General features: G+C 39.7%; 2 protein-coding genes across 3 annotated transcripts; one reads left to right on the top strand and one right to left on the bottom strand.

Annotated features, from left to right (window-relative positions):
• The first annotated feature begins 23,295 nt into the window (after nt 1-23,295).
• On the top strand, nt 23,296-43,775 carry zbtb34 (zinc finger and BTB domain containing 34). Of its 2 annotated transcripts, XM_062417773.1 has the most exons (3): nt 23,296-23,382; nt 36,340-36,407; nt 37,014-43,775. In XM_062417773.1, the coding sequence occupies exons 2-3, from the start codon at nt 36,396-36,398 to the stop codon at nt 38,574-38,576; spliced, it is 1,575 nt and encodes a 524-aa protein (XP_062273757.1). In that variant the 5' UTR covers nt 23,296-23,382; nt 36,340-36,395; the 3' UTR covers nt 38,577-43,775. The 2 variants fall into 2 exon arrangements, with proteins under 2 accessions (XP_062273757.1, XP_062273756.1); XM_062417772.1 differs by lacking the exon at nt 36,340-36,407 and having other exon boundaries at nt 23,318-23,382.
• Nucleotides 43,776-55,600: 11,825 nt separating this feature from the next.
• angptl2b (angiopoietin-like 2b) lies at nt 55,601-66,179 on the bottom strand. The gene is made up of 5 exons (XM_062417537.1): nt 65,832-66,179; nt 60,311-61,269; nt 57,920-58,113; nt 56,800-57,070; nt 55,601-56,695 (listed from the first exon to the last, which is right to left on the bottom strand). Exons 2-5 carry the CDS (start codon nt 61,242-61,244, stop codon nt 56,496-56,498), a joined length of 1,599 nt encoding a protein of 532 aa, XP_062273521.1. The 5' UTR covers nt 61,245-61,269; nt 65,832-66,179; the 3' UTR covers nt 55,601-56,495.
• Nucleotides 66,180-67,781: the final 1,602 nt, after the last annotated feature.

Genomic DNA, 67,781 nt, shown 5'->3' with positions numbered 1-67,781 from the left:
AAGTCCTGCTCTCGCTCCTACCTCAGACGCCCTGGACTCTGCAATTTGCCATTTCATCTGGCAACTGAGTAATGTCCTGAGATTTTTCTAGTATAAAGACAACAGCTACACATTTCATTCTGATTATTACTCTTATTTTTTCTGCTTTGAACTATAATATAACTATTATGTTTTAGCCAACATTATCTGCTGCCTCCATTTGTCAATAGTCATTGATTTGTGACATTATACATCATGTAAATTTAAAGCTGAAAAACAGTAAAATAAAACATGGAAAAGAAAAAATAGTCACTGCATTTATGGATCAAAGTTCATAGAACAAAAAGTTTGAGCAAATATTCTAAACGTCCACACAGTCAGTTTTGCTTTTATCATCAGTGTATCTGCTCCAGGCTGCACACTTGCGTAATACTGCAAATTAGAATCATCACTCTGTCCTTTAGCTCTAGCAGAGGGTGCACACATATACACGTGTCATTTCATGAATTAACCAGCATTCCTCTTTAATATGTATTCAATGACATCATAGAGCAATCAAATGTTACTCAAATGAAGTGATTAATAATTAGTAGTTTGTTTTCCACCTCATGACGTGTGCAGCTAACTGATACCTGTGTGTTTGCAATTATTCTTTGACTTCACTTACCTCTTGGCAAATTGACAACACCAGCTCTGACTAAGCAAACTTTTGTCTGTCGGTGTGTTTGAATGGATGTGCATTTGTCAAACCGGAGCTGAGAATTAAATCTGTCAGTGAGGCAGATAAAGGCAGCAATCATATTAACCGCAAGAGCTGGAAGAGAATGCGCAGTGCAGTTCATGTTACTCAGGCAATTTACAAATCATGTCAATAAGGATCTCCTTTCATGCGTGTTACTTCTTTTCCCAAAACATGTTTGCATATAACTTTTCATTTTAATCCGAATTTCTGAATTCATACTAACGCCTTTTTTTCATCTGGATAAACTTGGAAGAAGAGAGGAAAACTTAAGGCTCAGGCATGACTTTGGGTAGAGTTGCTGTTCACAGCAGCTCTGAAAAACATTACCTCTGGATGTGGGATACGGCGATGGACAAGGTGAGCCCTCAGCTGTATATTTAAGCCCTGGATGTTTCGACAGAACTCACCTGTGAGGCTGATAAATCACCAGCAGTGTGCACTCAGGGTTGAGCGTGGACAGTAAATCTGAAAGTCAACAGCCGGTGAAGGCTAAACCAAACTGTGAGGAATTTAGTATTTGGCACACTTCCTGTCATGTATGCCCTATTTATTATATACACTTAATGACTCCAATGAGAGAACTTTTGCTTGGATTTCTGGAGGCCATCGCTGACCTATAAGAGGTACATTTGCTCAGAAAATAAAGTTTGACCTCTGTCCTTCATGTGGCGAGTTATAAAAGATGTGTGTTATATTATAAGGCTTTTATTTGCTTATATAAATGCGATCCAATTTTAAGTAATTCCCAAAGATCTTTATAAAACTGTAAATCTGGTGGGTGTCACGCTGGCTGTTAATACGATACTTAGAGTGCAACTATTGCACAGAGATCATTTAATGACCAGTGGGCCACATTTGACCTCCTGGATGACCTGTTCTAACTTGGTCATCAGTATTTTTGAAGACAGAGGTTGGTGATACTTTGCCCTGATGTGACCTTTTTCATTGTAGTGAGAGCCAACATCATTATTAGTTCATCAGAACAGTTAATAATCCATAATCTTACATATGAATATCATTTGTCAGTAGTGTTTTTCTGTCCATTTCACCCCCCAGAGATGGAGCTCCTCTAATAGAGCTTTGATTTGTACTGCATTGATTAGCCTCATGCTCTCCTCCTGTTAAGAGCAGACAATCAGCCTTTGTGCAACACCCGGTCTTTTTGGTGTGTTTCTGACAGTTTTATTATCAGAACTAAAGCGAGCCAAATAAACTGCAGAGGAACAGCCCCCTCTCACCAGCTTTTCAAAAGGTTAGTAAATTTCACCATATGGATTTTTTGGTGTCTCTCCCAAATGTCATGGCTTAATTATTAACTGTGGGGCCATTTTGGAGAGAGATTTGCACTTTTACAATATTGTTGTGCCTGGTGAGGTTAAGTGTTGAAAGTGCAAGAAAGGCTATTGTCCACCGTCCGTGTATAATGAAGATGGATTTAGAGATAAAATGTTGGGTGTAATAAAGACAGCGTGACCTTTAAGGCCTTACAGCAGAAAACAAGTTTATGGTCTGAAAGACAGACAAATAATATATGTTTTCACTGATTGTGAATGTTTAAGTAAACAGAAGTAGATATTTGTGCTACATCATATTACTATTGAATCATGATTTAAAGCTTTTCTGTAATTGATCAGTGAGTTTTTTTTTCTTTGTTTGTTTTTTCCGATAGATCAGGATCTATGAGATCTAACTCAAGACTATAACCAGTCACAAACACAAAAGGTCATGACCTCCCAGTGTGGCCGTTATGAGTAAATATTGATTACACTACAGTCAGTCAGCTAAGTGGAGCCACCAGAGCAGAACACAGCCATGTACTGTGGTGTTTTTTGAAAGGAGCAATATCTGGCCTAATCCCAGCGTCGGCCAGCCCTCGCCCCAGCCGGTGCACTTCTTTCTGCTGTGCATATCAGCATGTGCGGCTCTACGCTGGGCTCAGGTTTCTCAGAGCTCCTGCTTGGTTGCAGTCAGACCTTCACTGCAGTTCGTCTGAACAGGCTCCTGAATCTCAAAGTCCTCATGCTCGCTTGGGTTTCCTCGGGGCACCGACTGGCTGACTCCCAAGATGGTTCGGCAGAAGCTGTGTTCACATGTTCCTCACCCCCACCTTCATATATGTCATCAAACTCACCGTACCCGCCTCAATGAAAGCTCTCTGTTGACTTCTTCTGCTGACAAGTGAGACGTGACCAGCTCTGTGGCGTTGAGCGCTAACCACTGAGCAGGGTCTTGAAATAGAATAAGTAAAACTCTGTTATGAAATACTATGCGTTGCCAAATTCAAGATATAGCCTATACTGTAGCTTTCTGTATAAAATAAGGTCTTTTTTAGAGCGGAAAGTTTGATTCATGTGTGACAGAGATTCTTGTAGCTATGATTTAATGAGCTTGCTTTAAAGGCATTGTTTAGCATTTTGAGAAATATACTTATTTGCTAGCTTAGAGTTAGATAAATAATAAGAATAATACCACTAACATATCTGTCTGGGAAATAAAATGCTACCGCCAACAGTCGCTTAGCTTAGTTTAGCATAAAGACTGAAAAAGGGGGAAACAGCTAGCCTACCAGCCTCTCTAAAGCTCACCAATTAGCGAACAAATTCATACAAAAAAGTATAAAAATGACAAGTTGTGTTTTTACAGGCATCAGGCTGTTTCTTGGCTGGGAGTTGTAACTTCCTGATGTCATGTCGGCAGTGGTGCCTTCAGGTGATGGTAGGTGGATTTTGTTACCTTTAAACATGGTCAGGCAAGATGTCTCCCCGTTTCCTGTCTTTACGCTAAGCTAACCATCTGCTGGCAGTGCTTTATATTTAATGGACTGACATGAGAGTTGTATTCATCTCCCCATGTAAGTCTTAGCAAGAAATCAGCCTATTTCCCAAAGTATCAAACTGTTGTCTTGAATTGTTGGTTTGAGTGTTCTAGCATACATGATAGTAAAAAGGATTATTTCAGAAATCACAAAAAAAAAGAGAGAGGATTGTGAGCTATGCAGCACTGGTGTCAACCTCCAGATTGACAGAATGGCCTGATTTTCTTCTTCGGGTGTTTGGGAACTGGAGGCTCAGGGGGAGGCTGCAAGCCCTGACAGAGAGCTGCCATTGCACACAGCAGAAACCTACCCACAAACCCTTGCCTGTGGCTTGCCCTTTGAAGGTACGTGTCTCTTCTTGACATTTCTTGTCAGCTTGCCTTGGGAACAGTGGATTCCATCCTCTTGGTCCAAAGTTTGTGTTCAAACTGTCTGAGATGATGCAGGAGATATAAACCACTTCAATGTCATTCAAGGGGATGTACAAAGTCTTTAATCCTTAAAGTAAATATTAAACTGATTCAAATGGAAAATCAGTCTCCCCACATATTGGTTTGACATGTTCAGGTTCAAAGTGCTATGATGCAACGTCTCTACACTCCAGACTGGAAAACAAAGATGATACAATGCACATCACTGTAAAGGTCTTTATTTACACCTGCCTTTCACACAATAGCACGCCATCCTAGATTCTCTCTCCATGCTGCACACCTGAGCAAATACATACACACCCGTGGCTGACAGTGAACATGGCATATTTGTGTCACTCCAGCAATTGGAACAGAGCAACATTAATAGACCATGCGGGTTGTAATACAATTAAAACATAAATATGCAAAGTACACAGGGGTTCTGCTGTTATGCAGGATCTGCAGAGACAGATGCCAGCCATATTTAGTGTTTACGACAAAGATCCTCCAGCAAATGGCATCACGGATCAGACTGGATTAATAGGTGATGTCTGGGAGCCTGAATTTCAGAACGACTTCAGCCTAAAACAATCTAAATCAGTCAATGATCTCAGCAGGAGGAGCCGTGGTCTAAAACAATAAACTAATCTGAAGGCAGTATGTAGAAACAACTCACATTCCTACATCACTATGTATATTGAAAAGTGTTCATACTGTAATGAGAAGTATTTTTTACACTGGGTGGCAAAATTATTAGATATGCACAATTATTATATCTTCATTCTCTGTCATCACACAAACCAAATTAGTTAATGATCATTGTCTGTCAGCAGCTATACAGAAATGAGGTTCCTAAAGCATTCTGCATGTCTGAACAAAATGTTTCAAGTGCAACAGAAAGCCAGCATGCTCAAGATAGTGAGAGCTGACAGAGTCGTGTCTGTTGCACTGATTCTGGCCGACTGACATGTCCCTTCTTCTTGCAAGGTATTTACTTTCTTTTTCATCAGTTTCGGTCTTAAGTTCAATTGGCTGATTGAGCGCACGGTTCCAGTTGCAACCCTGATGTACACAAATTGTCAGTCAAGAAGTGACTATTCAATAATATAGCCTTTAAAAGCCTATGCCCAAGGACCTGTAGGCCATTACAGAACCATTACCAGTGAAAGCCTTGTCTGGACAAGTGGAGGGAAACTAATGTGTTTCTGTGACGAAAGGTTCTCATTGTGAGGGTTGTAGCAAGAGCCAAACAAGGAAGATAGGATCAATTACAAATTTAAGCAAGTAGCTGTGGGTGTAGTCAGTATGCTGCCACGGCATATATTCTCATCATTAAAAAAAACAAAGTTGTTGGTCGGCATGGTTTCAACAGGGCTGAACATTCTCACATTAATCCATTGCAGTAGCGCCCTCAAACTACACCCACAGCTGTATTTGTTCACATTGGTTACAAAAGGTTCAAATCTGCAAAAACATTTACAATTCTAATGAACATATCACAACATATAGATTTGTTTCGCACACTTTAGGTTTTGCAGTGAATGTGTGGTGAATGTGTTTGAGAGTAAAGATTTACACAGTGGCTCATACACACTTAAGTTTGGTAAAGAAACACTCAGCCTTGTGTTGACAGCTGATGACAGCTAGCACTAACGGTAGAATCATGAATTAAATCGTTACATTTGATTTTTTTTTTTTAATAAAATGACAACAAATCTTGTCACAGGTTCAGACAAATTCAGACAATTATACATTTTGAGAAAATGTAGCTCCTGAGTAATTGTATAGATTTGATGAACTTTGCTTTAATCAATATGCTGCATTAATATCTAGTTTTTCATCATTAAAAAATTTGATATTTAGACAACTGCCAATGTTTCTGACAAGCTTGATTCTAGACTTGCACATCTGTCTTCATTTTTGTTATGGGTTTAACTGTCTATCACAATGTGGTTTCTAAAATTTGCTGGGTGTTTCTCAATGCACCAACACAAATCTTTCCAACACCAATAATAACTTAACTATCATATTTTTTTTTCTGTGGTTAACCATAAATACTTCAGTCTCTCTTTTAGATACTTTTTCAATCGACACAAACACAAACATGTTTCAGATCATTGTTTGCTTTTTTTTTTGTTTGTTTGTATAAAACCATAAATTCCACTGACAAGCAATCAGTGATGAATTTATGATTCATGATCAATCAATTCAGTCAATTTATGATAACCGATTTGAAGCTTTAAACACAGCCTGCTTCAAATTAGGCCTCATCAAATTTAATCAAAATGTACAACATAGCCAAAAAATGTTTACAAGCTAAATGACCATGACCATTAAAGTGTGTTAACATTCAATGCTCTGTGGAGTGAAGCAAAAAATTTAGTTTGGGAGGAGAGAGAGAGAGAGAGAGAGAGTGGGGGGGGTCTTGTGTCTTGGATTAATTAAGCTGAGGAACTCCCAGTTTGGGGAGCTTAGCATGTGCAGGGTGATGTTTTCTTCTGAGTCTTTTCCACAGGGATAGGTTTGCACTCATCTTTGATAGTTAACCCCATGTGACCCTTCCCTCCAGTCCCTGAGCCAGTCCCCACTCCCACCTCGCTGCTCCTGCTTCTCATTAGACCTTGTCCACTGGTCTGCCTGAGTCTAAGTAGGCCGCCACCCAGGCCACTGACGTACTGGTTCCACCAAAAAAACATTAAGTGCTGTGTGACTGTACACTCGCTGTATGACTGTAGGATCCTCCAAACAAGTTTATAAGTGATTTAGACATCACTATTTAATCTGATATGAAAGAAATCTTAATTTAGAATCAGATTAATATGCATGTGTGCATATTTCACTAAAATTATCATTCCACTAATTAAACTGTTCACTGTGGCATGTGGCAGCATCAGTGAATAGAGTAAATATTTTGTAACTTTTCAGAAGACATCTATATATAAAATAATAATTTGACAGCAGAAAAGCAGTAAATTGATTTAAACTGTTCAAATGTCTTACATAAACATGCACAAACATTATATTTGTAATATTTGTTAAATCTCTGTTACTTAAAATGTATTAGATGAAAATGTGCTTTTTTAATTAAATAATGGTTAATTTATGATGTATTTCACCTATTACAAATCTATATTAGCTGATTGAGCCACATGAGATAAGCTGTTTTGATGAACAGTTCTTACAGCGGAGGGTTGAAATTGCAGCTGAGTCATTACCCTGTATCATTGCTATCTCAGTGTATGATGAGACGTGAATTTGTCTGACCTCCCCGGGGCAGCACAAAGGGCTGAATTCAAAGCAGGGCACCCAGGGGCCAAGCTGGCGGCGGGCCCAGCTGAGGAGCACCAGCCAGCCACCACCTGCATACTGCTGCTCGCCCAGTCTCCCTGGATATGAACCCCCCCTCACCCCCACCTCCCTACATACACACACCCCCTCCTCTCCTCTCCCCCTCCCCTGCCCTGACAAGCCTTATCTGCATCCCAGTCATATCCTACTCCCACTCCCAATATCTGCCCAGTCCATCTCATCTGTCCATCACACGGCCCAAATTCTATGTGACGGCAACACTGTGGCCTCAGCTGTGAACACTCCTTTCATTCTGTCGCCGTGCTGTTGCCGAGCTGATTGTTCAGATCAAGCAGTGACAACGATTTGTGCAATCTCTTTTCTTTTTTTCCCTCCCCCCAGTTTGCATTGGCCAAACTGTCCCCTAGATATAGATTAGGATTTGACCAGTTTTTTTTTGTTTAGTTTTTTTTTTTATCTCTGTTTATACAATAAGATGTGGTTGCTTTTGTGGATGGAATTTCCTGCACCAGCCCTGCCCTTTCCTTAACCTTGCTTCAACTTCAAAGAGAAGAAATGTCAAAGTGCTTCGAACTGTTCCAAAAAAATCATCTTCAGAGATTTTGTCATGCATGTCAAAATAGCAATTATCTTATTAAGCCCTGAAAGTAACGTTTGGCGTACCTTCATTCTGTAATGAAGGCGGTTTATCTGATCTATCTTGCCAGAAATATACAATCTCAACCAGAAGTTTTACTTCACAAACAAAAGGTGCTGTTCGAAAACAAGTCAGGTTACTATTTCACCAAAGTTGTTTGCTGTCAAGTGGTGGCAGCTATCCGGTGAAAAAATTAACTCTGGCATTTCCTTCAGCTGTGGAATCAGTGTGAATGTTTAGGAAATATCCGAGGCTGTGAGTTATCAATACCGGTTAGATTATTTGCGTTTAACTTCAATGTGTTCAACCTATACATTGCTCAAGTATTTCTCTCTCTGGCTCAGCAGTAACAAACTTGTGCTTCTCTCTTAGTTCAATAGTGCCCCCTGGAAAACAGTCTCTTGTACTGCAGTCAACAAAGCTGGATCAGAGTGGAAAAAGATGGCAGCCCCCTGGATTGATCATTTAGCCCTCCCGTGCCTCCACTGAAGCTCCAAACTGACAGCATTAACATCACAAACACTTAAAAATGTTGATATTTGTGGGGCTCGGTGACGATGGACCACACACAAGAATCCAGAAAACTAATAATGTACTTATAATTATTCATTGTTGCTAATAACTGAGGGGGTGATATCGTAATGATTAGCGTGCCTGCTGATGACAAAAAGCTCTCTATCTGCTCTGTTTTTCTGTTTGAGTCACCCGTAGTTTAAATGTTCACCTTTCATTACGATCACTGTTTGCAATTCATTTCCCGTCAAACTCAGATGTCACAACCCGTGTAACCCTTGCCCTTGAGCAAAAACAATATCAAAACACTGAGCTGGGAAGACAACGGAGCCAGACAGAGAGCACTAGGATGCCAGCCTCAGACAATAAGAGGGTGAAACGGAGGATGGTCGAAATTCTCCTCCCAGCTGTAGACCTTGTCGGATCCCTATCCCGAATTCCTGAGCTGTCTGGAGGAGCCCTCGGGGCTGGCAGAATGGCAGGGTGCGTTGTGGGAGTCTGTCCTGTTTCTGTAAGCCCAGGTGGGGGGTCTGGGGCAGGAGGGGCTCCTTACTGGGGATTGTTTGATAACGCTGCATTTTTGACCCCCTCATGCTCCCTCTGTCTCTGCTGCAGCGTCTGATTCAAGTGGAGGCACAGGCAGCCCTTTTTAGACCTGTCTCTTAGATTCATGCCAAGACTAATTCACCGTCTTGTTTTGGGCGACAGCGTTTGACACCGTGCGTCAGCTTCCAAAGGTGGACTAATGGGAGAGTTCACAGAAGGTTAAAGGGTTAGTGTGCTTTACTACTGCTCTAACCGTGATCACTAAAGTAATTATGAGGAGGGAGGAACCGAGAACATGCCTGAGGTGATGGACCTGGCAGAGCAGAGGAGCCCAGAGTGTGCGTGTATTAACATTTATGCTCGTGTGGATGGTATGGGTGTGTGCACATATTTGAATATTTTTGTCAGAACACAAGCAATACCCAACCACTTGGATATTTCACATATTAGTCCAGATCATAGATGACGGCAAATGCAATGTAAGGTTATGTAATGTCAAGACTTATCCAGTTTCAATTTAGACAATGACACTACGTTTTGGCTTTGGAATAATCTGTGGCTCTAAATAAAATAAAGCAGAATATAAAGCACTGAGCGGTCGCAGATGTGGAGTGAAAAAATAGCCCTGATGGAAACCAAATCCTGTGCGTTGCTGCTTCAGCAGAAATATCAAACAAATGGAAGGAACTCTTTCAGAACTCACCAAAACTTGGCGATTGTTCTTTTTCTTTGAAGTTCAACGTGGCCCTGCATTACAATAAATACATAGTTGTGGAAAAGGAGTAGATTAGAATGGATGGTGAAGGTACGACTATGGTTAGAATCAAATTCACATCCATAGACAGACATAACAGTTGCATTCTTGCATTCTTGCAGGCAGACGCTGATGAAAAGAAAAAAAAAGGTTCACGTTGCTCCTAATCTGTTTGAGGCTGTCACACTGCATGAAAGTTGACATGTCATATCATGTGTGTTCATCAACATGCCGAAGCTCTCCTCGGAGCTCAGACCGCAGCTCTGTGTGCAGGACCAGTTCGGCCTCTGAGGGGGCGGTTCTGGAGGCGATCCATTATCAGTAATGGGTCAGGGTCACACAATGGGGGCACTTTGTCAGATCTGTTGGGGATACACTGCGGTAGGCAAAGGGGTCGCTTTGATCTCTGTGCATATGTTCACCGGAGTGTGCCATGTCTGAAAACTGATCCGCTCTCTGACATTTCCCTCCCATAACCTGAGGATCTATATCTCTTCTCTGCAAAAGAAAAAAAAATGGCATCGTAAAAAAAAAAAAGGATGAATATTGCAGAGAATTGACTATGACTTTTAGGGGCGAAATTACAGACCCGTGTTACTAACAACCAATGCAGATAATATCTTTGTCTTTGCTATTGTATCTCCATTGTATCAAAGATAAATGGGCTGTTAACAGTTGGTGTGTGTGTGTGCCTGTGCGTGAATGTGTGCATCAGTGTGTCTCAGATAGGAGCCTGGACAGCCCAGTGTTTTTAGTTTTTGTAGTCCTGAGGGCCTCTGGTGGGTGTGCTCACTTTAAAGGGCCCAGTGAACTGTGAGGACTTGAGACATGAGACCGTGCCGCCCAACTGGCCCCAGGACACGGGTTCACCCAGAGAATGTGAGCTGAGCAGGGGAACTGGGCCGAGACGGGCTCCCACAAACCTCCACTCCATTCCACAAGACAGCGATCCCATCTGAGAGACTTCATCCTGGATGAGGGAAACTAAACTGTGGTTACTTGTTCAGATCTTACATAAATCTAAATCTATTTTTAGATGTTTTTAAGATGTTTTGTTTTGCTATCAACGTTTTTGTTACAATTGCTTGCAAAATTGCTTACATTTGAAGTAGATATTTAAAATCGGATGAATCAGTCATGAATTTCGACAATTTCATTCAACTGTTTTGTCCAAAAAGAAAAAAAAAAGAACAGCAAATGTATAAATTTGTATCAGCTCTTATGTCATTGAAGATTCACAGTCACCAATGCTACCAAATATTGAGAAATCTGACTAATCTCAACAGAATATTCCTTATTTTTCTTATTGTCAACAAATTCCATGAAAAGATAGATCCTACTAACGAGTTTTGTCTGTGTTGCCAGAGCTTGATATAGCTTATACCTCCATTGTGTTATTGAAAAACACATTAGTGAGCCACACTGTTGCACCGGATGATATGGTCTTTCATTACAGTGAACCGGGGCACTGTAGTTTATTTTCTGACAATTTCATATACTGTACACCTTCGCACTGCTTCAAACACTTGTTAGCGCATCAAATCTGTGGCCAAAAATAGTCTCCAACAAATGCTCTATTTATTCCTGTTCGGTTAACGTTTGCCAAATACTACAGAATCCAGATGTTTTGTGAAATGATTGAGCACATCTTTTTTTTAAAAATATATTTGTGACCTGTTTTTCATCTTCAGTATGAACCGGACTTGAAGCTGAGGACCACAGACAGGGTGGAGAAACTCATCCTGTTCACAGGTGATGGGAAGTTGTACAAAACCTTCTGTGGCTCCAGTGGAAGCCGCGTGAAGATAAATTGCCTCAAATGATCTGACTTAAGGCAGTTTGTTGTTGTAACAACATGACATCAAGTTTGGAGATGAAAAATGTTAGTCAGTGCAGTTGAAATGGGCTCACCAGCTCTGTAGCCCACTCCTTATCTCTGCTTCAGCAGCTCATGGCTCCATTAGCCGCTACTATCATAACACACAAATCTACAGCTGAATTGGCAGCAGTTGGGTGGCACTGTGAGTAGCGTAGGTGCCAGGCTTTAACAAGGAGGAAAAATGCAGGGGTGGGTTGCATTGATTTTTATACTTTTTTTCTTTTCCTTTACTGTCAATTGTGAGTCTCACAATGTTGTAGGAGTGCAACGCTAAATTTTTAACACTGATCAAGAAAGGAGAGGCAGACTTCAAAGTCCAAACAGCAAGTTTAGTTAAAATTGACTTAATAATTGGATAAAATCATTTAAATCAAATTTAAAGGTTGCTACTGTTTTATTATCACTTTTTGTTGACCAGAATGTATTATTTTATCTGAAGATGAAAGAAAACAATGTTTCTAGTCCACTGCACCAAATAACAGCTAAAACACGGCTGATATATGGGACATTTTACAAACATTTCAAGTCCTAAACAACAAGTGACTGAACCAGTTGACTGATTGTGCAAAGCTTAAATTTGTATTTATTCAATAAATGACATAAAATCACAATTTATCACTGATTTATAAAAAATATATATACATTTCTCCCTTTCACAGCATACAGATGCAAGTCATGCCATGAAAAAAATACCTTGGTTAGAAACCCAGCTAATTGGTATCAGAATAATATCTACATTTCCAGTAGATCACTTAAACTCCTGACACCAGCGTACTGTATGTGTGATTTATTTTTAGCCATGAAGATAGCATGAGGAAGCCCTTATAGATTGCACCCTCCCAGGAGAGAAAAACAGAGACTGCAGAAGTAAAGCGAACCCCAGCTGAGTGTCGATATCAGGTTATGATGTTTGCTGTTTTAACATGAGCCTCTTTTTTCTTTTCTCCTGTTGTTTCTTCTCCTCTTCAAGGGTAGACAGGCAGACAGAGCCTAGGGGCTGTATCTCCCCAGCTGGGATCTTAGGTTAAACTCCGAAGAGAAAAATACCACAGTTGTTGTCTTTTTTGATGCATTTCCTTCGATTCAACTCTATTTTAAAGTCCCATCACATGGCTTTGTTGTTGTAATTTGGATTGAGGTCCATGTAATTAAACCTTCTTTTTTTGAAAAAATGTCAGTTCATTCAGAGGTCAGAGGTTATAAAAACAGTGTCAGTGCAAGCTGCTGTGCTGTGTACGTATGATACACAGTTTGTGTCAGTCAGAAGTTTGCAAGAAACATACTTTTTTTTCTGCTGCATGTCACCAGTCAAAAGCTATTTCCTGTTACAATATATATTGCCTTAAAAGAAGCACTCCAAAGCAAATACGGATCATTTTACAGTGATGAATTGTGGCTTTGGATATTTAATCTAATGATCAGTAAACTACTGACTCTATGAAGGACTTGAGAAAAATTGAGCACCCTTTAATCTAATCTCTACAAGACTAAGAGACATTAAGTGGAGGAAAAAAAGAGAAGAAAACACAAAACACCAGCACCATTTTGTGTTGTGTTCACAGAGCAGCATTCAGGTTGTGCTCTGGGTGAGGTCTGACGGATGTCAATTAAAGGGCTATTTAAATATTTAAGCAACAAAGTTTGCAAGCCGTCCCCTGGGTGCAGTTATAGGGGAAGGAGGGGGAGGGGAGGGGGGGGGGGGGGGTATGCAGCCTCAGCTCTCCAAGGAGCAGCTGAAAGTCAGGAGCCAGGCAGCGTGGATAGTTGGGAGGCATCACGGCTAGGGTTACAGTGTGAATTAAAGCTGACACTAAGAAGCGCTCCTCACAATGACCTGCAGAAAACAGCAGACAAAAGAGCCTATTTTAAAGCAGGACAAAGGGGAGGTTAGTGGAGATACCTGAGCCCAGCCTGGCCTAGTCAGCGTGTCTGTGGACGAATGGCTGGTGCCGCAGGACCACCGCAGCCAGACCCGGCAGGAGAAGAAACACACTGAAAAGCACATTCCTGCACAGCCATAACACACGGACAGACATATGACACACACACAAACACACATGCATGCACACACAGGAAAACCCTGAGCACAAGCTACAATTTGTAAGACATCATTTTTGGTATTAATATCAGTGTTGTTAGTAGCTTGACTGGTAGTGTGCTGGGTTTCTGGTCACACACGCACACACACACACACATACACACACACACACACACACACACACACACACACACACACACACACACACACACACACACACAAACACACACACACGCACACACACACAGTGCATGATTTCATAACACTTCAAAACAGAGAGAGATTGTCAGCAATCTGCTATGCTCCCTAGAGGACTTTGTCATCTGAAAAGCATATTTAACCTTTCAGATCTTTTCAGAAATATAATTTTCTCCGCAGCGGAACTCACTCAGTCATCACTATAGACGTTTTGTGATGAAATTTACATTACCAAAAATACTTCTGGGTGCACTTCAGTGCTCTCATAGCGACACTCCAACCCACCCCTCTCTGCCTATGAATGCTTGTGAATTCCACGAGAGTTTGCGCTATCTCCCTTCATCTGCTGTCACCATGGTCCTCAGCATGCTTTCACCTCCATCCTAATCCCCCACTTCATCTGAAAGTCAGGATGACAGCTCTGGCTCTTGTCCTCTTTCACTGTGTGTTTGCGTTCGCTCTTTCAACAGCATCCACCTGTTCTTGAAGTGGGGAGGCTGCAGGTAGGTGCCTGATTGAATTAAACATCCCCATGCAGTTTATCTCATATTGAAACATTTGTATTATTTTGTGAATACACATATCAAAAGGAATTACCAATATCCCCTCCCCATTACTTCCAAACTGAGCTGTCTAAATAATTGATATACTAATTTTTGTTTTCAGACAAGAGATCATTTGCTTCTAGCCTAGCTGACAGCGCCTGGTTGAAGTAATTACTTTCTGCAGACATCTCCCAGGGTGTAAAATGTCCAGACGACAGCCGCATTCTTAAATTGGCACTCTGAGGGGTCACATCTCACTCTGGTACCAAACTGGATTTGTTCAGAATATCATTTGAAACACTATTTCTCTTTTCATGTGTAGCCCTGTTTCTCCGTATTAGCACTTTCTGGAAAACAGAGGAGGAGTTTCTGACTTTAAGATCGTTTCCAATGATTGCCAAATGCTATCACACTAACCACTTAGGCGTGGAGGGAAAGTTTGCTGTCACATTGTGAAAATAATAATAGACCATGACACAACTTGCCACAATGGGCAATTAGAGGAAATGTGCAATAAAGTCAATGGAAAAATAAAGGAGCTTCCTCATTTAAATTTGTATTTAAATTGGATATAAGGCAGCAACACAAACAACAATTTTAAGTTTAAATGATGAGTGCTGCATAATGTCAATATGGACTAAATGATGTCATGACCACCAGACTCAATATAAGAAAAGCTGAAAATAAAAGTGATGTGTATTGCTACTTTATAGGGGTAATAAAAATGTGATTTATTAATATATTGGGATACGGTTACATTACGCTGTACTCAGCCCTCAGAAAAATATAATATAATAATATAGTAATTGATAATACTTTAATAATGCTTACTTTATGATATATGAAGTAAAGATTAATGGATCAGTAGATATAGTGAAATATTGACCTGCATGGCAAATAATCAATTAATTTATTAAGAACATAAATATTCCTGCAACACATTTTATATGTAATGTAGAACCTGTTTACACATTCAAAAATTGTATTGCATTGGATGATTTAGTTATATTGATAACAAAAATGTATATATAATGGGAAATTTCTAATTTGTTTATTTAAACTATCTAGCATGTGCTCCATATAAATAATAATTTAATGAATCAGTAGAAACTCTCAATATATTGAAATTGCATTTTAAATGAACAAAAGCTCTGCCAATAGTTTGTAAATCAATATTGATGAAATCGTAAATCCCTTACATGAGTATGAGGCAATGTTTTAAATCTTAGGTTATAGCTTTAAATAATCATTCTTCATTGTTGTGCATGTTTAATGGTGAGTTTGTATTGACACAACTTTTCATATTAAATGCAAACCGTGGTAACACACTGCACAGTCAGACAGAGGAGCCCCAGCAGGAAACCAGCAGCTTATATGTCTCCGGTCTCTACTGATTAACATGGATAACTTTGACCCACAGAACGGGTGAGGATTCCTGTCTAATTGAATTACTGTCAGTCTCCTAGCCTACAAATATTGTCTTGAACTTATACCCCTCTCTGTTGCCAGAAACTATTTACATTATATATATAGATATATATGCTGGAGCTTTCTGTCCCTTTTTACTTAACTGCCATTTCATTTTAGGCTGTGCAACAGAAAATGATTGTTTTATTTTATCAACAATCAACAATTAGGTAATTGGGCTGCAAGTTCTTGCACCATAAACTTGAATCATAAAATATCCTGTTGTTTAATAGTTTTCATGAAATAAAAGCCAAATGACAGAGCCCTCTTATGACGTATACTATAAAAGTACTGTGCATGCTGTTTTTTGGGAAAGAAAATCAAAGCGTCTGAAGATGCAGTCAGTTTGGACATGCACAGTAGGCTTTCTCCTTGATTATACACGACTAAGCACCTGCTGTGTTTTGGCCCCAAAATATACTACTTTGAAGGGCAGACAATATGTATTCAATAAAGCTTAACTCGTGAGGGCATACAGTACTGTAATGTAGACCTCTGATCTAGAGGAGAGGGGGGACAGAGGTTGAAGGGAGAGAGCTCGTCTTTGAGTGTGAGTCTTATTCTTACGTTAAAGCTGGAGTTATGTCACTTATTGCATTGCTCTGGAATGAGGTGCAAAAAAATGGTTGCCAGCTCTCTTCCCTCTCAGGCCTTTTGAAATCCAAAGGCGGGACTTATGTGCCTTTTTACGCATGTTATCCATTTTGCATAGCAACAAAACTAAGATAAGCTGCAATAAGGATCCCCAGCGGATACGCAGCTTTGTTCCCACTTGTTAGCATCTAGCAACAGTTCTCCTCATATAAAATGCATTTCACTTGGACATTCAAGTCACGCTGACACGAACGTTCAATTAACTATGCACATCTCAAGTGTCCATGTCGGATTCCAAAGTGGACGGGCTAAGATTTATGGCGCCATTGACCCTCATTGCTTTGCTGCTTCCTCAAGAGAATCTGCCACAGGCTTTGTGCCAAATGCTTTAAAATTTAAAGAGGTGATGAAGAAACTATCCAGAGGAGACAAAAACACATCAGTTCTGCCACAATAAGACTTTTCTCTTCCTTCCTTCCTTCCTTCCTTCCTTCCTTCCTTCCTTCCTTCCTTCCTTCCTTCCTTCCTTCCTTCCTTCCTTCCTTCCTTCCTTCCTTCCTTCCTTCCTTCCCTCCATCCTCTTCTTTCCAATCAATCAGATTTCCCCTGAATGCTCATTGCCAGCCATCTGAACTAGTTTTGAAATTAAGACAACTGGCCATTCAAGCTTACAGCCAAGGCTATAAGAATCCTGGGAAAATCAGATAAACAATTCTGTAAAATCCCTACAGAACCTCATGCATACAGTTTTGGATGAAATGAAGAAATCCTTGGCTGAGCTTCCAATGGATTTTTCTTTGATATAATGATGTGTAAATGACCAACAAGCTTTACATGCCAAGATTGCAAAGCAGAGATATTGGAAAATTCATCATTGCGATTGCCATGTGAACAGCTTTGCCTGTGAACAGGCTGCAGGATAAACACGGATCAGGGATGGCGAATGGAGACTGTTTTTTTTCCTCTTCGGGCTGTTTGCTGCAGGCAGAACACCTGCATTCTTTCCAGACTCTCTGGAGGATTCAGAATTTGACCTCAGTGTATAGTAAAAGGGTATCCAACTTTTTCAAAATGTCAGAATGCAACATAACTCTATTGTTTCTGTCATGCTCTCTCCACAGAGGCTCAGATAAAGAAACACCTTTCTAATAGTGGCAGAGCTGACATACGTTTCTAAGAAAAATGGAGGAAACAAGAACTCCCATATTCTCACAGCGACTCTCCGATTTGTCCACATTTGCTGGTAAACTGATAAAGTACTGTGAGATTACCTCTGGAGTGTCTCATAAATGTTTTGTATTGACCTTAAAGCATTTGCTGACCACAAACAGAAACCATGGACAGGAGATCATTTCTCCTGTGGGTAGGAGATGGTTTTCTCTGGCAGGCACACAGGATCACTGTCTGCTACTCTGAGCCGACCTTCCACAGCAGCACCTTCCATAGCTCCAGGCCTTCAGCCTCAAAATCTCTCCTCTGCGGGATGGATTGGGTTCCAGGACCCTCTCCTCTCCTGGGACTGACCCAACCCAGGGAACAGGGGGCTTTCATGGGAGATCACAGGTGCTTATATACAAAATGGCAATTTTCTTCTTCCATAATTCCATGTTACTGCATTACCAGATCTTATCGTGAGGCCAGTATCTCATTCCTGAGGTTTTAGATGTTAATGAAAGATGCTTTGCCTCCGGCCACTGGGGGCTAAATCAACAAGCCTAGGATTCCTGTTGGCCTTTGTTGGGAAATACCAAAGGCTGAGCTGAGGTCAGAGACAAAGCATAGAGCTGAAGATGGAAATGCTTGGCCCAAAACAAGCTTGTATGCAATCTAGTACACTTGCAAGCTGACTTAAATATATTACCTTTTTTATCTTTCCTGGGCCAAACATGGTAATCCTCTGATGCTGTCATACCTTACAATCATATAAAACGGCTAAATATTAAAATGAATGTACTGGATCCATGTACACTGTGGTATAATAATACAAAATGAATGGCACATTATTCTTTTCAATGGAGAGTTGAAACATTTTGATAATTACTTTTTATGCCCTTAGTGTGCCCTGGAATAAAACTGAAGCAACCTCAACAATATGTGTTGAGGATATGTAATTTCAGCCACTTAGGATCATTAAAAAGAGATCATATTGAATATCACTTCTAGAGAGGGAAAGACAAGGCGAGAAAGAAATAAAGAAGAGATTTGTTTGTCAGTCAATTCCGACCCACTCAATCTCCTTAGCCTTGTGAAAGAGGGGGAGAGAAAGGGTCGGGGTCAGCTTTCTGTAAATCTTCTGATGAAATGTTGACAAAACAGCCAATTTTCTGTAATTTTCCTGCAGCCCTCTTTCAGCAGCTTACTCACTCAGAACCCCTTCATTTCAAACAGCAGCACACTGCGACCTCTGACATGTATCTCGTCCCTGACTTCTTTGGCCTGGCAGAAAGACGTAACAGTTGTGCCTTTTAGGTCAGGTGGACGCCGTTTAAGAAGCCAGCCTCATAAAGGATGCCTTTGTCTCTCTAACAGGCTCTCTTGGGCCCCAGTAAAAGGATAAGAAATGTAGTTAATAGCTCAGGAGTGGCCTAATCATCAGCTGCCATTACTGCTCCAATATCAGCAGAGATGACAGACTTATCAATAACAAAGGCCCAGCTGAAGCCTCCACCGCTCTGTCATTTTGATCTTTGCTCCACTAATCAGAGCTTTCATTTGAGCTAAGCACCGGGCAGCACACCTCTCATTCTCTTCATGCTGTGCCAGATATCACTCATCTTTACAAGCAACTCTGTATTCCCTCAACCCCAGGCCACCATTTCCACAAATTGGCTTAATTTCTCAGGCAAATATATGACACATCTGAGAGCTCATTATCCTTACAATGCAAGCGCTCATTGTACTTACTGGTAAAACTCTCTTTTGCTTTTAACGTTTTGTCTTGACTGGCTACGGTTGGAGCCCAGCTGATTTCAAAATGAAATGAAGATATGTCAAACTGGCTATCATTGTTGGATATAAAAATGTTATAAGCTTGGGTTTGTGCTCGCTTTTATAGTTTACTGTGCAGGTTGTTTCTACTCTGTGTCCAATACAAATCATGGACTGGAACGTGAAACTGTCATTTACATGGTTACGTACACATACAGTGTATGTGTAGGTAAGTGACTCTTTAATAAAAGGCTGCCACTCCTAATGATAATTGTCATTGTCATTAGCTTCAGAGAGAAGATTACCCTCATCATATCCTAAAATGAATCATGTATATGCTTTTTAATGGTAATATCGAAAGTTTAATATCAATATTTCTCTTGTTCATTCTTCCGCAAAAAGCTCCACCATCAAGGAGAAACCTGAGAGGGCCAAAGAGGTGCTCCCGCACCTGGACGAGCTGGCCCTTTCATTTACAGTCACGGTGAGGATCAGGCACTGACTGACTTAGACACCTGCTATTGGGAAATATGTTCTCCATCAGTGAGCTATAGACTATTTCTGGACAGGAGCACTGGGAGACCATTGTTCTCCCCAGCACTGACAGCCAAGGTATTCTGGGACTCTTGGCACACGTAGAAGACAATGTGTTATTCATGTTCAGCTTAAAAATTGGGCTACTTATTCAACATTACCAAACAAGCCACATTTAGGATGGTATTTGTTGACTGCTGTTGACTTTTTCTATAATGTTCAATATTGCAATAAAACTGCACAAATGACATACTGCATAATAGACGCTGCCTGATTTTAAAAAAAAGAGAAAGAATTATAGTTAATGAAAAAAAAATGAGAGAAACTGACCCTTGATACAAATCAGAATTAACAATAAACAAATTATTATAGAATATCACCACAATCAAATACATCTCCTTTGCAGAGAATGAGTAAATTCATATCAAATATAACCTATGGTCTCAGGCTTAGCATCAAACAGTGGAGCTCCTTATTCCCTCAGTTTGATACATGATATGAGCTCTTTAAACAAATCATCTGGTCTCTGCTCCTATACAGTCTTATACGGGGGCAGGGGGTTTGGGGATTTTGCAATGTCATCTGGGATTAAAAAGGAGCAGCACATCAGAGCCCCAGGCCACACCACCTGGAGCCCCTATACGATCCCTGGCGCTGCACCACTCAAAACCAGCCCCATTAGCTTACCACCAAATAATTCCTGGTCAACCAAATGACACAGAAGTAACAAAGCCCTATTTGAACAAAGATTACAACTTCAACAGGAAACCCTTTGATTATGAGTTTGTTTGAAATGTTATCAATGCCATGATCATTCTCGCGGATCAACAATACCATCTCTAATCACTATACCTTGGCTGCACCTTCAGTTGTGCATCAATCTCCTTGAAAAAAAGGGGGAAAAAAGCAAATCACAGTCGAGAATAGAGGGGTGACTTGTTTAACAAGAAGCACGTGCAATGACAAAGCGATTCCTTTCTCTACACTGATCACCCACCTGCACACAGATTAGGTCAGATATTCACCTGAGCTGCCAACCTGTCACTCACACTCCATAAAAAAAGAAACACACACAGCACACATTCATTCCTCTCCACTATAAGTATTGCTGATAAAGTGTCTATAACAGTAGACAGCAGACAAGAGTTTACCTGTTCCTTCTACCAACAGAAAAGGAAACACCCTAAAATATATGAAAACAATGCTCAGTCAATTTAAACACTGCATATACAGTTTTTAGAAGAGCTTTTATAATATAATAATATAAAATGAATCATCAACATGAACTATGGGCACTGGTTGAGGACATAATAAAAAAACAAGTCTGTACACTGGTTTAAAATACTATGAAATATGCAATATCCTAAGTCAAACGTTTGCTAAAGGGCAAAGTGCCAATAAATAATTATATTTACAGTGCTCTAAATTTTATCCAAAGCTCTACAATGTACATAAAAGATCATTATAGCAAACAGGCATCTTAGCCCACACTGGATGATGGTCAAACATGTTGAAGCTAAATGTAAGTCCTGATTTCTCAAGATCCTACATGGAGGTTACACTTACAGTATTTTCCATTGTGTTACCTTTTGTAGTTTTATTGGATTATGGGAACAACTACACGATCAGGTCAGAATATTTTCCCACTGTCTTCAGAAAAAAAAAAACGTTCTCATAAAGTTCTCATAAACCTATATTTTTAAGACCAGACAACCAAAACTTACACAAACAGGTAGCTTATTGTGGTGAAATAGATAGATAGATAGATAGATAGATAGATAGATAGATAGATAGATAGATAGATAGATGGATAGATGGATAGATAGATAGATAGATAGATAGATAGATAGATAGATAGATAGATAGATAGATAGATAGATTCATAGATAGATAGATACACATGCGTATATTCACCACTTAAATTTGCTTTTCACTTATTGTGTAATGACATCTTATTGGATGAACAGCATATGTTCTGTGTGACTCTCACCCTTCTGAAACTTAATTATAATGAAAGGGGAGGAATCTGATTCAAATTTTGTTTCACCATCAGTTTAGTCTCTGGCGCCCCTTTGTGGCGTATTTGTAGAAGTGACAGACAGGATGTGTCCATGAATGTTTATACAATCCAGTTCCAAACAAAAACCCAAAACAACTTTTTATCAACCACAGCACCTGACTGAAAAATCAAGGTATAATGTGACTCTCAAAGCTTATCATGAGTTCATACATGATCACATGCCCTTAAAAGTGTTAGAGTGACATAACTCAGCTCAACATTTATTTTTTATTTTTAAGGGGTGCAATAGAACAGTTCTGATTGTCTCTTGTTGGTAACCAAATGCTGCCCTCAGGCCTTAGCAGGGTGTATTACTTGGAAATTGGGCTACAAGTAACCATTATTCTCACTATTAATAATATTCAGAATTAATACATTAATATACATCAGTTTTCTTTCTCGATTAATCCATTAATTGTGGTCTATAAAATAGTAAAAAGTTCCTGTCAGTTTCCTAAAGCCAAAGTGACTTTTTCAGATGCCTTGTTTTTCAGTTTACTATCACATATGACAAAGAAAAGCAGACAATCTTCACAATTGAGAAGCTTGAAACAATGTGGGAAAAGGACTTAATTGATATACTGTATTGATTATCAAAATAGTTGATTAACTAGGCTAATTGATTAGTTTCTAATACATAAAACCAGTTCATATTAGTAGGACAAGTGTGTGTGTGTGGTTTTTGTGGGAGTCATGGTGCACAGCTGGCAATAAGGATTTACTCAAACCCACATCTAAATGAAGAAAAGTCAAGTCACTTTCATAGACAATTGCAGTTCAAGGTGCTTAACATCTGCATGAAAGCATTTTCTCAAAATCATGAAGTCATTGTAAAGCTTTTAAATTTAAGAATACAGAAATGCAACAACCAAAAAGGAACACCAAATCAAACACACACACACACACACACACACACACACACACACACACACACACACACACACACACACACACACACACACACACACACACACACACACAAAAGCAAAAATAATTTTACAGTAAATAAAACATGATAAAATATGAGAACAAATAGATTTAATAAACTAGTTTTCGTATTTTCTCCGACCATCCATGTTGTAAAGTGAAAGCAGATGTATACAGGGATGGGTGTAGTCAGGAGATAAGAGTATAGCCACGTAATTTGCTGAAAATAATTTACAGACCAGCTACTTCATATTTAAGTCCTCCCATCACGTCGTGCATTAAGAACATTATGTCTCTGTACATAACAATGACATGAGCATGGGAGGGGCTGCTGCAAAACACATTGATAGAATGAATGCAAAGAGCCAAAAGAACACTTCCTGTTGATGCAAAAAATTGCAGCAGCAACTGTCTGACACATCTGGACTGGAGTGGGGGGGAGGCCTGGCTGTAGTGTTAGCGAGCTACAGAGGGGAATGGACAACGTTTAATGCTCATCTGCAAGAAGGTGAGTTTGGTGGTGTTCAAGTTTGGCTCGGGGTTGTGAACATAATGCGTTTGTACTGTCCGCGTGTTTTTTCTCTTATTGTCAGTTATGGGGAAATGACTATCAGCGGTCGTACGCTAGTAACTAATTGCTAGTGTTAGCCGCTAGCGCTAGCCTCTCGCACTGGTTAACGCAGGATGGTTGCTAGCTGACATAGCGCTAACTGTTAGCATACGCTAGCTAGCGGTAGCACAGTAGCTTTCATAGTTTGTACCTGCGTTCGACGTTGTAACTGAGCTACTTAACGATAATACACTGTCAAGCTTTTGTGTATTTAGAAAAACATGAGCAAAGTATAAACGAAGTAATCCAGCGTGCATGAAAGCAGCGAAGTCGGTGAAAGTTTGCGTTTTTTTCTGAAATGCTTGCCCGATTTAAGGCTAGCTGATATAGTTAGCCAGTGTGTGCTGCTTGATAGTGGGGTGGTTCGGCCCTGTGAGCCGATGCAGTTTCTTAAATGTAACGTAAATGTACACGTTGCCACAGAAGAGACAAACATTGAAGACAATTGTCAAAAACCGGTGGAAGTGCAGGTCAAGCTAACGCTAGCGTCAGCTGCTCCATCAGGCATAAGTAGCTAACATAGCTAACTAACTTACTAACAGAATGGTTTGCAATAAAGTTTGATGCACCGCACATTTGCTTCTCAATGTATCTGCAGTGTACCATGGGATTAACAGAAGGTGCAAATGTTCCCCAGGGACCATGCATGATAAAGCCCACACGGGTAAACACGACTAGTAGTTAATAAGTTAACGCACTAAATGTTTAACAAAGACTTTTAATAATAGTAAACCGTGTTTCATTTCTGCTATTTGTGTATGATGTGGCGGCAGGCCTGTATCTATTGAGTCTGTAAACCTTTATGTACCCACGGCGTTTCACTGGACATCTGTTTACCTGAAAAACATATTAAGATACCAGTATGTTAAGCAGTAACACTTTTGGTGACTAATGTACTTGTAAACCAATTGGACGCGAAGTTATGACAGGAAAGGACAAAGTGCAGGTACATGGCAGGTTATTCAATACACCTGAGTTCATCCAGGATACAAGCTTTATGTTTACTTTCATTACCGTGACATCAGTTTGCATTGCGTTTAACAGTGTGTGTCATTGAAAGGACTAGTTTGAAAACGACAGAATTGTTTTCTTTTTTCTTGACTACTGCATTTGAAGCTTGGCTGAATATTTTAACTTCAAGGCATGTCAGAACAGAGTGGAGCCAAACCAATTACGACCTTTGCATGAGTAGGCATTATGGCTTTGCACCCAACCAACCTTTCTTTTTTATAGTCCTGGTTCTGTTTGGGATAAGCAGTAAAACTGCATTGGTTTGAAACGCCTGCTGAAATCCGTTACGATTGTGCAATAGAAAGTCTGTAGGTGCCAGGTGAATAAAGTGATGTCTCGTGTGGTCTGTTGTGTTAATCTGGTGATTCTTAGGAGTCTGAAAAAAGAGTCACAGGTTATTGTTTGTACTCATTTCATCTGAGGCGGTTACCAAGCCATACTATAATTCTAGAGAGGATCGTTTTCCCTGATATTTTAGGCACAAACTTTTATGTTTTACAGTTAGGTAATGTTAGAAGCAGAAAAACTGATACCGCATGAAGACATATGCTGTTAAAATGCAGGGTTCCTCTTCATTTCAACAGCAACACTGGCTGCCTCACTTGATTTCTACACAGCCTTTTACAAAACCTAACCATTTGGCGATAGTAAAACTTGTTTCAAGAGCACAGTGTCAAATGTGTCACTGCCAACTGTAACTGAAATAGTGGAATCACTGCAATGTGGCTCCAGGGAAAAGACAGTGTAGCGTGATAATATCCGAGCTAATTAGTGCTGGTCATCAGAAGCACTGTTAACGCTGAGAACAACATGTGAACGAGAAAACAGGACACCTGGTGCAGGAGGGAAAGGACCAGTTATAGGAGAGTAGAGTCAGAGCTCTGCTGTTGTCAATCAGCTAGATTCCCTGTCAGCAATCTACTTTAATATGAATTATCGTATAATTCTTTAGGTTTGTCTATACCATGTGTTCGTGCCAAAAGATGACAACCCACAGCTTTGTGACTTCTGGAAAAGGAGTCGTTTATTCTGCACAGAAAGAGAGACTGACAAGACACACCCAAATCCATCTTTTATAGGCGAAGTTACATATGTCTAATCACATCACCGGTTACAGATGTTTCCTGTTTTTAGCCCACACGTCAGGCGTGCAGGCTATCTTACTTTCACCTATCAAACCTTGCATCCAAACCTATCCTTGATTTCCTGCACTCCCTCGCCACGCCTGCACGATATCCTGCTCTTAGGTGTATTTCTGCACATACTCTTTGTTCCTTAACTTTTCACCAGAATTTAATCTTACCTAACCTTATACCATAGAATAAAGGTGAGATTTAGCTTGTAGTGACTAGATGCTTGAAACAGAGAAGATATAATTTAGCTGTCCTTTAGGATGCCTTTTTTGTCGTTAAAAATACAAGAAGCGCCCATCTTATTCCCTCTTAACTCCGAGTGACACCATGTCACTAAGAAGAACTTGATTATTTGATCACCGTCGACATACTGGTATGAATCACTGTATAATTGTGTCATTTTATGAGTATTCTTCAGCCGTTTTTAACCGCATTTTGAGAATAAATATATTGTTGAAAAAAGGGACTCAAGTCTTCGAGACTTCCACTTATGTTCATCTGATAAGCACGTGGGTCGGTTGAAATGAAAGGTCAGCATTTTCTGGTTTTCCAGTTGTTTACTCATAACAAATCAAATAAGAAAAAAAAGCCCCAAGGGCTCTACATAAAGACAGTACTTGACTCTGCATACTGAGCTCACCACCAAGCGTAACAATTTCAATAACTCATGTTATTCTCAGCTCCCCGCATCATACCTTTCCTTTAATGTATCAAAATCAAATCTATTTTTATCTTCTTTTTTTTTACCATCTGTTTCAACTGCTCTCCCAACCTTTGCTTGTTAAGCAACTCTGTGCTGGGTCTGGTCTGCCCCACAAGCTGTTTTTCAAAGTAGGTTAAATGCTGCTGATGTTGAAGAAAGCACACAATGCTTGGCTGCTGACTTAGATTTTTCTTTAATGTTGTTCTTTTTTTTTCTTCTCTTTTTTGAGTGACATGCTAAAGTTATAGACTTGAAAGCTCTAGGTGACGCCTGTCCACCAGAGTTGTGCCTCATGGTCAGACAGACAGTCACAGTATTTGCAGCATCTTTTATACGTAGCCAAATGAAGCAGCTGTGTCAAACAGGTTTATTACCAGGCGAGGAACTCGAGCCACAGATGGAATTTTTGAGCAGACTTTAAACATTTCAGGTTTTCTCACGTGAGTCAAGCATGTGACCCTCACCCAGCATGTGCATCTCAACCACTGAGCATGCATTCTTTGGCTGCCCTTCAGCTTGGCTCCAGTGTGCATGCTGTTGGCAGCCTCCGCTGAAATGTTGTAGTGTATGAACATGCTGTATCTGAAGGTTGGTAAAGAGGAAGTGGAAGTAATGCACACCTTCTTAAGATTCTCCACAGTTTTGCTACATCTTTGCGTCTTCTGCGCCAGGATGAGAACATATGGTTTGTCGGACAGGTGTCTTGGCACGCTTTAGCAACCGGAGAAAGTGTTTACGTTCCCAAAGTGCTGACAGGGACTCAATACACAGAAGATCATGCTGAATTGCCGGTGAGGGGCAGGGAGGGAGGTGCAGTGGGAGAGATGGAAGAAGGGCAGATGGAGTGGGGGGGGGTTAAGCTGGAGAACTGACACATACGCTGTTTTTAGCAACAGAAGTATTTGCTTTTACTATCAGAATTGTAGCAAGTAGGGCGCGCAGGTGGTCGAGTGGTTAAGAGCGCATGCCACATACGCAGCGGACCCCGGTTCGAATCCCGGCCGGGGGACCTTGGCTGCATGTCACACCCCCTCTCTTTCCCATGATTTCCTGTCTCACTACTGTTAATAAAGGTGTCTATGCCTGAAAAAAATCTTTAAAAAAAAAAAAAGGAAAAAAAGAATTGTAGCAAGTATGGTAAAATTATATTTCAATGTGGTGGTACTCCAAAATGCGGTTTAACTAGTCCTGCTCAGAATCGACCAGCTCAAGTCAATATATTATTGTGAGGTGTTGCTATGTGAGTACTTGTGCGGCAGTGGTGAATGTGTTTCAATGCTGGGAGAGGCAATTGCCACGTATGCTCACCAGCAGGAAAGACATAGATCAGCCAGCCTTATTGATAATTGGGTACAAAAATGATTGCCTTAGTGTCAATACTGACTTACTTAGTCACATATATCCACAAGGCCTCAAAGAAAGGCTTCATGCAAGACTTTTTTGGAACACTTGGCACATGCTCAATTTCCACATAGAACCAGATTTTCTTCTCTCTCTGCCAAGTGGAACGTATACCCTCATATCACAGTTATGATTCACCAGTTTGTACGTTACACACCAGTACATTTTGTTATCAGTTACAAGCAGTTGGTCTACGTTCCTTTCCATTTGCTGCTTAACAAGAATGGCAATGAATGAACATAGAATGACAAATGCAATAAATATATGACAAACAATGAAATGAAGGTTGAAATAGTTGTATTGAATTTTCAAATTGGATTATCTTGTTTCCTTTGGTTCTCCCACTCATTGTGATCCTTGAACTTGATCCTGTTTATGTTGTGGTACACCAAGAAAACAACCAGTTTATTTTGAGCACTCCTTTTGTTTGAGAAGAAGCTGCCTAGACAGAAATTTAATACTTCACTTGCACATACATATATACCAGTACTAAGCACTTGCAAAGACAGTCTGGTCCAAAAGTCTGAGACCAGTTCCCCATGGGACAGTATGTGGTTGTGTGTGGTTGAGTATGTATGTGTATGCATGTATCTATGTTTGTGTGTGGTTGAGCATGTATGTATCTGGTAGTCAGCATACTTTAACTGAAAGTTGCTTTCACAAGATGGCTCGCCATCTGTCAATAAACACAAAAGAAAAAGACGGAGATGAGACACTGGTGGAGTCATAAAATGCATTATGACGGTTAACAGTCCAGCTCAGGCTGAAGCTGTCTCGTTGCTTCAGGATCTGCTTACATCTCCCTCTGAGATCATTACCATTGCAACAGCTGTGGAAAACAATAGTAGTCAAGTATCAAGCACTGTTTATCTAAATGTGGAAAGAGAGCTAAAAGGGTTATTTCAACCATTGGGATCACACAGCACCATGTAACCCAGCAGTTACCGACTCAACAGGGAATTCTCAAATTCTGTCTGCTCGGCATAGCACGCGCCAGTATTTCGGGACATGGAGGTCCAAAAGAAGAAAGGTGAGTTGTTTTTTTCTATGATGTCCAAATGTTATGTTAATTTGCTGCTTCAGAAAATCCCCCCTTCATACCTTGTTAATAAAATAGCCAAGGAATGTAATATAGCCTACATTAGCCTGCTAAAATCCCAAATTTAGCAAGTAGCTGGCTAAGTATTAGCCTTCTACAATTTCAAAAACAACGGTAATATTATAGGGTCAGATTTTATTCTCTTGTAAAACAAGGAATGGTTAAAAACATTAAGTGCTACCATAGTCCAAATGATAAAAATGTCCACTCAGTTGGAAAAGAGGGAAACCAGACTGTTCCTGTCTCCTGTAGAAAGCTGTTCTGCATTATTTTAACCTGATGGAAAACAACAGAAAATCTGTCTGTGTTCTATTACCTAGCTAACTATTTATCCTCAGACACCACTTTAAGACTAAAATGTTTAGAGGTATTTGATTTATTTTAAACTCACCTTTACATAGGCAAGGAGAACCATGCATAAGTTAGAGCTCCCTCATGCTATCTTCACACTCTTAACTAGTACCTACAAATATCTATTTCTAACAGAATACTAAAGTTCTTTCATGTGCTCAGTGGTACCAGTGCATTTTTTATTGTTTGTTGTAGACTTGCCTGCTTCTACCGTTTGGTAGCAAAACGGTGATACTGGTTTCTGCATGAATCTGGGCATCATGCTGCAGTTCCTCTAAGATCAGAAATGTAACATATTTTTTCACACCTTGTAGAGCGAGCTTCCAAAACATAGATAGCAGGCTACTGTTAAGTTGTATGTGTTTTTCTCAAATGATGAAGTTTGGCTCGAAAATTGATTTGCATTTATGTTACTCCTACTTATCTTTTTATTACAATTGCATTTTCAAAAAAGCTAATTCATCTGAAGAGATCCCTGATAAGAACATTTTGTCTGAGATTGCTGCAAAGATCAACACCGATGCAGGTTTAACACAGACTGTTCATCTGTATGGGATGTAACTATTAAGGGATTTAAACTTCTCAGGCCCTGAGTGAAGAAGCTGTGGACCTCAGTGGGCCTGAAAGGGAATTTATCCATCTGCACTTGATTCAGCAGGTATGTTTTTCTATTACATTACAAATACATTTAAATACTTGCACTTATTGAAACCAAGTAATTGAATGAATAAGCTGTCTTAATTGGAAAACACTGAATTGTGTAATTTTTGTATTAGTTTTTTGCATAACTTCCGATTATTATATTCACGTGAGCTTCCCTATTTTTTAGAGAAGCTCATGTTCACATGGTTTTACTCCTGACTATTAATATAGATTCCCGGTGGCTATTAATGTCACCAGAAAAACTTTCTTTTTTTTCACAACTGGGCCTCATCAAAAATCAAGCAATCATCTAGAATCATAAATTGGCATTACTATTCACTATTTGATGTTAATCAAACCTATTTGGGATGATTTAGTTGCTTTTTAAGAAACATTTCTGATGAGAATAATGTTTAAAATCTCAGATTATCAGTGTATCCAGTGTATTGTGTGAGTGCCAGCTGTTGAGTACATGCACTAATGTCTTTTTTTTATTTATTATTTCCAGGTATTAGAGAAGACGGACTTTAATACTGGGAGAGCTGTTGCTCTTTGCCTGGTTCATGCCGGACATCCACCAATTTTCCTGTCCAATACCACAATGTTAGGAAGCATAGTGGAAGGGCCAGATAGGTGCAAACCTGCTTTTGAGGGCATAGCAGATTTTGAGCTTCATGAGAAATGTTTGACTGTAATTCGATTTGGTTTGAACCACTTTTATTCATCTTGTTTTATAGTTAATTCAGGAACATTTTGATTTATACTAATTTAATTTAATTAAACATAGCACAAAAACTAAGGACATTTGTTTGGTAGATTATCTCTTTGTTGTAACAATGCTTCTTGGGAATAAATCTTATACCGTTGGAAAGCCTGTTTATTTCCCTTTTTAAATGGTGCCACATTTGTAAGGAACATGCATTTGTGGGATGAGCAGCAGAGCTGAGTATGTGGGTTGCACCCATGAAAAATTTGCCAAATCTTCTCTGCCAATGCCGAACAGCTTATTCTGCTATTGACTCTTGTTTGGTGGATTGGATGACGGAAGTCTAAAGAAACAAGACATATTGCCAATTTAACTATTTATTCATTTAACAAAAAGGAGCCTCAGTAGTGTGTGGAAGAACCATACACAACCACAACAGCCTGGCACCTCCTCCTCATGCTGGTCACCTGACTGGTCACACACTGCTGTGGGATGGCATCCCATTCTTCAATCAGCAATTGTCACAAGTCAGCCAACATGGTTGTGTTGGTCACTCTGGCATGAACAGCACGCCCAAGCTGATCCCACAATTGTTCAGTGGGGTTGAGGTCAGGACTGCTGGCAGGCCATTCCATCCTCTCCACTCCCATTCTGGAGGTAGTCTCAGATAAACCCCGCTCTGTGGGGGTGAGCATTGTCATCTTGGAGGATAGAGTTCGGTCCCAGACTGGAGATAAGGGATTGCCACTGGTTGCAGAATTTCATCTCTATATATCTAATTGAGATTGCCTCCAAGGATGACAAGCCTCGTTTTTCCAGTGAGGGCGATGCCGCCCCACACCATCATACTGCCACCACCAAAGAAGGCAGAGAAGATTTGCCAAATCTTTCATGGGCACAACCCACATAGTCAGCTCTGCTGCTCATCCCACAAGTGCATGTTCCTTACAAATGTAGCACCATTTAAAAGGGAAATAAACAGGTTTTCCAACGGTATAAGATTTATTGCCAAGAAGCATTGTTACAACAAAGAAATAATCTACCAAACACAAATTTCCTTATTTTTTGTGCTATGTTTATCTTGCTGTTGCAGTCATGTTGCATAGTATTCCTTCAATAGTTTTAACAGGATACATTTTATGATTTGGAAAACAAAGCTTGTATACATATCTCTTCTTTTTTGGTTGACATAAGGCTTTTTGATATGCTGTATTGTCTTTCATCACATGCCCTTATCTCCTTTTTTTTTATGAAGTCCAATTTGTAATATTGAATATCTCCAATACCACTATAGTGCCGTTTTAATGACATTTATTTTAATAATTACAGTACTATATGTTTTAAGAACTCTATTCCTAAGTTCTGTGCAGTTGTCTATAAACATTTTCAAATTTCTGTGAAAAGCTACACTTTCACCTTGGCACAATATTATTTCCTGTAATTGTCATTCTTGTAACATGGGTTATGGCAATAGCTGTGTAGATTCATCTTAGTCATTCAGGTTGCAAAATGTCCAAACACAATCTAAAGACAATCCACTGGCCTTCTTCTTAGCATAGTAGAGAACAATTTGCAACGCCTCAGCAATAGTCATTCTGAGTAGTGTTTATACTGCTTTGGAATGTGATTCCATGCCCCCTTGACTGTACTGTGGGGCTGTGAGATACAGAGCTGGGGACTCGGACTCGCGACTCGGACTCGAGTTGCACTTAAGTCTCACTAAACTGTGACTTCAGACTCGACTTGGACTCGACCTCAAAAGACTTCAGACTTGACTTCGACTCGAGGCTCGAGACTCGCGAACAACCTTTATTTCATGTTATTATTATTATTCTCATTATTTATCTGTCATTCATCTTTTTGTATGATCTCTGGCTCTGAGTTAGATGTAAACACCAACGTCATGCCACGCGCATGCGCCATGTGTGAAGCGCGCATCTTCAGTATCAGACATTGACAATGGCGAGTGCGATAAGTTCAGCAGGAGTGCCTCAGATCATTACGTTTGGATACAATGCCTTCACACTCCCGTTTTCCCTGGTTCTCCCATATTTCGAAACCATCTCCCGCCGCCCTCCCGTCATTTCTCCCGTAATTGACAAGCCCCAAATTTGTTTGTTAATAATAATAAGAAGCGCACAATAGCAAAGGTTTTATTTTGAAAGCTCAGACAGGAAACCACCGCAACTCTTATTATGCTTAGTGCCACTAACTTAGTGGCTCCGCTACTAATTATTAAAAAACACAACGTTGCGTTAACTATGGTCATTTTATATATATATTTTATAATATCCCCACACATTCCCTGCTGTGTGTTGTGTTAAGCAGCAGATAAAAGGCAGCTTGGAGAAAAAAATAATGAACATGTGTTTGTACCACAGTGTTAAACTGCAGTGTTTCTGTGATGTTCATGTTTTGTTCATTTTGTTATATTTTACAACATTGTTAAAATAATTATTTTTTTGTTGAAGAAAATACAGTTATGGAATTGAAATAATTCTTAGTGTATGTTTCTTCACATCACATTGCAGTAGATTCTCTATAGTGAACCTACAATTGGTACATTTTCATACTGTCCTATATCAAGGTCTAGGTCAAGGTAATAGTCGAAGGTAGATTTGGTTACAGTTTCAGGAGAGGGCATCTCAACATACAAACAGATACATACATACAAACTTCAGTGACAGCACACCACAAAAACAGACATGGGCAGGTGCTCGCAAGGCTAACTGATCAGGATGAAAGATTGTACAGCTCTAAGGTCAGAATTTGAATTTGAATTAGTGTTGGCGAGAGACTTGAGACTTGACTCGGACTCTTGACCAGAGACTTGAGACTTGACTTGGACTTGACCCTCAAAGACTTGAGACTTGACTTGGACTCTAGCTCAAAGACTTGAGACTTGACTTGGACTTGTAAAAAATGACTTGTGAACAGCTCTGGTGAGATATCATATGACATCAGACAAGTGATGTCGCACCATCAGCATCTTGCAATTTGCAGCAAGGCCATAACATCAATATCACTGCATATCTCCAAGATGACCCTCAACACAGTCCGGGGAAGGTAGGATACAACACTGACAGTGTAAATACTTGTGTTTCCCCACCTGACCTCAGAGCTCAGAAGCAGAGCGCAGTTGAACCACAAAATGTTTTCAACACCACAAGTATAGGTTCTTGACATTGTTTTTTTAACTTTGTTCGGACGGGTTTGTAGCCATGTGCATTTTTGTAAGACTTATTCTCCGAAACACAATTCTGCTTCCCAGGTTTTGAGAAGGACTGAAAAGTCTTGACATTCTCAAAGATACAGCAGTATCCAGAAGCATTTCATCCTGTACTCTGTTATCAACCAGCTCAACTCACAGTTGACAGGTTGGATGACTTGTTTAATATTCGCTGGTCATTGGCAGGAAGCAACAAGCGAGCACATGAGAACCAGATGGTTGCTTTTTCGAGGAACTGCTTACGGGATGCTGAGGGTAAACAGAATATCCCAGGCAAATGTAGGAAAACCAGGGGCCCATACATTATTCTTAGTATAAATTACTTCTCAATCAAAGTTACAATCAATGGGCATCATTTGTTATGCTTTGTATGAATAGGTAAATAAAGGTTTCATGTGTAAAATCGATTCTTGGGTGTGGGCCATTATTTATTTTTCTCAATTCTTAAATAATGATATACCTAGTGCCTAAGTGAACGTTAAGCTGTTTTATTGTTTTAATCCACCTTTTTTATATGACTCTAGAGGAAGGACAAAAGAAGCTTGGAGACATCTTGGCTCAAACGATATCCCTCCCATGGGAAAGTGACACTGCAATTTTTCCAAAAGTAATTTTTGGGCTGCTGGCAACCTTAAGCATGTCCAATATGCACCAAGCCAGTGGGGCACCAATGGCAGAAGTCCATGTTTATTTATAGGTTATGTTTTAAAATGCACTTGAGCTGTTCAGATAATCAGTAATGATCTTGTAATAATTTTCCTATAACTTTAAAATTGAGTATATTTGAAAAAAAATTAAATGAGTAGTGTATTGTGTATTTACATTTTACTCAACTACAACAATGTTCCGTTTTTTCCCCAATTTGCTTTTCTCTTCAGTGTCTGATGCAAGGGCAGATTTGTTCTGTTTCTACATGAATATGTCACATCTGAACTGACAGCTTTCTTTTAGCTCAATACATGAATATAAACCTGAAAAAATGTTATTAAATGTAATCTGTGTGACCATATATTGTGTTCTTGAGTGAGACTAATTTCACAAGGTGAAGTAAATGAATGTCCTAATAGCCTATAACACAGCGCAAGTCCACTGTAATTTTAAATGTTTCAGCTCTATACTGTACTTTTTAACAGGAGAAAACTATGGCAGGTTTCTCCAGGCCTTGTTCTAAAAACAAATTTTGGCATAACATATAAAGCTTTCATGCATCATTACTTGATATTCAAACTGGTTGTCAGTGTAGTGGTGCTTTGATATTTCAAATCAAATTTTCCTCAAGCAATAACACTCAAGACTGGATTTTTTTGTCATTATAGAGTCCAACAAGCTAAATAGTAGCTTCTCTGATGTCTAGAACCTACATTTCTACAGCTGCTCCTGTCTCCATCAGGTTACACCATTATTCCCACCTGTCTTTAATTTCTCGAACTAAAATGTACCAACGGTCTACTTTATACAAAATTTACAAGGGCCAAAAATAACTCAATACCATGTATTGATTCTATGGCTGATCATTCACACTAAAAGTATTTTCAGGAACAACATTATTATTCATGGATAGTTCAGGCAGAGGTCCATGATCATACATTCTGAAGTTTTCATCAACTTGAAATATGCTTTGTACAGCTATGTTAAATCAAATGTGACTAACTGTACCCCTGTCCCACAACTGAAAAGGACTTCAATCTACTTGGGTAGATAAAACATGGTTATTTCACTGGTTTCTGAATTCTTGGATTGAGCTTCGAACATGTGGTAGGTCAGTGTAATGTTAACAAAATGAAGTTCATGGAGAGAGTTAAGTATGCCTTTCTCTTCTGTGAAGCTGAACAAATCACTATAGTAGTATACTACTATCCCGTTTATTTCTGCCCACAACCTTTCAATCCTCTGATTGGTGACACTGCTTTTCATGCCATGGTCACACCTTACTCTAGACAGCAAGCCAAAGTTTTGCACTCCTTCCTGGAACAGACACACTACACTGGACACCATGTTACCATCAAGACATTCTAGATATGTAGCAAGGCCATAATAGGTGATTACCGTCAAGTGCTTGTCAAGAAGATCGCAGACATTGAACAAAATCGTGTGGATTAGTTTGTTTGTAGGCCAAGCTTTTAAATAACACAAGACTTTACATGGTTGCAGTGATCCAAAATCAATTTATAAAGTGTGTTAGTATGTAACAAGGTGGTCAGGCCTACACTGTGTGTGTGTGTGTGTGTGTGTGTGTGTGTGTGTGTGTGTGTGTGTGTGTGTGTGTGTGTGTGTGTGTGTGTGTGTGTGTGTGTGTGTGTGTGTGTGTGTGTGTGTGTGTGTGTGTGTGTGTGTGTGTGTGTGTGTGTGTGTGTGTGTGTGTGCGCGCGTGCGTGCGTGCGTGCAAGACAGTTTTTTACTCATCTTTATTGTAGGCCAGTGAATGAATTATGTAAAATTGTGCATTAGTAATTGAGTTTGGGCACATGAACCATGTTCTATAGGACAATCTGTAGCCTAAACAATATGCCATCATAATCGGGGTACTTAAAATTTCTTTAAATATTTCTGTATTGTTTCCTTTTCCTTCCTCAACAATAGAGCCTGGCCGGTACCGGATTATTGAGGCTGAGGTCAATATCAACATATGAGAGTTCATGGCAATTATGGCAAGTTACTTTTGGACACACTATCATGAATAATTAATAGGAGTGAACAATACTGATTACATTCTCTGTTAGGTTTGCAACATAATGTAGAATGGGCCAATACAAAAAGAGATATTGAAGGGAGAGCTACAATGGAATAAACTGAAATCTTAGAAAAATGTATATTGTCTCACCATCATATCACCAAACCCTATAACTAAAGATAAAAATATGAGTACAACTAAATATTTTAAACATAAGACTAATATACTACCTGTAATGCATTTATGTCCTGTAGAGGTAACAATTTTAAAATGTTTTTTAATTTGTATATTTTTGTAATTTGATAACATTAACATTTAAACCAATATATCTGTGTTATCTGCTGCTAATATTGGGGTTATACTGTATGTGAAGTACAGTTTGCTTAGGATATGAAATGCTGTATTTGCTGCAGTGCATCTAATGTTTCTTTTGGCATAGATTTTGTTACAACCTGTACTAAGTAACCGTTGTGATTTTGTAATTGTTGACAATTCTATTTAAGGGGGAGGGGACTTTTTGGGGTTTGATTGAAATGTTGCAATTTCAATAAACCATCTTTTTTTTTTTGTCTTTTGTCATCAGGCTGTCGACAAACTGGAGAAACATATCCAAGACATGGACGACGGCAGCTACATCGAGTTTGATGTGCCGGAGTTCAGCAACACGGTTCTGACCCAGCTCAATGAGCTGCGACTGCAAGGGAAGTTGTGTGACATCATTGTTCACATTCAGGGCCAGCCATTTCGAGCCCACAAGGCTGTGCTGGCAGCCAGCTCACCCTACTTTCGTGATCACTCAGCTCTCAGTACAATGAGTGGCCTTTCCATCTCGGTCATCAAGAACCCTGAGGTTTTCGAGCAACTTCTCGCATTCTGCTACACAGGTCATATGTCCCTGCAGCTCAAGGATATTATCAGTTTCCTCACTGCTGCCAGCTTTCTTCAGATGCAGACCATCATTGACAAGTGTACCCAAATCCTTGAGAGCATCCACTCCAAGATCAGCCTCCCAGTTAGTGTCTGCAGCCCAGAGAAGGACGACTCGCAGACCAACCGCAATGGGGTCAATGACAGCAACCTCTTTATAAACCCTACCCAGATCTCCCCCCCTTACTACTCCCGGCAGAGTCAGGCAGGATCCGAAGCACGCTTGGAGCTGGCAGGAAAAGGCCTGGGCCGGGGGCGACAGCATCAAGAGGAAGGCCAGTCGGACCGTGGCAGTAGTGATAGTGTGTCAGAGCATGATGCTCCCATGGAGGGAGAAACCGAGCAAGTGGAACTTATTGGCAAAGATGGGCAAGTAACTGATGTGCATGTGAAGATAGAGAAGACTGAGAGGCCCACTTACTCAGATAGTTCCTCAGCTGGTGATGATGGCTACCACACAGAGTTGGTAGATGGAGAACAGATATTAGCTGTTAGTGTGGGTTCTTATGGTCCTGTCATCCAGCCTGCTGCCTATTCTTACTCAGGGCTGTCCTCCTCATGCTTTGTCAACCTTAGCAACTCCAGTCCTTCCCGCTCCATGCTCAGTGGGTTCAGAGGTGGGCGAACCAGGGGAAAGCGCCCCCTGGCCATCCCAGCAGGGGTGCTCAGTCATATCAAACCAGGCTCAGATGATGGTGAATCAGCTGTGGGACCCACAGGGTTGGAGAACGATGTGCGAGAGCGTAGTCTGCGGAGTCAGTGGTACCCCTACAATGAAAGACTCATTTGCATCTACTGTGGAAAGACCTTCAATCAGAAAGGGAGCCTGGACCGCCATATGCGCCTGCACATGGGAATTACCCCATTTGTTTGTAAATTCTGTGGCAAGAAGTACACAAGAAAAGACCAGCTGGAGTACCACATCCGGGGCCACACAGACAACAAGCCCTTCCACTGTCAGATCTGTGGCAAATGCTTCCCATTTCAGGGCACCCTTAACCAGCACCTGAGGAAGAAGCACATAGGAGCATCAGAGGGCAGCAATCATATGGACTCTCCAGAGACGACAGAGGGAAGCTCGGGTCAGAAGGACCAAGAGGATACATCTGAGGGGATGGCCTTTGAGGCACAATATGCAGAAGAGGCACCAGCCAGCGAGATGGAGGAGAGTTCAAAATGCAGTCCAGAGGAGGCTCAAGCATCGAGATGTGATTTTTAGGTCCTGCTTCAGGTTTAAGGAAGCTTTAAGAAATGTTAATTTCAACTCAACTTAAAGGACTTTTTTTCTTTTTGAATCAGCTCCCTCTGCTAAGGACATGTCTTCCGTCAAGGGTTTCTGTCCATTTTGTGAAAGTTAGGTGTTGAATGCAGAAAGCAAATGGGTGCTTTGTAGAAATTTGATTCTTTCAAGCAAAGGGAGTTACTTAGGGAGCTACAACTTACTATTTTTGAGGAGGTCCCAATAATCAAGACCCCCTAAATGATTTCTCTTTTTATCTTTCCATGTTTTTTTTAAACATATTTACAGAGTTATATAGGCATGTTGCAATAATTGATAATGTGAAAGCTCTGGTAAGATGCTTGTCATATCACCTTTTTACCTGACCTGTTTTTGCACATGTGGCCACAGGAGGTCACTTACTCACAAGGAATGATTTTCTGCCAGTGCAAAGCTTCGTGTGACATATCTGTTCAATACCTCATGATGCAACTACATACTCATAAAAGACAGTATTTTAACTTAAATGAAACTCACCAGGTTCTACCTCATAGCCAAGAACCTACCAGGCACAGACGTGTTCACCGTTTGAAATCCATTTTCAGTTGTATGTACAGTATTTTATTGCCAAACCCTGTAAAGAATATTCTCTCAACACAAAGCCTTGATACTTAGGGGAAATATTCCTTGATGATTGTATGGATTAGGGACAAAGTCCATGTCAAATGTTTGGTGATCAGCCAGGTTAAAATGATGATTAAGAAGGTGCTATGTTAGGAGTACATTACATTTGCTAGCTTACATATGTGTTTGTTTTTGGCAAATGCAGAGATTAGAAAGAATGGCCCTGTATACTTTCATGATTTAGCTGTCTTATAATGTTTGTTCCACAGAACACTTAAGGATTTTATCTTTAATCACTACTAGAGAGGTCACTCTGTTGGCCAAGGTGCGGTTTTAGAGGCTGTCGTCCATGAAATGGGTGAATTACGTCCATACAATGAAGTCATTTGTATTCCTCTATACTCTGGTGGCAGATTTATACTGAATTATAATATGTGTAACATGTTTTGTCCTGAGGTAGGCTTCTTTTACGTTCAAACTCAGTGTCTAACAGAGACAAGAGTACTCATTGTCAACTCAGCACATTAAGAACAGCTCCAGATCTGTTCACATAAATCAATAGTATGCTAGTCTCAATAATATGCAAACAGAAAGAACTAAGGAATCTCAGCCATTCTGAAATGGTTTTTCTTCCATTGTTTGAAAGAGTAATTTGTGTTTTTTTCCCCTTTTTGTCATTCTGCCCTACCTTTATGATAGGACGTCTGATCTGTGATCTTTGTTCTCTGCATTGTTACGGGGTCAAATGCAGAGTTGGAACATGTTTTCCTCATTTGTCTATCCTACTTTATGGTGTTGCATAGATGTGGCTAGATTAAGGCTAAGAGGTAAATATTGTTAGAGGTAGCTGGTGATCCAAAGTATTGATGCACTTTGCAGAGTTAGTAGGCAGGATGGGTGTCATCCCTGTTACAAAATTAGCTAATCTCTGTTTTAAGTCTGATACGGCAGTGTCAGAGTAGTACTATCCTCACAGCCGTGATTTTTCCTCCGGGTAAAAAGTCAGTACTACATGATGTGAGCTCAAATGAGACTCTGCAATCACATTAATACTATTGGCTACAAGTCATGCATATGACAACATTGTATTTTATCTATAATATTTGAACCATGGGGGTTGGGGAAACTATTAGTAATATAGTCTTGGTTTTATTTCCATTGTGATTTAAAAGAATCTGCATTCACAGTAAATGCGTAAAAAGGCACTTATAAGGCCTGATTGATTATCCTATCATAGCATTTTGCAAATTTAATACTTAGCTGGGTGGTCCTTTTTGTGCTATCCTGCTTTCTTATTTGCCATCCAGCTGTTTAACTTTTTTGAAGAGCACCTGCTATATGCTTCTATTTGGTTCCATCTGGTCCATGCTGAATTTGTGTCAATGAATTGAGTTTGATTATTTCCCAGTTTTCATATGATTTTTTAAAAACTTTTTGTGCATTTTTGTGGGAGAATTTTTTGTTTTCTCAATGATGTCTTACGTCAAGAGTGCAGTCCTTTTTATTCCACTGAATGTGCGGTCATCATCGCTTCACTCATTGACAGTAAAGATAGCAAACCAAATTTTAGGGAATTTTGCAAGAATCGGTATAGCTAGCTTTTCATTATTTTTTTTGTACGGATTTATCACTAACACTTTTGGTGATCGTCACCCTCAGTCTGTCAAGCTATATAGTTTATTTTTAGATGAATGTTTACTAAGTCAAGTTTATTTTCTGCCAGCTGCTGATGTGTTGTACAGATGTGACAGCTGATCTGACCTCACCAAAATCAGCTGCTGACTAATTATAATATGCCTATGATGACTCTTGCCCTTCATAAACAGTAGAGGAAAGGAGGAAATGCGTGCCCTCTTGCGATACTGTCAGTAATGTTTTGTGAGTACAAGGTACAAACTGCTAAAGTAATTTTGTGCCAAGAGTTCACACCAAAGACTAATAGGTGATTTTTAGCAGTACATTTTTCGTGTATTTCGTAATTGAATGCTTATTAAGAAAAATAGGTTCTTACTTTTAATGTAGGCCTAGTTCATGGCTATTTGCAAGGAATGTACGTTCCCAGCTTAAAACAATCACTTGTGTAAAATTTGAACAATTTGCTAAGAAGGCATTAAGCAGCTAAGTCATAATTAGCTTCATCTATTAAGCCATAAACAGTGGACAATATAAAAGTTGTGCAATAGGTATTGTAATTGTTTAAAGCCAATGTAAACAAAAGAGAGAATACTTCACAAAAAGTGGCATCTTAAACTTAGTGCCTTGCCACAAGCTTTACATTTTAGATTCAGGCACTTCGATTTCTGTGCCTCTTTCCTTTTTAAATTGATTGAATAGAGAGATTATAATCAAATACGGCCACATGGTTTATTGTAAAGTGGTTCTAGGAATGAATAGAAATATTTAATGTCATTCTCGTCCATATTGTACTTTTTCAGCTTCAGTTCTGCTCCCTGCTTTTATCGCTTTTTTAAAATCATTTGATTAGTTTTTGTTTTTTGTCAGGGAAGGACGACTGATTATAAAGTAGCAATTGATTACAATCAAATGAGGCAGACTTGTTCCCTGCAAGCCTTTGCCCCATGTTCAGAGACTATACTGTATCCCTCCTCTCTAACCACTGAGGAAAATCTTTGCAATGTACTGTAGTTTTAGACATTTCAAATAAGGAAGGAGATGCATGAGAAACACAAATCTACTTCCTCTCTGTTCTCTCAGAGCATCTGGCAAGGTAACAGCTGTTTGTTTTTTTTTTTAGCAGATAAACAGAATATTTGTGGAAGAAAAAAGAAAACAAGCTTACCCTCATATACTGTAGCTGAATTGCACGTTGCTCCACCACAAAATTGTATAAAATTGCCAATGGATCATTTTAAAACTTGAGTTCTTGTCATCAGTTGTGCACTTAGTTTTTCGTTGATTATACATAAGAATTCCATCCGGACAGTCTAGTGTATTTCTGTAGTTACCCTTAAGGAGCTCAGCTATAATGGCCTCAATCACTTGGGTAGGGACCTTTATCCCCTTAAATGGTGCTTTTAGACTAGTCAGGTTATTTTTTTGTTCTTATCAAATGAGTAAGTCCATGTATTCATCAAAGATGAATGGAGGTGAAACTGTTAAAATGCTTTTCATGAACTATAGTTACTTATGTCATTGTAGACACATACAGATCCAACTGAACTTGAGACACACACACACACACACTCGAATCGACTCTTTGTCAACTCTTTGTTCTGCGCTTATGAGAGGAACAAGAGAAGCATTATGGGCCACAAGTAATCAAAAGGAAGTGTTTACAGGGAAGGCTGTCAGACTACTTTTTAAAATTGCAGCTCGTCCTTATTCCTTTTATAATAAACTCACTTCAGGTAGTTTACGAACACTGATACAGGCTTAGAAAAAAATCTTAAGTCTTCCATAGCTTTTTTCTGTCAGTTTCTGTCCACTGTATTATTTAAAAAAAAATAAAAAAAGCAATAACCTTTTTAAAAGTGGTGTATTGGGATCATCAAGCATATTAAAAATATTGGCCTGTCATATGTTAAACAAACTGAATGTCAGGGAGCTGTTGAATTGAAGTAGGACCAGGACAATTTGATATTGATTTATTTTTTATATATTTTTTGAAACTTTGGACAGGTTGACTTCCTCTTCGGAAAAAAAAAATCGATATATAAATGAACAACTGGTGTTGCTTGCTGGTGATCTAAAAGCTCATTGAAAAAATCCAGTGGTAGTCAGTGAACTGCAACACTAGAACTGAGCGTGTGGTTCAGTCATCAACTCAGTGGCACTGTTCAGAGTTGCACCTCCAGCTGTGTCAAATAATGAAAGGGATTTTGGGCTGTATAGCCACTGTTTGGGAGTGGGCTACCTGTTGTCACGTTGAGGTTCAGTGGTCTTCTTTGGATCCTCAGGCACTGAGACTGTAGTTGTAGTTGTTCAGGATCAGATGGGAATCTAACTATTGTTCCTTTTTCCTTTTACAACTCCCTAAACTCTGCACTATAATGTCTCTGGCTCATATGTATTTGGTGACAAGGCAAAAAAAAACTTAGAACTCAGGGTATCTAGTGTTAAAAGTGGTCTCATTGGACATGCATCTTATGTCCATAGTATAATTGTGCACTTCTTTTCAGGTGGGGAAACAAGTCCTCAGTCAGTGGTTCCCATTCCCAAACATTCTGCCTCAAGGTCTCAATGAGCCCATATTTTCCACAGAGCTGAAGCTTGAGGACCAGTGGAGACCATGAACTGAACTATGACAACAGATCTGCCCTAACTCCTGTTTTGTCCACTCTACATACAACCTCACAACCCAACTGTGAACCTCAGAACTCTACTGTTTTGTACAACTATGAAGTAAATGAAGCTAGCTAGAGCTGATGTTGTATCTATTGCCATTTATGAATTTATTTTATAGCATGAAATAAAAATATATTTATTCAAATTATATATTTTACTCATAATCATTCTGTGCTGCTTCATTTTGGTTCTTAAGCTTGTAAATTGCTTTTTTATTATATAAAAAATGTCAATAGAATAATGCGTTTGTTTGTAAAATAAAGACGCTGATTTGGCTCTGATTTGTCTTTTGTGTGTCTCACAAGTGGACTGATTATTATTCATTTTAATGTGCCTGAAAAGTGTAATTACTGCAATACTCAGCCATCATTTAAAAGGGAAGATAACAGTATGTTGTCTGAATAAGAGTTAATAGTTCAATATATGTTGTTAATATGTAGCATAACATTTAATTATATTCAGACTGTCTTCACCATGCATGAAATTCACATTTCAACTGGAGTGATACGAGTGTCCTCTGGAGGAATGTGTGATGTATGTGCAACTTTGCCCCTCCAGAGGGAGCTAGAGAATAACAAATACAACTTAAAAGGTCACCCATCTTCAATTCCTTAATGTCTGCAGTGTTAATGCCTAGATGAGAAGCATATTTGTCTCAGTTAAAACATTATTTTGACCCAAAAGTCAAGGCTGTTAACGCGCAAAAAATGTTTCCGAAACAAACAGCCCAGGCAACTGCTGTGAAAATCAAATTAAAATACATTTTGATGGATGAGAATGAGAAATCCAGATGTCTGAAGACATCTTTCCCTCTTTTATGTTCTCTTGACGTGAATGATCTTTGTCTTGTTTGGAGCTGTTACACTGCTAGCAGTGGAAAATAGGCCATTCACAAAAGTCACAGAGGCCGACTAGTATAAAATAAAATAATAAAGTGCATTAGTCTCAAATGGCTGGTAATAAAATTAATTTATCACATAACAGGCCCCCTTTCCTGCTGGATCACTAGTCAAATTCTCTGCCTAATCCTCCACAGTGTTATTGCTCCTGTCCCCACTGTGTTAAAAAATGCATCCAAAGGGAGAAATCTATTTATTTGAGTGGCACAGCTGTGCAACAGCCTCCTAAATTACCCCTGCATGTGGGATTTACAAAAGTAAGGCCATAAGGGAGCCAAATGACTAATAAACCACCAAATTGGCTGTGCAGACATTTACAGTTACTGATAACTTCAGTACATGATACTATGGCAATAAGGATCACTTGTTGCTGAATAGTCTAATAAACTGGATGAATTGTTTAAATGACAGCATTATAAGGCTGCAGAGACATCTGATCCTAAAATAATATGCTAAATTGCTCTGTACAGTGGAATATGAGAGTAAAAAGAACCGCAAAACACAAGGCCAGGAAACCCGAGGTAGCCATGTTTCCACAAGGGGTCTTTAACTGCATTCTAAGGGTATGATGTATTGTGGCTTTGTAACAAATTCTACCAGTTGGATCTGTGTAAATGACTGATAGATATAGCTGTTTCACACATTTGTTAATGTGCACTTTCACCATGATCATTAGTTTTGTTGTGACAGTTTTTAAAACTCTTCAAACTTGCGCTGGTCTTTGGCTGAGAACTCAGGTCACATTAATGCTGCCGGAGCATGGAAAGGTTACTGTGCCTTCAGGCCTGTAGTTTGATAATGTAACCCATAGCTAAATGTTAGAAAATATGTGTTCTGTGAAATGTAACTGCTGTCTCCATTTCCTCAAACCTGGTATTTCGCTCTCCCTAATTTTAAAATAGTTCTAATGAAAGAGGCGTAATTGTACCAATGAGCGCTTTTTATACCGATTTCTTATGTGGCATTATTGTAAAATTCAACATGTTAGGCTGATGTGGAAGTGATTAAAGCCAGTTCTTCATCTTGAGTCTAAATACAGATGGCCTACTACACTACAACCTGGTGTTACTGTAATGGTATTCATTAAACATGACTGCTTTTTAAAATGGTGTATTGGTGGTATTGGTGTATAATATAATTATGCTGTCTTAATGGTGGCACCTTACAGGAAGTTGGGAGAAAGGAGTGTTGCTCAGGGAAGAAGAGGAAAGCAGGTGAGAGGTTCCCACCTACACAAGATGAGAATACAGTCATATGGTTAAAAGACTCGTCCATTATTCCTGGAGGAATTTCTACTCAAGGAAAAAAGACACTGGAAACTCACTTTACCAGAGAAGGGCAGGCCTTCCATCACCGTCACCGTCAGTGTGATAAATCCATACAGGAAATATATAAAGTGACAATTTGGGAAAGTTAGCTTGTGACCTTTAGCCTGTCACACAATCTCCAGCATGTAGGGCACAGGTGTGCTCCATGTGTGAAGGCTCTCAATGCAATGACAGAATGGAAGAAAAAACGGAAAATGAAGCGAGGAAGCATAGCAGGTAATATAATCTTCCCCTTCAGCAGCTAAATGTTGCCCTTCTGTTACGGTTAGCAGCTACGAGGAATAAGCTAGTTAATTCAGCTACTTGCTAGCTAATTAGCTGTGACTGAATGATTTATCTGTTGAATGTTAGGCCTACTAATGTTAAAATAAACATTTTCCTTATAACTAACTGACATAAACAACATTTTTACTGCTCTAGGTCATCTCTGCCTTACAGACATAGTCATTTCACAGCTTGCAGTTTAAACAGTCTGTGAACACTTTTGGTTGATATGTGATAAATCGTGTGGCTAAAACATCCTAAACATGGCAGACTTCTTGTTTACAATAGTCCTTTCTTCACCGAAGACACATGTTTCTATTGTGCCTGTTGGCTCAATGGGACCCTTGAACAGGACATTGTTAATGTAACAAGTAACACCTGTGCTTTTCCTACTTTGACAAGCCAAAATGTCTGCTGGGAAAAAAGACATATCGCCACCCAGGATAGCTGGACACTGCATGTCTGCTGGACACTGCATGTCTGCCTGACAGCCCTTGATATTCCCTGCAGTGAAGTGGGAAACATCAGGTAGGGTAAGTTTACACTTGTGAAAAAATGAATAACATATTGTATGTGCATTCGTATCATTTATCATTTAAGTATTTTCCAAGTTGGTGTTGTAGTTTTTCACCTTTCTACTATTCTTTTTAACTCTGTGTCTTTTTATACCATAAATACAGTATGACAAATGAACCAAGAAGTAACCAGAGCACATACAGACTACATCTGTTAAACATGGAATAATTTGTGTTTCTAAATGCAGTTCAGCTTTCTACTCCACCTACAGTAGTACAGCAAATGAATGCACTTACTCTAGCTGAAATGACTTTCAATGTGTTGCCACTTTAAAGATTTATACAATTTACTCTCTAAATCTGAATATTTATTGGTCCAAAAACAAAACATCATCATCATTTGGAAAACATTTATGGCTTTTTATTGCTAAAATCTTTCTAGTGCTAGTGACCTACAAACTCAGCCAAGTCTTTGGTAAATAAAAACTTTATTCATGAGTGAATTGTGTATCTCTCCATAATTTAACACCTACAATTAAGTGAACTTAGGTCTGGCAGAGGTTCAGTTGGATTCGGTAAGTATTTTGGCGTGACAAACTAACCGAGGCTCTCAGGAAAGAGGAACATCTGTCAGATTCTGAGAAAACACTTCTTTTCCCAACACAAACCCTTTCATGTTGTTCATATTTTCCTTTATTCAAACTGGGTCAGTCTGTCGTACTGGAGTTGATCCATGCTCTAGTAATTTTGACTCACATACGAGTAATGGTTTAGAGGCCCTTGGTGTATTTCTGTTTCTGTGTTGAGCTGTTATACTACAGTTTGTTTCCTGTACGGCACACATTAATAGTAACTGATAAAAAAAATCATTAGCAGCAGATGTGTTTAATTTTTATTTTTGAGAATTTGGCTGATTTGAGATGATTTTATTTTGAATATGGTCTTATTTATTACAGCTGCAATCCTTTGTACTCTGACACTGGAAAAAAATGACCCCTGACATGGAAAAGTGCAATGGAACGGTCATCCAAAGCAGAAATGACGTTGTACACAGTGAACAGTAAGCAGACTTACCTTTTCATCAATTTTTACTTCATGTAGTGTTTGTGTTGTGAAATATGCATTAACATTGTTTTAACTGACCACACCTGAGCGGACATAACTATATCTGCTTAAGAAAGCACAAAATGTTCACTGAGGTAATAATTGGGGAATTTAATGAGCGTTCTGTTGATGACGTTGGAATAACCTGCAGCGCCTTCTAAGCTTTTATAAGGGGGCGTTGTATTCAATATAACAAGCAACTGAGCAAGAAATATGGAATAATATAAATAAAATATAAGATGAACAACATGTTACAAAAAAGTTGAATTTGCATTATTATGTACTAATCAAATTATTTTCTATTGTTTTTATATGATATTATGGTAACGTTTTAGCCAGGCGGGGAGTTCCGGTCCTCTGAAATGATGCGAACGCGGAAGTAACTTAAAACTGCATTCTATCAAAAGGCCACCAGGGGGCGACCGTTTTGGTGTCAAAAGGACTTCCGTCTCTATAAAAGTCAATGGAGAATTCACCAACTTCTCACTTGATTTATAACCTCAGTAAACGTTTTAAAAATGTGTTTATGGTCTCAATCGCTAGCTTAAAGCCTTCTTCAATGCAGTATGATGTTTATTTGTGAAATTTTGGCCTCCCTGATTTTATATTTGACGATAAAGCAGGGTATGCATTAGGGCGTGGCTACGTCGTGATTGACAGGTTGATTGATTCACAGGTTCAGCAGGGCGCCGCTTTCTCCTCCTGATGCCCATATAAGTAGAATCCGTGTTTGTTTTTTTTACCCGGCATGCACCGGAAATTTTCAAGATGGTGCTGCCCAGATCCGAAACTATTCGCTTCCAAGCAGCAGTCCACAAACCAATGGGTGATGTCACGGATGTTACGTCCATTTTATATACAGTCTATGGTTTTAGCACATAGGGTAAAACAGATACAAACAAGATTAATATCATTCTTTCTATGTTTGATAGAAATAAACTGATTACAAATAAGATTTTAATGAAGCTCAAGGAACTGTGAAGGAATACAAACTTTTTTTCTTCTTTAAAATTACTGCTCTCACTAAGGACCAAAAGAACACATTAGACGGAGAGATTACATTAGCAGAAGCTAAAGTTTCAAGTTAGGGAAGGCTCCAGGCAATGATGGATTCCAATTAGATTTCTATAAAAAATTTGTGGAAGATCTCACTTTAAGTCTATTAGCTGTTAACCAAGACGCCTTACAGAATGGTAGACTGCCAGCAAGTTTGAGTTCAGCTGTTATTAACTTACTCCATCAAAAAAGAGAGACTCACAATATTCTGGAAACTACCAGTCCAATTTCATTAATTAATATAGATGAAAAAATAATTTCCAAGGTACTTGCAACTAGATTAGAGAGAGTACTTTCATGAATAGATGTTTAGCTGAAAATCTATGCAAGTAGATCTACATATTAAGTGGAAGAGTAGGAATAATGTTAATTGCAAAGTTGCCTTCTCACTAGAAGTGGAGAACACGTTTGATTGAGTTCAACTTCCTTGTTTATACATTGAAGAAATTTGGATTTGGTCCCTCCATTATGCAATGGAAACAGCTACAGTAGTTTATACAGAACTGATGGCAATGGTTCTTACCAATGGAGTTATGTCATCTCAATTTAATCTTAGTTGTGGCACTAGGCAGGGCCATTGTCACCATGGATACAGTATTTGCCCAGTATACAGTATGCATTTTTAGAACCTTTGGCAGTTTCATTGTGTGAAAGTTAGGATCTCGAATGGGTTCAATGGTCCAGGAGGAACACAAGCTCTTTTTGTAGATTGACAATATTCTGTTGGTTTCAAGTAATCTGCACACAGTAGCATCTGAGATCTCCTTCATTATTGATTCATTTTCTGAAATCTCTACACGATTAGCTGGGCTAAGTCCGGAGCCATGCTTATTTCTAAGATATGCACGCCAAACCATTTGAGAATTGTGGCAATTCATGTGGATGCTGTCAGGTTTTAAATATTTAGGGTTTAAACTAGGACTGGGTTTGGAAAGAAACAATGCAAACTAATATCTGTCCAGTTATTCAAGGTATTAGACCTGCCAAGATTTATTAGACCTGCCAAGATTTATAAGATATTATTATAAGATTTTATTATATGAATAATTCCCTATATCAGGTGCCGACCTTGGTGAAGATGAAAGAAAAATTAGTGGTAACAAAAAGAAAAATAGAAAAATGAGAAATGGGCCAGATCTGGAATCCATCTTCTGGTGACTTGTTAGAGAAAAAGGCAATAAGGTAATTTTCTAAATTAAAGGGGCCCTATTATACCCCTTTTCCACAAGTTAACACTGTTCCCTGGGGTCTTAATAAAATGTATCTGTCATGCTTTGGCCAAAATACCACAGCAGCTTTCTTATCCTGTCTAGCCCTATTCAGAACTGCCGGTTTGAGTGTAAATAAACTTAAATTTAGCTGTGATTTAATTGCAAAAAACAGATAAAAAGGATACCAAAATAACTACATCATGATGTTGATTTGTAAAAAAAAAGCCTGAATTCGTTCAGATCAATCAGACCTATGCTAACATTATAGCTGCTCAATCCACACTCAAATAACATAATCTAAAGACATCTATTGTTTATACACATAGATATCTACATACTGTGAAAATTTAGAATTATATAAATTCACCAACATTTAATATGTTTACTAATGACGACAGCAGCTGAGGTGGTTTGTGACTGTTGTTAGCGAGGAGAAACGAGATGACGTTAAAACATTAAATCCCGAAAGTCTTCCCACTGAATAACTGCTTCAAATCAGAGCAGAATCGGCTGTTTATACCTCCAGAAGACAAGACAGCAGCAGCAGCAGCGATGCAGGACTCTCTGCTGCAGAGAGGGCTGTCTGTCTGCAAGCAGTGGCTCCGTCCCCTGATCCAGCCTTGCGATAAGTGTGAATTTTAGACCTTTGGCTTAGCCCAGCCTAGCCTTAGCCTAGCTTCACCACGTGTGATGCCAGAAAGGCCATCGAATCTGAATGGCTTGTTGAATTACAGTGCAAGTCAGCCCACACCAAACTGACCAGGTGGTTCTATCATAGTTTATGTGTTAGTAGGCACATCAAGGACCCAAATACATACGAACAAGTACTGAAAAAATTTGTTTTTCATTATGTGGCCCCTTTAAGCGTGATTATAGTCTTAGTCAGGATGATTTTTGGAAAATTGTACAGATCAGACACTGTGTTCTTACCAATAGAAAAAAAAATTGATCCTCCTCCCAGGATTGTTCCACATAACTTGGCATTAAAAAGGTGGTTTCCAAGTTCTGTGGGCTTAATCGAGATATACATTTACTCTGACTGGAAGGTTTGGGAATAGGTTTGGAAAAGATGTGGGTAAAAAAACTGCAAAATCTCAATTTATTCAACAATCTCAATTTATTCAGTGTATATACTGCTAAAGAGAAGCATACTCCCAGTAAATTAGTCAAACTAGAACTAAGGAACAGTGACACCTGCTGGACATTGTAGAGCACTCTTGTACACATGTTGTATTTCTATGAAAAAAAAGAGCACCTATGGGAGGATAGGATGTTATTACTCTCCTGAATGAATTGTTTCAATTACAGTTGATTAAATCTCCAGCTTTATGTATTCTGGATCTGTTACAAGACAACATCATTGTGAATGAATGAAAGAGGTTATGGGTTCGTCTGGCTACAACAACAGGATGTAGAATAATACTGAGACACTGGAAATCGTCAAGCCCAAATTGTTGGAATGGATTGAGCTGATGACAAAAATGACTACATCTGAAGAGTTACATACTGCGTATTGGGGAGAGAAGCTAGAGAGGGAATATCTGACTAAATTTGTACTGGCAACTGGTATAATGAATTAATAGATTCAGATGTTATTTGTATACTTGACACATTTTTATGGCAGCCTGGGTTAATTTAAGGGGAGACGTGTTTGTGGACTTAGTTCTGTGTAACTCCCCTGTGTTTTGGTTAATAGGATGTTGTCTGTGTTTTCATTTGAACACGTCTTTTGAATGTTATGAGGAATTATAACATCTGTTCTGTTTTGTTGTTTCTTTTTAATGATTTTAGTGCTGAACGTGGCATATTCATTATTTCTTTGGGTATGGCCTCTGCTGTGTTGCCTCAAAAGACAGCTTTACACATTGATGTTGTAGTAATGCTTATCTGCAGTGTGATATGAGATTTTGCCACGCTTACATTTCATATATTTTTGGAAGAAATTGGATGTTATTATTTATCTAACAGATCCATTAAACAGATGGTTTGACCATGTGTCTTTCTGTCACATTTATTGGAAAGCAACTGCGTCTGTGTGCAATTATTGATAAAGAGAGCAGCAGGATGAAAACACAGAACGAACCGTGGTTGACTCTTAAAGATCACAGGGTGCACATGGAGGAAAAGGTAAAATGTGCCAGTAACAGTAAATATATCTTCCTAACAAAGTTTTTGTTGAAGCAGTGGGATACTACAGCAGCAGAATAGCCGCAGTAATATCTTACAATATAAAATTTCCATTGTACTAAGGAAAATTCCGTTTGTCCATCCCAAAGAGATTTCCTGTAAGTTCCCTGCAGAGGACTCGCACATGTTTTTGGAAGAACATGAAACAGTGTTCATGGCATATATAGCTGTAAAGGTATGAGTAAATCTGCACTTTCACAGCTTTAAATCGGTTCAAATGTCGAGTGTTCGGAAATGGAAAAAACTTAATTCAATAGTGACTATTCTTCCAAAGAGAAGCTTCACCACATTATTATGTGCTTCTATTTTTAAGCATCTCTAATAACTCCCATATGCATCACAATAATTTTACAGCAGCAATGGAGAGTGGTTTGAATAAATGACTTGGAAAAAAGGTGATTGTTACTTTTTATTGCGTAGCATTTTGATTGTTATACCATTGTGTTGCTGAGTTGTACTTTTGCTGACTTGCGGTGTGACAATGGCAATGGTAGGTTGTGTCACCTCAGTGGAATGCTCCATTACATAGATGTGATCCAGACACTGAAATTATAGCGTGTTACCTCAGTACGTCTTGACAGGCTTTGGTGACTTATGAGTGATCACATTGAAGAAGACAATGGAACAAGTACAAGGAGATGACATATGTTGAAAGATGAATGATAGATGTGATTTATTTGCACACTTCATGGCTGCTGTCAGTGTAAAATGTCTTCATGATGACTTCCTCTTTACACGAGGAGGAATTTAAGGGAAAATGTGGAAGTTTCACCCAGTGGAGTGCACTTCATTGATGATTATCTTATTTAATTTTTAAAGTTGTACTGACTTCTTGCAGGAAAATATTTTTAAATGACCTTGGTTCATGAACCACTGGAAAATGGGACAAAGATACAGTGAGTCCCCTCCCCTACAGAGTCCTTTCATAGTGCTAGATGACAAAATACTTACCATATCCTGAACACAAGTGCTGACATCTCCAATTCAAGGATGTTGTAAGCTCTGGATGCTTTTAAGGTTGTAGTTATCCAAGAGTCATGTATTGGTTTTTTTGTTGTTTTTTTCCTTAATGTCTACCTCAATTAATTCATCACATGGTTAGTCATTTTGTGGTTTTTAAGCATGAAATGTGTGTATTTGAAGTCCCCAGTGAAAAATGTGTATAGTGGTTTCTACTGGTATGACTAAATTTACCAAAAAATTGGAGCGAGGGGGGATTTGATGGAGTACAGGAAAGGTAAAAATGGTTCTATTAAAAGTACAAGGACATGGACTTTTACAGATGTGGAAGGACAATACGGGGCAGTTTGAAGGTTCAGGTTTGAAGGCTCAGGAAATGCGGTTCTCTTTGTGCTGAGTAAGCACTGTGTCAGATCATGGTTTTCCATGTTGGTTGAGGAGTGGGGGTTGCACAGGCCACCCTTACTGAAGGTTTTCCATCGTGGTGAGTCGTCAGACATACACGGCATCCAAAGAGTCTGTCGTCTCTGTTTGTGGAGACGATGAAACATCGTCTTGTTTTACCACGATTAGGTTAATTGACAAAGCAGACATAAACTGCTTTTAAGATGAAATTGCTATAAGAAAAGGTTTTGACTAATCTGGGAAGGCAGGAAGATTTTGAACTAAGTGCATTTTATAGGCCCATCACTCTTTAGTAAAAAACACAGTTGACAATAGTGACAGTTTAAGTGATGAATGTCTTCCTTTGTCCCATCCAAAGCCTCTTTGTCATGGAGAAGAAAGGCTTTTAGCTTTTGAATTATGAGTCTGTGTTTGTCAGTGTAATGTAGGACAAGTGTTTTGGCTACTGTCACATAAGCATCCATCTTTATTTTGGCAGCACAAAATATTAACATGGTAAGTTGGGTTTTATATGGAGTAGGGGATTTTAAATAGCACACGTCATGTTTTGCTCTGGTGATAATTAGTCTCTTTAGACAATCCCAGATTGTCTTTAAAGTTGTCAGACACAGGAAGTCATACATGTATTCATTTCAAATGCAAAACTGTCTAAACCATCTCCACCTCAAGCTGGGTCAGAAAATAGGACATTAATGGAGCTTTGTTCAATGTGCTGTGAAGTCATTTTTGCTTCATTTTCCAGCTGTGTTTGGAAATCTCATTGATACACAGAGAAGTAAAGGTAGTTTGGTGCTGTCAGTGGATGGGACTGCTGGATGCATTAGTTTAACAAGCCTGTCACATTTCATTCGTCATTCACTGGTGTGCTAAATCCATATATTCAGCTTGATAGTTTTCTGCAATGAGTTGCCCTAACTTGAAATCATTATGATAAGGGGGTAACACTTGCTGTAATGTAGTTTTTCATGTTACTTTTGTTTTGCATTTAAATTATTACATTTATAGTTGCTTTTAATTCAAGGACCAGGGTGCAGAATTGCGATGGCATCTAGCGATGAAGATTGCAACTAAATGAAGTATTCAGGACAATCCATGGTGTACACAAAATGCTCCCTCTGGAGCCAGGGTTTAATTTGTCCATTCTGGGCAACTGTAGAAACATAGCAGTCTCTGTGGAAGAGGACCTTCCTTTTGTAGATATTAAAGGCTCATTTTAAGTTATCAATCACACAACAATTCTTATTTTCATGGAATTATACAGTAATTAAAACATGCCTATGAATATTATATTCCATTTCTGCCAAGTCTGTTCTGCTAGTTCCACTAAATCTTACAAACTGGTTCTTTAAAAAAAAAAGTGACATGAATAAATATGTATGTATGTATATATATATTTATATGTACAAGATAGTGCACTACATGACATCATTGACCACCCCCACCGCCCTCAACTGTGATGTAAAGCAAAAACTTGAAGTGTTTTTCATTTATTAACCCCCCCCCAACCTACAGCTGATTAGCTCTGACAGCTGGCACCAATGCCACACAAGTTGTGTCAATGCTACACTGCCCTCTGTACCCTGTAAGTGTCATTTGGTTAATAATGTCACTTTCATCAACATTGGCACTATTTTAAAGACCATTATCATGACGACTTAACATTAGCCAAAAGTCATCACAGTTTCTTGCTAGGTGATATTTAATTGTAATTGCGCTGTCAAATGATCTTACTACTCTGAGTAATGTCCTCAGAGTAAAATGGTTGAAATACAGCATTCACATTAGCCCCAGCTGTACTTTGCGTTTAGTGCTAATTAATTGTGAGCACATTGCCATTTCTAACAGCAGCATTGAATGTGCCTGAGCACAGTGTCAGAGAGCTGCTAGTGGAGCTGTAGACATATTTTAATAAAACCTTACACGCTATGTCCACAAGGCTAATGTCAAGATGTTTTGACAGAGATCTGTGTCAACTGTTTATTGAAATCCAAACATGACATACAGTTCCAAGCACTCCTAAAGTTAATTCTTTCCATTTCCTTGATATATTTCTGTTAGTGTTGTGTCACTGTAGAAAATAGTTCAAAGTTACCTTAGTGGCAGTTGTTGTGACTACTTGTTAACTAGAGGCACATAGGAAAGAGGCATTAGCTGTACATATTTTATTGCAACTTAATAATGACAGAATAGGTTTTTAATACATTATATTACAAATATCTTATGTACAAACGCAATGTGTTGGGTCTATTGACATCAACAAACCACTAAATTTATACAGTAAATACAGTGCTTGATTCATACAAGCAAATTGGTAGATACCTGTTAAAGCAATTGATGATTTTAAAACAAGTACTTAAAAAAACAACAAAACAGGACAAAACTCAAACTTTTGGTAGATCTATTAAGTATTGCATAAACAGACAAACACTTCATAAAGTCAGGTATTGATATTGACATTAACTATTTGTTTTTGCAAAACTGGGGTTTTTATGTTAGAAAAGAAAATGGCATTATTGTGTAAAGTACATTTTATTATAATAGACCAGAATATCAACCCTGTATCAAGCCTGCAAGTGTTCCTATAAATTGCACATTTTGAAAAAATATATTTAGAATGAAATTAAAAGACAGTCACTGGATACATTTCCTGTGTCATCGTCATTTGCTTGTTACTGCAAAGTACTACACCTACAGTATATACTAAATATATATTGTAGGGTTCCTATCTCAAAGCTACATAACTGAATGATTGTAATCGGTCCTTTTCATGTCAAATTAAAATCTCACACAGATCAAAATAAGGCACTGTCCGTACCTAGAGACAGTGTACACAACTCCTGAGCAATGAGCACATCTTTACTGAGTCATACAAGGGAAAATGGTACAGACAACTAAATAACAGTGCACAAATTCTTTGAATTGTCAGGAGGTACCAAAATATTGGCCTGATGTTTTGATATTGCACTTTCACCTGGCTAGATAGGTGGTGATGACATGGAATTGAGAACCTGTAAAGTTTTGTTTTGTTTTGTGAGAGATATGGCACTTGTTTTTTTTATGCCTAGTGGAAAGTGTTTGGGTTTGGACGGATCATCATGACCACTTTCTTTAGCGAATAGGCTCCTCCTCTGAACTCAGCCCAGTAGACTCCGTCTTGGTAGCGGCTACGATAGTGTCCTCCTCTGTACCAAACTCCATTCAAGTTAGAGTGGGCACAGGAGTTGTACCACCACCCTCCTTTCTGGTAGTGGGCGCAGTTACCTAGAAAGATTGAAGAAAAGAAAAAAAACTGTGTTAAAACCATCATTTGCTTTTAGGTTGCAGAAATAATTTGGATACTTTGTAAGGTTATGATTTCTATATACCTGTATAGGTATCATGATCTCTGTCCAGTGTTGTGAACTGTTTGCCATTATGCCAGGTGAGGGAGTCACCGGCGTTGCCATGGTAACGACCCACCCGTAGCTTGTAGAAGTCAGCTTCAGGTTCCACTCTAAAGCTGGCATACTCAGCAAACACCTTCCTGCCAGACCAGTCCTCCAGCGTGATGAGCAGTTTGTAATTTGCTTGGTTAGTCAGCCAGTAGATATTCTCCAGACCTAGCCAGTACTCACCGTCAATATTGCCAAAGCCTTGCTGTGAAGTGCAGTTAGAAGAAAGAAAACATTATCAGTACGATTAAGAAATGCTTTTTGAAAAGCTTTGAACATTTAGTTTGGATGTCTGGGGGATGATTCAGGGTCGTTGGTCATAATCTGGAGATAATTATGAGTTTAGCTCTTCTGTGGTGTTGTTTATCGTCAAGGAACATTATATTAAATGGACCCTCTGACTCAAGTTTATGGCTAGCATCGGGTGTCCAGATTTCCACTATTATTTTGTTATTGAAAACACAGCAGGACACATTGCATATAGTATGAAATCCGTCATACTGGATGCTGTCTTACCACTTTGTTATGGCTTCGGTCATACTTTTGTTGGTTTGTGGTATTCCCTAGCATACACATGCTTTGAATCATGGAAACACCCCTTATGATGAGCATACAAGTATAATTTCAGATCTCATGTGGTTAAAAGGTTTTCGTAAAAGTCTTGGCAAGATCTTTCTTATTGCCCCAAGCTAAGATTTAATCATGACCCTTGTGAATTGTTGGCAAACAGTTACCTTTTGACACAATATTCAGAAAATAAGGTCATTTTTTGTGAACATCAAAAATGCTTACACAACCAACTCTTGTGACATTTAAGTCCAATATTACCATTTTTATGAGAAGCCACTTCTCAAAGACCAACAGATGCAGCTGGAATTAATGAGTCATAAGGCTGTGGCACTGTCAAAAGCAGGTACTGCTTTAGACACTTTGAAAACTTAACAATTACCTATTCATTACTTGTTCACATCTGGTCAGTGTCTAAACAGCCTACATAAACCATCAGCTTCCCTCCAAACTATGAAGTCCTTGATTTGGTGTGAAGTTGTCGCACCTTGTACGTCTCCCAGTTCCTGAAAAAGTTGACAGAGCCGTCTATCCTCCTCTGGATCACAGTCCAGCCACCTGGGTCATGTCTCTGGTCACACCACACCTGCATAAGTCGGTTGGCATTATCTGGCTTCACCAGGAACATGCCACTGTTAGTGTGGCCATCTTCCAGAGCCTGCAGACAATCCTTAAAAGGACCTGAGAAGAAATAGGGCAGCTTGTAGAGCATGTGCAATTCTATCCATTAAACCCCTGCTATGTCATTTAGTACAACATTGTCTCAAAAATGAACAAAGGGAAATGGTACCACAAAGAGTTTTTATACTCTGACATAGGGAATCCCATTTTTTCAACTAGAGCGCTTCTCATTTTAACAGTAAAATTGACTTTGGCTGCTCCTCTCAGAAGGGAAATGGCTGCAGGCTGTGCAGCCAAAAGAAACACTGGCATGAGGGCAAAGGGAATCCTGACTATTGAATGATGAAACAGTAGCAGAACCTTTCGATAATCTGTAATGCTTTGCAGTGCAGAGCTATTATTTTACTTCTTTCACTTAGGTTTCTATGTTTTGTATTAGACAGACACATCATTTCCATCTAGGCCTTAGATCATGTTTTGAAAAGTGGATTGCCGGAACTAAATTAATTTAAGAACAGCTTGTAAAATTTTGTATTCAGCTGCACTTCTTTGCCAGGAAGTTTGCTCAAATTTTTTAAATGTGAGGTAACATAAAAGTCTCAACTTTATGTTTGGAAAGATGTGTTATCTCTTTACAGCTGAAAAAAAAGACCCAGATGGACAGTTTGTCTGAGAAGAGTGATGTTAACTAATAAAGCAGCATCAGCACTTCAGCATTCATCAGCAGTAAAATTCATGCTTCAAGTGCTTTGTAGGTTCTGTGCACGGTCAGATTATTTTATTGGATTTTATGGTGCAAATCAGTGAAAACTAATGTTCCTCTGTGACATTATGATTGCGCCTAAATTTCTGAACCCAGTAGATATGGAAAAACACTAATGGGGCAACTGGCTCCCCTGCTTCAATTGGCTGTGAAAGTGTTTAAGTTCTCAAGATTTCACACTTGTGTGCTTTGCCAGTTGGCTCAGTGTACAAAGTGCTTGAACACAATGGAGACAAATGGAAAAAAGAATACATTAGGAGGTCACATAAAGGCACAGAGATGAGGAGCATTAACAGTTTGCAAGAGAAATTCAGAAAATTACAGATGAGGTATATGGAAGATGAAACATTGCACCTTAGTTATTATACATATATTAAAAAGGTCTTGCTTAGCTGACAATCCAAGCGTATAACAATAAAATGTTTTAATTATGTGAACAGTAAAATGATCTTCTGTTGGTAACAATGTTGTTTTTGGTTTTAGTAAATCATTCAGAGGTGATATCTGTCTCTGCCCACTTTCAGCCATCAATTTGCTCTCAGGAATGTCTCTGTTGAGCAGATACAAGCCAGAGAGCTGCCCTGCCCTGTTCTGCCTGATAAAGTCTGCTGCTTTGGTGGAACATATGACTGATTCTTGCCTGGTGCAACTGGAACAAATGACATCATTGACTTGCGGTATCTCTTACTGTTCGTATTTTACCCCATCCCCCCACCTTTTTTTAAAACTCCATCCCTCTGTCTCTTTCTGTTGCTCATTCCTGTCAGGTTTCTCTCTTCTTTCCTCTATCCCTGCCTTGTGTGGAGTTCTTTATTCATGTTAGGGGTTTATATAACTTTTGGGGTGTTAGTTGCGTGACTGTGGGCAGGAAATTACTTGCCTCCTTTCAAACATTCCATACAAAGGCTACCGTTCACATGTAGCCTAGTGAAAATGGCAAGCAATCACACAAAATGTCAATGGAAAAACCCTTTTAAGTAGTCATGTTGAATGGTTTGGAATGGTCTTTTTTCCATCATTTTAAAACCGACATCTTCTAATGAAAGGGAATGGCAATAGACTATTCATTAGAGCTGATACCACAAAAACAGGCTTCATATCAGTTTTTATCCTCAACTAACGTGTTCGAGACACCTTTAGGCTTGGATCCAATTATCCATTTAGGCAAATGTATTTACCCTGGTAATATACTTTGTGTTGTGGGGTGGCTCATGGGAATTAGATGATATGCATCTCAAAAGGCTGTAGACAACAGCATTTCTGTGCTCACCGAGAGCTGTTTGGGACTTGTGTGGGACTTTTTAGATTGGCTATGACAAGAAGAATGTGTGCTTGGTGTTGTCGTGTGATTAATGATTAAGAAGTTCAAAATATACAGTAGCTACTTCAAACACACAATACTTTGTTTGTCACCAGGATTTGTGCTGGCAACTGGTGTGTTTGGAAAGAATGCATCAAAAATAGAAAAAGAGAAATGGTCTTTGTTAGACTCACCAGAGGGTTTATCTGTGGTGGATGGGCTGTGTGTGCCAGCAGGCATTGTTGGAAGGACCGGCGGTAGAGACTTCTGGTCGCTCTGGATCTCGTTGCTGATTGGGTTGTTAGCACGTGGAAGGACTGGTGGCTGGTAAGGCCTGTTGATAGGTGGTGATGGTGGAGGTGGAGGCTGAGGCCGGGGCTGGGGCCGGGGCTGGGGCTGGGGCTGGGGCTGGGGCTGGGGCCTGGGCTGCGGCTGGGGGACAGGGACATGACGGGGGGGAGGACGACTCTGGCACTGCTCTTCCAACAGAGCAATAAGAGTTGATTGGTTAGTGGCCAGAGAGGCCAGGTGCTGATATTTGTGCTCTAGGTCTTTGTATCGACTGGTAAGTAGTTGCATCTCAGAGGTTTGGTTCAGGATCTTGTTCTCCATCTGAGCCAACTCTAGGGCATTGTCTCTCTTCCTGATGATCTCATGGAGCAGCTGCATGTATAGCTGGGTGACTCTGGAGTTCATATTTCGACTCTCCTTCCTCAGAAGCTTGACCTCATTGACAATGCCTCCATCCACCTCTACCAATTGCTGTAGGGTCTCAATCTGCCTCTTCTGTTTCTGTAGCTCCACGTTTAGCAGCTCTAACTCCTGCTTGTTGACCCGATTCTCCAGCATGGCCTCAGGCTCCTTGGAGTTGACACAGATAGCTCCTGTCACTCTTTGTTGAGGCACAATGAAAGTGTACGAGCACTTGTCCTGCGGCTGGTCAGCTGGAGCTCGTTTGCTCCTTCCTGCATGGATAAACTCTTTTTCTAGACCATCGCTACTATCAATTTCTTGGGCCCTTTCCCTGCCGTGGCTGCTATCGGATGGACTCCCTTGAGTCTGCTGGACACCACAGACCAGTCCATAAGCTAGAAGGAGCCCCAGCAGGACCATTGAACGGGGCTCCATGACTTTGTGTCCAACTCACCAAAGCCTGAGGACAATGGTGAAGAAAATGGAGAACATGATTGTTTTGTAGAGAAAAGACTGTTACCACTCACTCACTCTTTTTACTCTTTTAACCAATGAGCATGCTTTAACTTATTTGCCCCTCACTATTATAGTTGTGAGCCCTCAGGATTGGGCCGCACAATCATTTTGACAGGACATCAATGGAGTCCTTCACATCTATGCTGATTGAGACCAGAAACAGCCTGCCCATCAAGGTACACTAGTACTATACTCCATTACCTTTCATGATCAGGCAGGCACAGAAGCATAAAGCATACACATCTCAACCTAAGCATGTCTGCAGGCCATTAAAGCTCCGAAAATATGGGCTACTGAATAAGATTTAGATCTGAAGGGAAATTGCCCACTTGCCCTGCTGTGCACCCCAGTGGCTGCTGTGACTTTCCATGATAGGAAACGCATTATATTCATGTGTATAAATCAAGAATCTAATGGACGGTACACTGTTGATACTGCATCATTACTGGCATAAGCTGTTTTGCGCTGGCACTGCTGTTTTCCCAGTAGCTTTTATGTGTAACTTACCAAAAAACATCTGGCCTTTATCCTAGTCTGTTTAAATCAATTTTCTACTATCAAATGTACGCAGTACATGCTGTTTTAAAGTTACTAATCCCCTTAGTGCCCTAAAGAAAAATATTTCTTTTGTCTAATGATGTGCTGATCTCTTTAGCCAGATAGATTGGTGTTAGGGGAGTGTGTTTAGCTTAGTTTGCGGTCCTGGCTTGTGTTCTCTTTGGGTGACTGCCACTGCTAGTGCTTGATACACAGAAACACTCCTATCTGCTTGCTTCTGCATGCCCCGACATCTTTGCTTATGGAAAATTTGAGACACTACCAGATGATGCTATTCATGGAACTGTTCTAAATATCGATCGCGTTGCATCAGTCCTGTCCAATAACCCTTACCAAAAGAGGGAAATAAGTTACATTTAGACCCTGAGAGACTATTAGTCATAATTTATTTTTATAGCCTTTTTGAATTTATCCGCTTCTGTTTTGAATGTTTGACTAAAGGCTCACTTTAACCACCTAATAATCTGATTAGGAACATTACATAACATCACCCATATAACTATGAATTTGTGATAACATCTGATATATTGCCTGTTTAGCTCAGTCTGATTGCTTACTCCATAAATGTCTCTTCATGCAGAACCTATAACTTTCCTTAGAAGTAAATGAAAATTAGATGCCTAGCTGTTTGCCCTACAATCCAAAGTGTAGAAATTTTTATTAGAAAAATAAGTGGAGGCAGTTTTTGGAGATGATGTGCTGTTATTAGAAGTGGAGGAGATGCCACTGAGGAGAGCGTGAGGAGAATGTAACTCCTGTGTAAGGATAACAAGGCCTTGAACTCCCGGGGCACCTTAATTGAAAGCTGCTGCATATTGGATTACAGAGGGGTCCTGTGTAACACCTCCCCAGAGTCAGAAGGGGCCTGTCTAATCAGAAAGCATTATGGAGAGGCCTATATTGGCTTGGGTTTGAAGAGCCTGGTAAGGATCGCCCGTGTACCCCCCTCCGACATTTGGTATAGCTCATCTCTGTGTGAAAGATAACCTACCAAACTGTGTTCAACAAAAATTGGAGAGAGAAGAACTGTTTTTGTCTTGTTAATCTGGGCGTGTTGCCAGCGCATTAGGTTGGAGACATGGAGAAGAGAAATGCAGCGCTCTCCAAGAACATGACCCTTGGCACATTCGACCCTACAGGTTTTATCTGTCTAGAATAGAATGTATAAACACCTTCGTACTGGAAAAAAACACTATTGCACCGTTCTCTTGTGTAACGAGTCAGTCTTATTGATATTATCATTTACCTTCCCAACAAAAAAAAAGCATACATTAAAGAAGAATGTAACGTCTATTTTTTTTAAAAAGCCTCAAAGAAAAGTGTAGTTTCTGTTTCATTTACCATGAATCTGTCTTTTCGCAGTACTGTATAAGGTCTTTCATAGTACTAATCCCACTAACAAAGCCTGGCTATATGACGTCACCTCTGCAAATGCTGATTGATGTGAATGGGGGATCATAAACATTCTTTCCACAATGCGAGAAAGAGAACTTTTTCTCAATTTTCACTAAAAATAATTTTACAATTTTATAGAGTCCCAGAGGAATCAGGAATAGCTTACAAGGAAGCCCATACCAAGGTAGTAGAGCAGCCCAGAGCCTGTCCCTTGTAATGTGCTGATGACTGTATTTGGCTAGTGGCTCCTGCGGTTTCTCCCCCTGGAACATGAGCTCTGTCTCTGAGAAATGCCGTGTGATTTGCCCCTGCTGCAGCTGCGGAGTCCCATGTTGGACGTCGTTAGTCCGGAATCTCCTGCTCTAGGCTTCGCTACACTTCAAAGCTGAGAGGAAAATCTTTGCTGCTTGTGATGAAATGTGTGTTTGTGTGAGTGTATGCGGTATGTGCATGTCTGTTAGTGTTTTTCAGTTAATGCATGTTTTCAAGTTACAACACTTGTTGGGCTCAACTCAGTCCCAGGAACCGGAGAGAGTCCCATCTGCCCCGACAGAGACAGCCTGTTATTAACCCATCCGCAGTCTGCCAGAGGGAACAACAGAGGACCTCCTCCTCCTTCTTCGCTGTTAACAGCCCTCACAGCTCATTATTGTTCTAACATCAGTTCACTTTAACAGGCTGCTATTGACTGGCCAATAGTGGCAATGATTAACTGGTGTTGAGAAGTGTCATATACGTCTACACTGCTCAGGGCCTAAAGACGAATGACAGAACTGCAGTGAATAACCACTCTATCCTAATTTGATTGGCAGCTCCCCTTGAGTAATTCCTTCAAGTCTGCTTCACACTAAAATGTTTTGTTTTGGTTTTACTGTCTTCAGGTGGTAAGTCTGTGTTTACACGACTCTTTTACTCAATGTTAAATCAAGTGTGTTCAGTGGGTGCAGCGGTTAGGTCAGTGTGCCTCTGACCAGTGCTGCGCTCCAGCCTTTTGGTAATGCTCAGCACATATTAATTAGAAAGTGGGCAGCCTCTCTCAGACTGGTTGATTTCTCTCACCCCAGCCCCTCTCATTTCAGCATGAGCATGGCATTCCTCACATTCTTCGTCACCTCATTAGAGTGAGCTGCCATACACACATGTGATGTCAATGGCAGTGGCAGACGGGAGGGAGCTAGACCTTCTAGATGCAGGACCACCACATCCCTTATCCCCGCCGCACCAACAAGCCATGCCGCATCTACTGAGTAGTGACCCATTTCATTTGCTGTATCCTACTTTCTGTTTGAATGCTTCGTAATCACATCATTATCATCATCTGCAATTGGAGATCACAACACAACTACACAACACCTCATTTGTCAGTAGCCGAAAAGAAGTGGACACTTTTCAAGACAGCTTTGTACTGCATGTTCAAATTAGCGTCAACTCTGCTGAGAACCGGCTGAGTCTCCTGCATGATACCCAATATGTGTTGGATCAGAGTCAAATTCAATTTGCTCATGGTAATCTTCACTATTGCATTACCTTGAGATTGACCTAATTTTTTCTTCAACCATGTTATCCCTGTAAGTGCTTAACATGACATTTAGAACATGATTAACTTCAACTACCTGTTCAGTTTGATGGTAAAGGACAGTAATTGTTTTGGCTCTCCACAGAGCAGGAGAGTTCAGGTTTTAGTTCAGTTCTAGGTTTTGTCTTGTGTCTCCTGCCTCTTGGTGCGTTCTTCCGTACCCCACTCATGATCTGAGTCTGACAGGGAAGGCAGGGGGTCTCATGAATTGTTTCGATAAGTTCCAGCATTCTACCTCAAAGCCCCCTTATCCAAACACTACCCTGGCAACAGAAACAAAGATGGGATTCAAAGTGCCTGCTTCCCTGTCCTCTTGAGCCCAGGGGAACATCCTGAAGCTGGAGACTGCTTGACATAGTCAGGTTATCTTGTTCGTTTTTTTAGAAGTGGCTGCTGCTTTTTAGATATTAAAAAAAAAAAAAAAAAAAAACTTATCTCAGCATGTATAACACAAAGCATTTGTTGTTATCATCTTCTACACTCCTTCTTCACTGCCCACGTGCCTTTTTAGATCTTTAGGGTCTTGGGTTTTGACAAGATGAGTGTTCTTTATCAGTAGTGAAGAAGCACTTAGTGTTGAGAGCCCGCTCTCCAGCATCCCCCTGCGCTAAATTAACCCCCCTTGACCAAATCTTTCAGAGTCATCCATCTGGTTAGTCATCAGCATGTAAGAGTAACCCTTTGTTACCAAACAGTGAGTCAGATAATAGATGCCGTATGATGTCTGCTGTATTTCAGATGTGCCGGATGGTACCTGATACAGTAGAAATGTCATTGGCTGACTTACTCTAAGATCACTTATCAATTATCAGACCAAGAAAGGTCATCATTTGTTTTGTAAGTTACAAAAATGCACAATTTTTCAGTGCAGGGTAAAGTAGTGTAATATAAAAGGAAAGTGTATTAATGTGCTCTGTCCTTGTTAATAAACTAGTGAATAATAAATACAGAGAAGTCAAAAGTTGCACGGTTCTTACGAGATAACTGCAGAGTATTGATGAAGCTCCCTCAGTTGCCTTGTCCTCCTACAGCAGAGTTGATTGAAGTTTCTCCAGGTAGAAAGTCATCCCAAGTCTGACGTCTGAACCCCCACGTCCTCCTCTCTGCCCGTCTAGTTAAGCACTCTTTGTCACCTTTAGTCCATTCCAACAGTGCAGAGGTAGAGGTGTTTTAAAGCCTGTGATTAAAAGACTGTCATTAGCCCAACAGAAGTTCAACTTGTCAGAAACTCCTCAGTAAACATTCAGGAGATTGTTCCAAAAATCCAATTTGGAAAAAAAGTACTGGTAACTTTAGTTAGTTATATTTCCTGATAAAGTGGTGAAAGTCCAGGGCAGGTTGTTTACTGCCTGTGGCCCGTTAGGAGTAGACTGTCACTTTTTTGTGTGCTGAATCCATCACTTCTGCCTCACAGCTCCAAGAGGCTGTCTCTCTCAACTGCACCTCTCTCACTCTCTCCCTCCCCCTCCTTGGTGCTTTTAAATGATGAAAAATCCTCCTAGCAGTGTTTCAGTAGGCAGACAAATTGAGCTCAGGGCCTCCCCCTCTCCCTTAAAATGAACACATTCTTGTTTAAAGCAACAGCCTTCTTTCTCCACCCCTCCTCCCCATGGCACAAAAGGGATCCACAAGCATGCACAAACCAGGCTCAACACACACACACACACACACACACACACACACACACACACACACACACACACACACACACACACACACACACACACACACACACACACATACACTGCTCAAATTTCCAACCCCCTGCCCCCTGGCCACTGGTTCACCACCACCATCACTATTTCTGGCTGGGACTGCATGGTTTTGCTGCTGGCAGACAGCAGTGATGTTACACTGATCAGACCCTAATTAGGCATGAAAGAACACTTGTCCCAAAAGGGACGGAAGGAGGCTGACGGATAGGAAGCAGATTCAGGTGTTTGACTTAGACCAGGTCTGTGTGAGCAACTGTTTACCCTGGTTTATAGCCTGAAGGTGAGGTGTCTCTTGCCAGGTCTGTCTGTGTTAAGCAGCACACTTAAACTACATTTTGATGGGTGATACTGTAAATATGTAATTACTTCAAAGGCAGATCTGTACTCACTTGAGTCCATGTGTTATTAGATAAACGGATATGAAACACGTTGTCATCTCAGAGTGTGGACAATGCTCTATAAATTTCTCAAACTAAGCCTTGGCTTTGGATACTGTTGCCTTGGCAGTTGGCTGTTACTTTGTGTTGTCGTTCTGTTTTCAGTGCCCAGCCAATAATGTTATCATTTGGTTTTCTTTTTCCACTCAGGTTATTTAGTATTCAGAACACACGCTGACTGCTGATATGTGAGAAAAGCAAACTAGACACTTGTTTCTTGTGTTGTATGACTAATGTATTCCCCTTTTTTAGCCCTATTCTCATTAAGGGGTCGCACACACTTTTTTCAACGCTTTATTTGTTCAGCCAGATATACCAAACTCTTCCTCTCACTATCTTGAGGTCACCTAGTTTTCCAGTGCGCAAGTGTGGAATGTGTCTACAGATGCAACCCCACAATTATAGCATGTACAGAAGCGTGTGCGCATCTGCTGTCCGTGTGTAAGTCTGCAGATGTCCGCGTGCCTAGATGTGGCAACCGTGAATTGGCCTTGAGTGTCTGCAGCAATGCTAGCAGCCCTGTGAGGCCGTAATTACGTACAATGGTGCTTTGAGCTAAAAGCTGACGTCAGGATACTCACATGATCACATTAAAAGTGCAAAGCAGATATGTTTAACATCAACATTTGCTCATTAGCATAAAACACAAAGTGCAGCTGAGTTAGATGCGAAAGTCGTTTTTTAGGCATTTGGTCACAGTCTCTTCTAAACTTGATGATACATCTCATCTCATAGCATCATAAACCAAAGTATTACTCAAAGTGAAATTTTGACC

The sequence above is a fragment of the Scomber scombrus genome, chromosome 4 (assembly GCF_963691925.1).
Source record: "Scomber scombrus chromosome 4, fScoSco1.1, whole genome shotgun sequence".
NCBI classification, from domain to species: Eukaryota; Metazoa; Chordata; class Actinopteri; order Scombriformes; family Scombridae; genus Scomber; species Scomber scombrus.
The sequence above is the reverse complement of the archived record's forward strand: the minus strand, read 5'-3'. Positions and strand labels throughout refer to the sequence as shown.

Excerpts from the sequence above, each read along its gene's own strand:
- angptl2b (XM_062417537.1), bottom strand. The coding sequence starts at position 61,244 with ATGGAGCCCCGTTCAATGGTCCTGCTGGGGCTCCTTCTAGCTTATGGA. Across the intron at positions 58,114-60,310 it reads CACCACAGATAAACCCTCTG|GTCCTTTTAAGGATTGTCTG; the intron begins GTGAGTCTAACA and ends ATTTCTTCTCAG. Across the intron at positions 56,696-56,799 it reads AGATCATGATACCTATACAG|GTAACTGCGCCCACTACCAG; the intron begins GTATATAGAAAT and ends CAATCTTTCTAG.